The sequence below is a fragment of the Kogia breviceps genome, chromosome 3 (assembly GCF_026419965.1).
Source record: "Kogia breviceps isolate mKogBre1 chromosome 3, mKogBre1 haplotype 1, whole genome shotgun sequence".
NCBI lineage: Eukaryota > Metazoa > Chordata > Mammalia > Artiodactyla > Physeteridae > Kogia > Kogia breviceps.
The window spans coordinates 57,047,474-57,119,562 of record NC_081312.1 but is presented as its reverse complement, the minus strand read 5'-3'; positions in this window follow the sequence as shown (position 1 = coordinate 57,119,562).

Sequence of the window (72,089 nt, the reverse complement as noted above, 5' to 3'; positions counted from 1 at the left end):
TGCCCAGGAATCATGAAATTTATATATGTGATTTCTCATTTTAATTTTTACACATATTTTCATAGAAATTATCTAGTCTCCAACTTTTTGTCAGAAAGACATTTTCTATTTTTAATTTTTATATGAAATGTTACTTGATACTTCATTATATAGAATAGATTTTAAAATGAACTGATCTATTTGGGGAAAAGGTAAAGAGATTTTTTTACCCCTACTTCCTCCACATTCCCATCCCTTAATGGTCCCTGAATACCATCAAGTAAATCCTAAGACTCCATGAAGCACAGCTTGAAAATAGCTGCTCTAATCTATTCCTATTGTACAGAATGTGAAACTGAGACTCACTGAGGTCAACTTATATTTGCAAAGAAGTTTTGCTCGTTAAGTGGTAATGATAAGAACCAGATTTTCTATCTTGCTTCCCAGTATTCTTTTCAAATTGAAGTATCGACAGCTGTCCAGTTGACATGTAGATAATATTTTCTTAGAAATAATCATTCATAGATCAAAATTAATAGGTGATTATTTTTAAAGAACATTAAGCAGATTAAATATGTTCCCACAAGTATATTTGATCTGTTAATTTGCATAGTTAATCTCCTCTTTATTCAGTCAAAAATAAATACATATTCAGCTTGTGGAAAAGTACCATAAGCTTAAATAATTAATATTGAATACTAATTACTAATTATTTGAATAATTAATATCTAATATGTAGCATCACCATCTTTTATTGATTTAATATCTATGTGTTAGTCTCCTTTTACTGTCTCTGCTTAATGCTTCTTAACATTGTGCCTATTTCATTGGCTATTTTTTTCTTTCATAGGTATACATAAAATAATGATGTTATCTTAGAATGGATGATAACTTAGTTTCAGGAAATACATACATTTTTTAGAAGGAGTTTCCAGTGTTAGTTAGGTCAGCATGTTAATTGTGCTTGACAGTTGAGTCACAGGTTGAACTTTACCTAAAATTCACTTAGCTTCACTCAGAAAATAATGTTCTCTATGGCTTTTTGCTATACCTACTTTCTATCAATTCTAATACTATGATAAATTGAATTATTATTCATAATGATCTGGTTTCCCTCCCTGTAAGGCACAGAAAAGTGTGTAATTTATTCTAGCATAATACACTTTAATCAACTTACACCTATAAAATGCTGCAAAAATTGTACAACCCTGACAATTGCCATGTGAACTGCAACATTTCCCACTGAAATCAGACTTGGTCAAGTCGCTTGCTAAGACAATAGAATGTGAACGGAAAAGACATACTTTAAGTGTCACTGAACTCTTTTTCCATCCCCTATCTTCCCTCTGCAACAACAACGTCATAGCCAGCTGAAGGTGGCTCCTTCATTCTGAGTCCTAGAATAAAAACTTTTGGAGCATGTTGGCTGTAAACTTGCAGCAAACATAAAACATAAGCAAGAAATAGCCTTATGAGATTTGGGGGGTGCTTGTTTCTACAGAAAAATTTAATAAAAATTGACTAATATAAATATATTTAGTGAATATATATTTTTGCTTACCATGTACCATGCATTTTTAGGATGTTGACGTAGAGTTGTTAGCATGACAGGCAATCCCCTTCCTCCCCTTCATGAAGTTTACATTCTTGAGGGAGAAAAAAAATAAACAAGTAAACAAATAAAAGAAAAAGATAATTTTGGAGAGTGGTAGGTACTATTGATGATACATAACAGTGGGTTTTTGGTCCTAGGTAGTTCTAGGATTTGAATATGATTACCAGGAAGGCATGTCTAAGGAGTGTGAATTCTGTGCTGAAATATGAATAACAAGAAGAAAATAACAATATGAAGATCTGAGGGCACAAGTTTTCTAGGCAGAGTTTACAGAAAGTCTGAAGTCTGGGAAACAGGAATAGGGCATATTAACAGAACAGAATAAAAGCCAGTAGGCATGGCATGTAGTGAATTAGGAATGCAAAGACAGAAGATATATTTTGAGAAGTGACAGAGGCAAGTTACATGAAGACTTTGATGGGCTCAAGAGGGAGTGCAGTCTATTCTTAGGTGAGTCTATAATAACCAACTCACACCTGTAACATGATTTCAATATATAATATGTCAATTATATAACTGATAAAATATATCCTTATATCTTTACTTTTATTCCATTGAATTCTTGTTTCGTGACCTGTTTGTTATCTTTTACTTTCATTGTTACCTTTGGTCCTCATCCCTTAGCCTATGCCAATGATGGTGACCTGGAGATTCTGCCTATACTGGAATGCATATTTACACTTCTGATAGTATCCCTTTTTGTCACTTAACACTCCAGTTTGATCTAACCTCACCACCAGGGACCTTCTCTAGTGCCAACATCTATGGTTAGTTAACATGCCTAATGAATCCTTCTTCATCTTCTGAGATATAAACACAAAAGATATTCTTTACTCTTTAAATGTTGTTAATCTTATGATTTTATTCAGTAAGACATTCTTTCTCTAGAAGGTGGAGAATCAGAATCTAAGTTAGTTTGGGATTGGTTATTAAAAAAATAACTGGTAGGCATCAATCCTGTCTTCTGCATATGGTTATTATAAACTTAAAATATTTTGTCTCTAGCCTTTTCTTGAAAATGAAAAATCAATTTTCAGTTAGTTTGGGGCATAATAATAGCTAAAACTAAGATAACAGTTAACCAATTAATTGCAAAAGAATAAGAAAAATCTCTTTATTCAATAGTACCTGATTTGGCCAAGTGCAATACTGACCTACTCAAAACTAGACAATAAATTATACATTTTCAAAGAAGCTGATAAATTCCCAGAGTTAGAGAAATAGAATCTGAAAATATTATATGACATTTTAATACCTGACAAGATATAATATGGATAACAATGATAATATGGAGAATTATTTTAACTGTCACACTGGTAAATCATTTACTTGACAAACCATTTTATATAACAAATATCAAATCAATGGCTTGATGAATATTATTTCTAGAGCATGTCTAAAAAACTGAATTGATTTAAAATTCATCAACAGAAAAACATTACATGGATATTTAGTAAGGTGGTATATAGATATGACAACATTTTCAAGTTGTATAGGGAAGATTAAATTTTTAGGAGTATTGCCAAGACATCTATTAAATGTCTTAGGATAATCTTAATCAAAAGTCATTTTACATATTTTAGTTATTTTAGATAGCCATAAAAATTGAGGCCACATTAGCTATAAATCTAACCATATAACCTTCTGAGTTCATTCCTGCTTACTAACTTAGGTAAGTTCACAGTTTATAAGACATTATGTTTTTTTATTGATGTTTTAATGCAATCTTTATATTATCAACAAATGTTGACTTCAAGACCAGTCTTCAAATTACTTCTCTTTCCCCCAGTCTTGACTTTAAATAATCACAGAAATAAAATTTAGGACATATATTTAAATCTATTGTATCTTGCACATAGTGCTTCTTTGATGTAACAATAGAAAAAGGGTTTGTCATATACAAAATCAGGTAAACTATTTTGACCAGCAAAAGGCATATTCTTTAAAAACCTATCCTGAAACCATTTTGTTCTAGTCTTTTGTTTATATTACTTTATAAAGGAGGCAGGAGTGGTTTGGCTAAAGTTCTCAAGCAAGTGTTTAGTGAGATACTGCAGTTATAATCGCTAAGTGTTTTGCAGTGTTATTTTTTGTTTGTTCTTAAGGAATATAATCTTATTTATGCCCACGTGTTTTATTCAAATCCCGCTCTTTGGAACACCTGTAGTATAATCACCTGTGGCGATATTTAAAATGCAGTTTTATGAATCACTCCTCATCTGCTAAACCAAAATTTCTATGGCGAGGTCCTAAGAATCTTAACAATTTCCTCTAAATTACACTGAAAATGAAGTTTGAGAATCAGGAACACCTACAGGATATTCTAATTAGAGAGCATTGTAATGATAGTTGATAGCATGCTTCTCATTCTTTTGTCTTTAAGTTACCACTTATATAGAACAACACAATTTGCAGATGCTTATGTACATATTCAGATGTATTGTCTATATGAAGCTTGCCACTCCCACTGTTTCCACTGGTCAACTTTATTTTCTCATTATCAACTTTATTTTCTCATTGTATTAGTCAGGGCCCAATGTGAAACAGATGGCACAAACAAATTTGAATAACTAAGACTTTATTCACAAAAAATAATTTCAAAAGTTTGGGAGGTATACGGGGGAACCATAATGAATAGTGCTTAGATTTGAGGTTAGTATCAATACAACTATCATCACCTTTAGCTCCAAATAGTAGAGATGAGGAAGAGACTTAGAATTCCAAAAGAAAGGAGAATTCTGTTGAACAGGTCATTATGGGAGAGACAGCACCCTTCTGTGAAGGGATACAGCAAGCACAGGGTAGACTCAGTGTGGGAAACAGGGAACTGCATACCTTGACCTCTCTCTCCTCAAACTCTCCAGTCCTCTATGATTTCTCATTGGTTAAACCCAACAGGAAGGCAAGGGACATATGAACTCTTAGATGTGATTCAATGGATCAGGTAACCTGGCATAGGATGGGACAGGGTAGAGTGGCTCTGGAAGGATGCAAAATATATCTAGCCTACTTAGTCTCAAAATATTCATATATCATTGCTTTATACTGCTGAGTTGTTTTGTGATGATAATATACCTGAAATAAGTGTATTGTTATGTGAAGTGATTTGTAGCTAATACAGTGCTGCTGCAATTTGCATGTATTTGTGTTTAAATGCGCATTTATGTCAATACATTTTGTGTATATGTGACCATATATGAAAAAGACAAGACTAAAAAGAGAAAAAAAATTGCCTCTCACTGTTGACACTACTTTTTCATTGTAGTATTCCTGGTTTGCCATGCTTTATTCTCATAATCTCTGGTTTAACTTTTCTTACTGCATTTAACTCCTTTGGTGAATTGCAAACTTCATACCCCTTCTAATTATTTTTTCTTTTCCACAATCATGTATATTCAAAATATATGGTGTATCTATTACACAATGTTTTTGTTTCTGATTTACACAAATACACATGCATACACATGGAGTAAATATGTATCCATGTTGTTGCTTTGGCATTCTAATTTATTTCTAATGTAAATATCACCTAATAAATAAATTGGTAATAATTTCCAATGACATTTAACACTTGCTGAATATTTTATAGCTTAATATAAACACATTTCAATTTTGTTTGCTTTTTAAGTAAATTGAAAAACTGCACAATTAAGTTTTAACAGAGGCTTTATTTCAACAATTATTCCATTCTTTTATTGGTACTGTTTGTTCACAGGATGCTTAACATAATTTACCTAATCCAAATTCACCTCCTTATTTTATTTAAAATGTTATGATTCTTGTTTCCCCATCAGCTGAAGCAGGAACCTAGGGAATGTTGGCTTTAACACTAGCAAGCATAATCAATTTTTCAATTTCTCCAGAGAACCAGTATTTTCCTTAGATCATTGCTGCTTGCTCCTGGCTTATGAATAGATCATCACTGCCACTTTTCTGACAACTAATTCACCTAGCTGTAAGATGTAGCTTTACCAAGGAAACAACAATGTCATTTTAAAGTCTAGGCATGTTGTAAATTCAGCTATTTTTTACTCTTACCAGTCCCCAAAGTCTAAGTGCTTAAGTTGTTACAGAAACAAAAGAAAGAGTAAGGAAGAAATCTGAAATATCCCTCCCAGGAGATGTTTAAACATAACACAGAAGTACAACTATCTCTGGTGTAGGTATATTCATGCTTGGAAATATAGCTTCTTATTTTCACTCTCTTTAAGAAAGTAGGTTTTTTTGTCAATTGTTCAGAATAGTTTTTAAAGTAACGATAATTTAAGAGGGAGGTATTTATAAAGAACTAGTATTTAAATCATAAATATTGAAAACCTTATGAAGTTATAGCATATTTGCTTGATCAGTCTTGGGATAGTAGTGGTAAATTCAAATGTCTTTTTAGAACTTAGAGATCACTCAGAGGTAAACACATCATAACCATTTAATTTCTATTCTGTTTACTTTTTAGGTATTGATTATTTTGTATGTGAATTAACCTTGAGCTATGTTCAGATTTCTCAGAAGAAAAGTTTTAAAATAGTTTTGAAACTCAGTATTATCAGGTAGTACTCAAAATGCACTGTGAGATCCATTTTCAAACTTCTCTTTCCACTCTCAAAACAACAATAAATAGTGGAGAGGCTATGCATGTGTGAGTTTAGAGGGTATATGGGATATCTCTGTATCCTCCTTTCAATTTTGCTGTGAACTTAAAACTGTTCTAAAAAAAACAAAGTCACATACACACTGCTATATTTATTTATTTATTGTATGGAAAATGGGACGTCTAAAATTTTATTGAAATTTTCTGATAATATCAACTAACTCTTCTAGTCTCTAATAACAATTATTACAGCAATAATAATAGCTAGCTCTTACATATTATAATACATACGATGGGATGGGCACTATTGTAGGTGCTTTATGTGTATTAACCATTTATTTTTATTTATTTATTTAATTGGAATAAAATTGCTTTACAATGTTGTGTTAGTTTCTGCTGTACTATTAAGTGAATCAGCTATATGTATACCTATATCCCCTCCCTCTTGGACCTCCCTCTCAACCCTCATCCCATCCATCTAGGTAGTCACAGAGCAATGAGCTGAACTCCCTGTGCTATATAGCAGGTTCCCACTAGCTATCTATTTTAACATGGTAGTGTATCTATGTCAAACCTAATCTCCCAATTTGTCTCACCCTCCCGTTCCCCCTGTGTCCACATGTCTGTTCTCTACATCTATGTCTCTATTTCTGCCCTACAACTTAGTAGGTTCATCTGTACCACCTTTCTAGATTCCACATATATGCATTAATATACGATATTTGTTTTTCTCTTTTTGGCTTACTTCACTCTGTATGACAGACTCTAGGTCCATCCACATCTCTACAAATGACCCAATTTTGTTCTTTTTTATGGCTGAGTAATACTCTATTGTATATACGTACCACATCTTCTTTACCCATTCATCTACTGTTGGACATTTAGGTTGTTTCCATGTCCTGGCTATTGTTAATAGTGCTGCAATGAACACTGGGGTACATGTGTCCTTTTGAATTAGGGTTTTCTCAGGGTATATGCCTAGTAGTGAAATTGCTAGGTCATATAGTAGTTCTATTTTTAGTTTTTTAAGCAACCTCCATACTGTTCTCCATAGTGGCTGTATCAATTTACATTCCCACCAACAGTGCAAAAGGGTTCCCTGTTCTCTACACCCTCTCAGGATTTATTGTAACTAGATTTTTTTGATGATGGCCATTCTGAAAGGTGTGAGGTGATACCTCACTGAAGTTTTGATTTGCATTTCTCTAATAATTAGTGATGTTGCACATCTCCTCATGTGCCTCTTGGCCATCTGTATGTCTTCTTTGGTGAGATGTCTATTTAGGTCTTCCATCCATTTTTTAATTGGTTTTTTTTTTTTTTTTTTTTTTTTTTTTTGCGGTATGCGGGCCTCTCACTGTTGTGGCCTCTCCCGCTGCGGAGCACAGGCTCCGGACGCGCAGGCCCAGCGGCCATGGCTCACGGGCCTAGTCGCTCCGCGGCATGTGGGATCCTCCCGGACCAGGGCACGAACCCGTGTCCCCTGCATCGGCAGGCGGATTCTCAACCACTGCGCCACCAGGGAAGCCTGGGTTGTTTGTTTTTTTGATATTGAGCTCCATGAGCTGTTTGTTCACACTACTATATTTAAAAAGGATAACCAACAAGGACCTACTGTATAACACAGGGAACCCTGCTCAATGTTATGTGGCAGCCTGGATGGGAGGGGAGTCTGGAGGAGAATGGATACATGTATATGTATTTCTGAGTCACTTTGCCATGCACCTGAAACTATCAGAACATTGTTAGTTGGCTATACTCCAATATAAAATAAAAAGTTTAAATAAATAAATAAATAAAGTCTTTAAAATAAAAAAACAACAACAGTTTTTTTTTTTAATTAAAATATATAGTTACAATAAAATTACAGGTTTTATTTTTTTTTTTCATTTCTCATTAGGCTAGATAGGAACTGGAACAGATAGCTACAACCCAGGCAGCTTGGATCCACTGTGCTCTGGGTATAAAACTGGGCTAAAGGATGGGAGTCTGACTCTTGAATTAATAATAATTAAGATTGACAAAGTACTGAAAATGCAGTACTATGCAATAAATTGTTTTCCCAGTTAAAATGACAACAAATTTGCTTTGGAAACTTACAAAGTAAGAGGGAAAAATAAACATATTTGGCCAGTACTCCAGACAGTAAAATATGCCATGAATCTGTGGTAATTATGATTATTGAACTCTGGAGAAGAGATAATATTAAATATAAATTAAATGGATAAAATTCTAAAAATAGGTATACATACAAGACTTCACTTTATGATAGTGAGTAAAAGAGGGCTTATACAGTGCAGTTTATGCTGTTGAGACAAGTTGGGCAACTTATTACTACCATTCCCCCAATATATATATATCTAATAGAGAAATTTATCTGTCTGTCTATATCTCCTAATATATTCTTTTTTTTTTTTTTTTTTTTTTTTTTTTTTTGTGGTACGCGGGCTTCTCACTGTTGTGGCCTCTCCCGTTGCGGAGCACAGGATCACAGACTCCGGACGCGCAGGCTCAGCGGCCATGGCTCACAGGCCCAGCCGCTCCGCAGCATGTGGGACCCTCCCACACTGGGGCATTAACCCGTGTCCCCTGCATCGGCAGGCAGACTCTCAACCACTGCGCCACCAGGGAAGCCCCTAATATATCCTTTATACCCCAAATTAATTCTATATGAATCAAGTATTTGAGCAAAAAATGTCATAAAACTTCACAAAGAATGAATAAATGTTTGCAGAATGAAAAATCATGTCCAACTAGACATAAAATTCAGAAGGCATAAAGAAAATTTTTGAAAAATTTGACTATATAAATATTTAACATTTTGAATGTGAATAAAAAACAAAATACAAGTTAAAAATCAAACTGCCACATTGAGTAAAATAATGTGCAATATATATGACAGAGAGGGATTTGATTTCTTTAATATTACATGTAAAGTGTTTAAATCAAGCAGTAAAAATAGATTGCATAGTACAAAACGGACATGAATTGAAAATGCAATTTCTATAATAAAGAATAGTAATCATACATGACTATATGAAAAGTTGTAAACCATATGTAAGGTGTAATTTTTAAAAAACATGTAGCCATGAGTACCCAGCATAAGAAATAGAGAGAAATACATTTTAAGCATTTTATTTGCTTTTGCTTCATATTTCTTCCTACCGTTTTTGTATTGACTTAAAAATAATTTACAAGTAAGTTACTAGAACTAATAAGAGTTTTGTAAGATAAGGATATACATTCACTATATAAAAATAAAATTATATATATAAATGTATATACTTATATACACACACTATTAATGAACATCTGGAAAATAATATAAAAAATACTGCCATGTAGTACAAGGTATTGATATGATGTACAATAATTAGCATAATACATTGTAAGATATACTTTATATAATATTATTCATAATATAATTATTATTATAAGGTATATTATAAGTCTAACACTACAGCATCAAAACCAATATATCCTCATAATTCTAACTAAATATGTACACAATTTCTAGGCTGAAATTACATATATATAATTTATATATATATAATTTTTAAAAAAGACCTGTATAAATGGAAAAATTCTTACTACTTAATAATAGCAATGAAAAGAAGAGTTAAAATGGACAATATGTTTGAGCCAGCAGTCTAATAAAAAAATGGTACATATGATAAGCAAATGAAAAGATCTGTCAATAGGGAATTCAAATAATCACCACAATGCAACACAATTATGCATCTATTAGAATGGCTAAAATTAAAATAGTAGACATACCATGTACTAGAATCCTTTACATTTTCGGTACTCTTTCCACACTATATTTTGTCTCTCCAGACATTCTATTTAGCAAGATGCTTAAGTTACCTTTGAAATTTTACCTAAAATTTGCAGCACTGATATAGTTCAAATTTAGAGTGGTTTGTCACAATTGAAAATGTATTACAAAATATAAACATCTAAAATACAATATCTATCAATAAAAGACTCCTACCCTTTATTCATCTCCTTCTATTTCATGTATTCATCAATTTATTTAATAAATATCTGTGGAACCCACCATATTCCAGACTGTTCCAGCACTAAGAATATATCAGTGAATATAACGGTCAAAGTGACTTAGATCATACTGAGTTTCCTGTTTAGTTAGGTGAGAGAGATAATAAAGAAAAAGAAGATTATAGGATATGTTGTCATATAGTGATAAGTGCTGGGGGAAAAGTAAACCATGAACAGGTCAGAGAGAGTGGAAGAACCTTGTAATCTTGAATAGGGGTTTAGAAAAAGCCTCACTGAGAAGATGGGCTACGAAGGATAGCCAGAAGAAGAGGTGCTGATCAGTGCAGATATCTAAAGTTCCAGACAGGAGTCTCTGCTGCTGAAAAATCTCAATGACAAAGATGGCTGACATAAAATAAAATTCGTGATTGTTTAAATACAGATATATAGAAATTGAATGTTACATTTTAACAACATTAATGCAATTCATTATGTTCATGTGGTGTGTTCATATTTCAGATTGGGGTTACTCTCTCTTCAACTACCACCTCATCCTCCTACCAGTTTAGACTGTTAATTATTTTAGTAGATTTGCCTACTTTCATATTAACATGGTAATCATGATAATCTTTATTAATATGCATTTATTCTGAGGGCAATTGGAGCAAAATCCCATGTGGGATGTTTAAATTTTCTCATTTGTAAGTTCAAGGAGATGGTAAAAATGGCCAACTATGCCATTAAACTGCTATAACCTAAGGCAATCAGAAAAATCACTGAGTGGGAGTTAACCACCAAAATAAAGGTGAAGACCTCTTGGTCATATTTCATTGGATACACATGAATACATCTTCTTCAGAATAAAGACTAACTTCTGTAACTGCTGAAGGGGTTGAACAGCATGATAGTCCATTTTAAATCTCAGAAGCAATAAATTTATGAGTGTGTCACCTCATTATGTTTGCTGTGTAATACATGCATTGTAAAATACTATATATTGTTTAGAAATTGGCTCAGTTGTAAATTTCTAAGCATTTAATTTACAAATCTTATATATTAGAATTTACTATGAACATTTTTTACAATATTCCTTAGAATTATTGTTTCTTATCTTCAGTTATATTCTTAAAATTAATATATCAATATTTAAAATAGTGTATTCTTGATAGAATTTTTAGTTTCTACACATTTTAATGTTTTATAAAAGGAAAATGAAACTGAACAATCAACTTAGATAAATTAACCTAAATAAAATGTTATGTATTAACCTTTCAATCCTGAGTTAAGTATTTACAAGTACTAGGATAATAGACATAGCTACCCTATGTATCAGACCCTGACCATGGTTGAATGTAATTTATTGAATGCTTTTTCTTCATTTCTAGGGCTTCTGTTTGGGTTATTATAATAATTGTTGCTGTTGTTATTATTAGTAGTATTGGTAGTAGTTTCATATTGGTTCCTCTTAGGCTTCTGTTAGAAAGCAGGATATTCCAGCTAGGCTACTCTAGGTCTTTTAGGCACTGGAAAATACTAGCATGGAATGAAACCTGAAAATGTCAACAATATTTAAACTGAATTAAAAAGATATTTGTTTCAATATTTCATGTAATTTTCTTCATTTTGATAAGGTCCAAAGTCCTTTTGTTTAACTCTCAATGCAAAAGTATAATAAAAGAGAGGCTGAAAATTCAGATTTTTTTTCTTTCTTTCTTTTAAAGAGAATATAATTCTAAAGCAACACAAAAGCTGAGCAGGAGTAAGAATAAGTAATCACATAAAAAAGAACAATTTTTCTTGGGATTATAAGAGGAGTAGAGAGGCAGTATAGAATCAATAATGTAACTAACTTATTCCAAAATGAATGTAGAGAAGAAAGAGAGAAAGAGGAACAAGAAAATAAATAACTATGGTCTGACTTTAGAGAGGAAGTTATTTTTAAGTGCGTTTATCCTTTGAATATGTAATATGTTCACCTATACACAATTCAAAAATTACAAGAGTATATAATGAAAAGTCTCCCTTCCTAACACCCAGCCACTCAGTTTCCCTACTAATATACATGCAGGTATATCTGTAGGTTGAATTCTCATGAGTAGATTTAATTGGTCAATGTACGAATGAGAATGCATTTATAATTTGGGGGATACATTATTAAAGTGACCTCCAATTGGAATTTTTCCAATTTACTATTGCACTAGCAATATATGAAAATGACTATTTCCTTAGCATTCAACTAAACAAGATTTTTACAAATTATTAAAATTCTATTCCTATTTGAAAGATGAAACTTTGTATCTCAATATGTTGTAATTTGCTTTTCTCTTATTACTAGTGAAAGCATTGTCTTTCTATAAGCATAAGAAAAACTTATATTTGTTTCTGTGAAGTTTTTTATAGCCTACTTTGTATATATTATTAGATTTTTTGCTTTTTGTTTAAAAGAAACTTGTATATGTTAAGGAAATCACTCTACTATTCGTCCTATGAGATGGAACTTTTTTCCCAGTTATTTCAATCACTTTGCCAGACAAAATTGCTTTAATGTTTGGTTGGCCAAAATTATTCATGTTTAACTTTATTATTATAGCAACTTATAATATGTTTAGAAAAGCTGTCTCCACTTCAATATTATTAATGTCGACAAAAATATCTCATGAGTTACTTTAGCACATCTAGAGTCTTTTTATACAGCTGTATCTTTGAAATGTGGAATTCTTTTGGTGTAAGGTTTGAGGGATGAATCCAGCTTATTTTTTAGGTAGCTCTAAAGTTATTTCTGAACAACTTACTTATAACCTTTTCTTTGTCATTTTATTTAAAATTCTATCTCTAATGTATAATAAATCTCATATTTACTTAGGTGTATTTTCTGACTTTCTATTCTTTTCCATAGATCTCTCAGTCTATTTTTATGAAGTACTACAATATAGTTTTTAGATATATTTTAATATCTTGAAAAGGTAGGCTCATACCACCTTATTATTAATTTTCTGAAAAAAAAATAGCAAAGATGGAATTTTATTTATTCAAATGGATTTTTAAAATCAGCTTGTTTACTTTAAAAAGTCATGGTATTGGGCTTCCCTGGTGGCGCAGTGGTTGAGAGTCCGCCTGCCGATGCAGGGGATACTGGTTCGTGCCCCGGTCCGGGAAGATCCCACACGCCGCGGAGCGGCTGGGCCCGTGAGCCATGGCCGCTGAGCCTGCGCGTCCGGAGCCTGTGCTCTGCAACGGGAGAGGCCACAACAGTGAAAGGCCCGCATACCGCAAAAAAAAAAAAAAAAAGTCATGGTGTTAAATGTATAGTTTAACATAAATAGAATTGATATATTTATGGGATTTTCTTCCTACTCAAATACCTGGAATCTTTTCTATTATTTTCCACATTTGAAGTGGGGGATCAGTAATGAGACATTTTTATACTGTAATATTTTGCTTAGTTTGTATTATACTTATTCCTAAGTACTGTTATTATAAATGAGTGTTTCCCATTATGTCTTTTAAAAATATTTTATTTATTTTCTTGTGATATCTTTGTCTAGCTTTTTTAAAAAAAATAAATTTATTTATCTATTTATTTTTGACTACATTGGATCTTTGTTGCTGTGAGTGCTGCTGTGAGTGGGCGAGTTGCTGTGAGTGGGCTAGTGCTGTGAGTTGCGGCGAGCAGGGGCTACTCTTTGTTGCAGTGCACGGCCTTCTCATTGCGGTGGCTTCTCCTGTTGCCGAGCACGGGCTCTCGGCACGAGGGATTCAGTAGTTGTGGTATGCGGGCTCTAGAGCGCAGGCTCAGTAGTTGTGGTGCACGGGCTTAGTTGCTCCATGGCATGTGGGATCTTCCCGGACCAGATATCGAACCCGTGTCTCCTGCACTGGCAGGCAGATTCTTAACCACACCACCAGGGAAGTCCCCCATTATGTCTTTCTAAGTTGTTGATTTCTGTAGATATAATGAAACTTTCAAAATATTTATTTCCATTAACCTCTTTGTTTTATGTAATTTATTTCAGTTGATTTTCTTGGAATTCCAAAGTATATGACTTTCAAACAGCATAATAAATGCCAAAATTTCTTTGGAAAAGGTGGAAAAGAGATATACTCATCCAGGCACAAGTTCAAGTGTGTTCAAGAACCAAACATCACATGCAGAATGGTACATCTGGGATATATCAAAGATACATTAACATACCCAATTGACTTTTGTAATTTATAAGGCAGTCTTGAAAATTTTTCTAACAATTTAGAATAGATTTGTTGGACATATTATTCTTGTTGATAATGTCTTTATTTTAGAATGTATATATTTAATATATAAGCCTGTAATATATAGAATTTGTATTTTATTAATGATTACACTTTAAAACTACTGTCAAATGGATTTTAATTTTAAGGTAAACTATACCAAGCAGGAAAATATGATATTTATAAATTTATATTTAGCCAAGTCAGATGGAGATTACTATATAAACATACTGTATTTTGAATTGTTGAGTTATTTAAATAAAAGCAAACAAAGTGAAGTTTTTAAAAAAATCATTTCAAATTGATTGGCAACATTGAGTAAAGTGAGTTTATGATATTTGCAGACTTCTTCATTCTTTTTTTTTTTTTGTCAATCCAGCAGCTGACAATCTTCCAATATTCATAATAGAAGCTGAAAATTTCAGACACTTACTTTTCTTGCCTCTCTTGTGTCTGGAGTATGGTCCCTGATTTTATTTTAGCAGAAGCTTTGAGGGGACAGCATTAAGGGGAAGAATCTACCTGGCATATATGGCAAAAGAGGATACAGGCATGCCTCATTTCATTGTGCTTTGCTTTATTGAGCTTTGCCTTGATATTGATATTGCCTTGTTTAAAATTGAAGGTTTTTGGCAACCTCGTCCTGAGCATGTCTGTCAGTGCCATTTTTCCAAGAGCATTTGCTTAGTGTTTCTGTGTCATATTTTAGTAATTTTAACTATATTTCAAACTTATTCATTATTATTATGTTTTTTATGGTGATCTGTGATCAATGATCTTTGATGTTACTATTCCAATTGTTTTGAGGTACCACAACAGTTGATAAATGTTGTGTGTGCTCTGAATGCTCCATCAACCAGTGATCTCCCATCTCTCTCTCTTTCCTCAGGCCTCCCTATTTCCTGAGACACAGCAATACTGAAATTAGGCCAACTGATAACCCTACAGTGACTTCTAAGTGTTCAAGCAAAAGAAGAGTTGCATGTCTCTCACTTTAAATCAAAAGCTAGAAATGATTAAGCTTAGTGAGGAAGGCATGCCAAAAGCTGAGAAAGGCTTACAGCTAGGCCTCTTGTGCCAAATAGTTTGCCAAGTTGTGAATGCCAAGGAAAAGTTATTGAAGGAAATAAAAGTGATGCTCCAGTGAACACACAAATCATAGGAAAGGCAAACAGCATTATTGCTGATATGGAGGACAGAAGATCAAACCAGCCACATTCCCTTAAGCCAAAGCCTAATGCAGAGCAAGGCCCTAACTCTCTCCAATTCTAGGAAAGCTGAGAAAGGTGAAGAAGCTGCAGAGAAAAGTTTGAAGTTAGCAGATATCGGTTCATAAGGTTTAAGGAAAGAAGCCTTCTCCATAACACAAAAGTACAAGGTAAAGCAGCAAGTGCTGATGCTGACGTAGAATCTGCAGCAAGTTATCTAGAATATCTAGCCAAGGTAATCAGTGAAGGTGGCTGCACTAAAAAACAGATTTTTCCATGTATATGAAACAGCTTTCTATTGAAAGAAGATGCCATGTAGGACTTTCATAGCTAGAGAGGATAAATCAATACTTGGCCTCAAAGTTACAAAGGATAGGCTGATTCTCTTGTTAGGGGCTAATGCAGCTTGTGACTTGAAGTTGAACTCAATGTTCATTCACCATTCCAAAAATCCTAGGGTCCTTAAGAATTGTGCTAAATCTTGTACTTGTGCACTGTAAATGAACTACAAAACCTGGATGACAGCACATGTGTTTACAGCAGGGTTTACTGAATATTTTGAGCCCACTATTTAGATCTATTGTTCAGAAAAAAAGATTCTTTCAAAATATTATTGCTCATTGACAAAGTACCTAGTCACCCAAGAGCTCTGATGAAGATGTATAAAGAGATGAATGTTTTCGTGCCTGCTAACACAACATCCCTCTGCAAGCCATGGATCAAGGAGTCATTTCAACTTCCAAGTCTTATTAAGAAATACATTTTGTAAGGTTAGAGCTGACATAGATAGTGATTCCTCTGATGAATCTGGGGAAAGTAAACAGAAGACTTTCTGGAATGAATTCACCATTCTAGATGCCAGTAAGAACATCCATGATTCACAGGAAGATGTCAAAATTACAACATTAACAGGAGTTTGGAAGAAATTGATTTTGACTCTCATAGATAACTCTGAGGGCTTCAGGGCTTCAGTGCAGAATGCCATTGCAGATGTAGTGGAAATAGCAAGAGAACTTAGAATTAGAAGTGGAGCCTGAAGATGTGACTGAATTGCTGCAATCTGATAATAAAACTTTAACAGATGGGGAGTTGCTTCCTATGGATGAGCCAAGAAAATAGTTTCTTGAGATGGATTCTATCCCTGGTGAAGATGCTGCAAAGACTGCTGAAATGACAGCAAAGGATTTAGAATATTACAAAAACTTAGTTGATAAAGCAGTGACAGGGTTTGAAAGAATTGACTCCAGTTTTAAAAGAAGTTCTACTGTGGGTAAAATACTATCAAACAGCATTGCATGCTGCAGAAAAATCATTCATGAAAGGAAGAGTCAGGAGATACAGAAAACTGCACTTTTGTCTTATTTTACAAAATTGCTGCAGCGACTCCAGTCTTCCTTCAGCAGTCACCACCCTGATCAGTCAGCAGCCATCACCACCGAGGCAGGACCCTCCACTGGCAAACGGATTACAACTCGCTCGAGGCTCAACTGATAGTTAGAATTTTTCTAGCAATCAAATACTTTTTAATTAAGGTATGTACATTTTTAAGACATAATACTATTGCACACTAAATAGACTACAGTATAGCGTAACTGTGACTTATATATGCACTGGGAAACCAAAAAAAATTGTGTGACTCACTTTTCTGTGATATTCCCTTTGCAACAACAACTAAAAATGTCTCTAGACATTGCCACTTGCTTCATGGGAGACAGAATTGCCCACACCTCAACTGAGAAAAACTGCTACAAATATACTGATAGTTGTCAGGAAGGAAAATTGGATGAAATGATATATACTGTGATATTTTCTCATTAAATAGATGTCTATTTCAGTAAATAAATATGAGAAGATATTCCTTCAGAATCACATAATTATAAGGATAAAGGTAATTGTAAAAGAAAGGGAGATAACACATTTTATCTCTTAGAGTAAACTAAATCGGGAATTCTCCAGTGAACAGTTCGGAGAGAAAATTAACGTTCATTAGAGATAGAACTGTAACAATAGTAATATTGCTGAGAAGATGAAATCAATATTTTGTGCTGTTTCTCAATTATGTTCTTTTGCACAAAATAATTTCCAGTTTATTACCAATTACTAAATATATTACATAATTCTTGTGGCTATATAACATTTCATTGATTAATCCTCTATTAGTAACCTAACCATGTCATATATTTGGATGTTTGTGTCATTTCCAATTTTTTCACAATTATAATAACATTACACGGATAACTTCATTCATAGTACTTTTCTGTAATTTTTGTATTTGATTTTATTTCTTTACAATAGAATATCCAAAGTAAGTCTGTCAGATTAAAAAAATGTAGAATATTTTCAAGCTGTTAATATAATTTGTGTTCAAATACATTAATAATAGTATCCCAGTTTTAGTATACCAACAATATGTAGGAACTTCTCTTTTACTGTGAACTTAACTGGATTGATTTCTATTTACAACAATTGAATCTTTATGGAAAAGTTTATTTTTTTAATTTAATATCAGAATAAAAGAGTACAATCAAATTAAGGGGTTCAGCAAATATTTTAAAAGATAATAAGATTATTACCTGTGGGACCTCAGGCCTTCATTCTATCTGTCCACCTATCAATATATATTATATGGATAAGTTCTATATATGGATATATTATGTGTAATATATGTGTATATATATTGTGTATGTATACACACACACACACACACACATGCAGTAATTTGAATGGTTACTTGGTTTGCTCTTAAAATGTTGCACCTTAGGTGTAAAATCCAAAGAAACAAAAAACGAAAAACACCTGATTTTAGTAAGAGAGTTGTTGAATAATTCACCTTTTTTTTTCTGTGTACAGTAAGGATGTGAAACCATGGCATTTCATTTCAGAGAAAATGCTTGGCAAAAGGCTGATGAATTACTTTATGGAAAGGCATGAATATGGTTAATTTACTGTCACGTGGAGATTTGGTCCTCCATCTTACACTTAAAAATTATTTTTATCTGTCCACTTAGAAATTAGTAGACCTCAGTGAAGGTCATAAAAAGAAAATTTACATAAGACTGATGAATGGAAAGAAAACTGAATGCAAAATAGAAGGATATATCTTTCTAGTGACTTAAATGTTCATATTCCTTATTGAGGATAGCAATCCACTCTCTAAAATTAGGGCTTTATTACAACTATATTAGTAATCAGTTGTTTTTTTCATACAGGATTACACACAGTAATTCTTATGTATTCTTGATTCATTTTTTTCTACCTGATGTATAGAGCTAAATGTTTATTTCTCCATTTTGCCACATCATCATTGATAATTTTTAAAATCCCTAATTAATCTCAAATTCAAACAAGCAATAATTTCTCAGATCTGAACCTTTCTTTTCAAGCATTTTTCATGTTGCTTAAAAAAATCCTCTTTGTTAAAAATGCCAAACTACAATGTACAATTTTTAAGTGTATTTTAAAATGTACATTTCTGTAGCAAGTGTCCAGCAGCTAAGTTATGAATGTTAATTGTCATATAAGGTAGTTTATTATGGTTAGAATATGAATATTAGTTTTGACTACATTAGAATTAAGGATAGAAAATATCAAACGAAACGAGCATAAAGAAGTTTTCACTACCTTTATTCCGACACCCAACTATAAGCTAGCATATTGAGACCAACATCCAGAGTCTCTGAAGAAGTGATGCCTTTGCCAATGGAAATAACTTTCTTACCAAAACACCTTGAGAATTATGTATGTCAGTCCATCTTAAAAATCCACAGTTATAATCGTTTTTCACAAACAAAAAGGAAGATAATTTGAAAATGTTGGAACTTGAGCTTTTCCCCAGAGAAAAGCCTGGTCATGAAAACCTAGAATCATTATTGATTCACAATACATATATTTGGTTAAGAGCACACACTTGTGCACACACACAAAAACATACATATAGAGAATTAAATTCTGCCTCTCTCTGAGATTGATCTCAAATGATATCAGGCAATTTTTTTCAGGCTGTATAAGCCTCAATTTCCTACTCTAAAGAATGATGTATGACTACCTATATTGTAGGTATATTTTTGGGTTCATTTGAGATAATTAACATAATGTCCTAGGTATCTTTTATTTGACAAATACTCAGCATTCCAGAAATATCAGTTATTATTATTACTATTATTATTTTCCTATTAAATATATGATATGATGAATACTAATAGAGAGGAAATGATATGATGAAGCCTGGAAATAGTCCAGAACACTATTACTGAACAAAGAGGAAAAAAAAAGAACAATGGCATTCCATTTGACCCAGATAATTAACATATTTTTATTACATTTCAACACATTTCTTTGAAGAACTGAAAATTAGGCTATTTGCTTCACTGTGTAAGATAACACTTTAACAATTCTTTTCAGGGTCAAACCCAAATGTCATCATCAACAGAAAAGAATTTCTATTTTTTTTTGGGGGGGAGGCTTTTTTGGAAACGTCACAGTTCCATTATCTTTGATTTAAAAAAAATCAATAACCAGTACAATGTCAACAGCAAAAGAAATCTAGACTCTCTATATAAATGGAGGACCTTCATGACTTGAAATGATTTGTGAACATTTGAGTGTCTTCACTGAATTGCATTTTATATCAATATGCATTAGCATCAGAGGCTCTATCTAATACCTTGCAATACAATTTGCCTACTGACATGAGATTTGGCAACTTCATCAGAGGAATTCCTTCTTTTCTTGTGGTAAAATATACATAATATAAAATTTATCATTTTAACTATTTTTACATGTACAATTTTGTGGCACTAAGTACATTCACACTGTTCTGCAACCATCATCACTATTCATCTCCAGAATGTTTTCATCTTCCCCAACTAAAGCTCTGTACCTATTAAACACTAACTCTCCATTCAGCCCTTCCTCTAACCCCTGTTAACCACCATTCTACTTTTCATCTCAATGAATTTGCTACTCTAGAAACCTTGTATGAGTCATACAATATGTGTCCTTTTGTGACTGCCATTTCACTTAGTGCAATGTCTTCAATGCTGTAGCATGTGCCAAAATTTCCTTTTTAAGGCTGAAAATTTATTTACCAGATTTTGGTTATCCATTCATCTGTCAATAAACACTTGGGTTGCTTCCACCATTTGACTACTGTGAATGATGCTGCAATGAACATGAGTATACAAACCTGTCTGAGTATCTTCCTTCACTGATTTTTTTGTATATACCCAGAAATATAATTACTGGATCATACAGAAACACACTCAGTTCATCACCTTTATAGTTATTTTGTCAAGTAAATGAAGCATAGAAGATCTCTTATTTCTAGTCTAGAAAAGTGTACTGCTTTTCTATAGACAACTCAAAATACCTGACTAAATATGGGTGGAAGTGTATTTACTAATTTACTTAGCTAGCTAGTTAGTAAGCTGGTTTGTTAGTAAAGTATACTTTCAAAAGAATTTGATGGCAATGTGTTCATTCATACTTTAACTTACTGAGAATACATTTACTTAGGTTACTCCCTTAGTTTAACATGCTTTAGACTAACATTTTGGTAACAATGACTTTTATTTATCTTTTTGGCTGATGTCAAAAAGCTACAACATTATTTAGTCTATTTGCTACTATGGAAGAGATTGAAAATGGATTACCATGAACACTTCCAATAAGGGAGTCATTCTGCAAAGGAATAACAAAGCATGGCCAACCCTTGCAGAAACTGGCAATCAATTGAAATATTATAAAATTATTTGAAAAGTATTCTCTTAAGATTACCTTCATACAGATTAGTTTTTAAAAATAAAAAATACAGATAAGTATAGAGAAGAAAATGGAAATTAACAATATGTCCATTGCCCAGAAGTAACCATTATTAACTATTTGACATATTTTCTTTTAGTCATTTTTATAAAAACTAAAAAATTTGTGGGTAAAGCATATATGTTCATTATCAATCATTTAAAAAAGCAGAAAGGGCCACAGATAAAAATTATAAAGTAATTTTAATGTTCTATAATAATCTTTGTTATGGTTAATTGAACTTATACAGATATCTTTCTATATACATAGGTATGAGTAGACAAATACTTTTGTTATGAGATTTTACTTCGGGTGCTATTTAAATCTTTAAAATAAATTATGCCTATTTTTATTTATATTTAACATAAAAAAGAAATTGACAGATTTTTAATTCAAATAAATGTATGTTGAAGATGAAGTTAGTTTCTTAGTTATATGATTTAATTTTCAGGAGATTTGACAAACTCCCAGCTATTTAATATACGGATATTAGTATTTTCATTCCAATTTTCTCTGCCTCCCAACCTCAATTGTTTTTAGTCCTCTAATGCTACAATGTGCAGTTTGTAGCATTAACATTACAGTTTTATAACTAAAATTCCCATATGTTTAGATTTATCTTAGGTCTCCTTTTTTTATTTCTTAATTTTTTTATTTTTTGATAAATTTATTTATTTTATTTTTGGCTGTGTTGGGTCTTTGTTCCTGCATGCAGGTTTTCTCTATTCGCATTGAGTGGGGGCTACTCTTCCTTGCGGTGCATGGGCTTCTCATTGTCGTGGCTTCTCTTGTTGTGGAGCATGGGCTCTAGGCGCATGGGCTTCAGTAGTTGTGGCTCGCAGGCTCTAGAGCACAGGTTCAGTAGCTGTGGCGCACTGGCTTGGCTTAGTTGCTCTGCGGCATGTGGGATCTTCCTGGACCAGGGCTCAAACCCGTGTCCCCTGCTTTGGCAGAAGGATTCAACCACTGTGCCACCAGGGAAGCCCCTTAGGTCTATTTTATTTTATTATTTATTTATTTATTTTTGTGGTACGCGGGCCTCTCACTGTTGTGGCTTCTCCCGTTGCGGAGCACAGGCTCCGGACGCACAGGCTCAGTGGCCATGGCTCACGGGCCCAGCCGCTCGCGGCATATGGGATCTTCCCGGACCGGGACACGAACCTGTGTCACGTGCATCGGCGGCGGATTCTCAACCACTGCACCACCAGGGAAGCCCTTAGGTCTATCTTAAATAAATTATACTCATCAGTCCTTTTACCATTTTTCCAATTTCCCTCAATTTAACAGTAACTGGCTAAATCTTTTAAATTTATTTTTAAAACTAGGTTTAATAGAAAGTACAGATAATACAGCTATTACATGTGGTGATTTAGTAGATAATAAAGGAAGTATTTTAATTCATTTTAGAAAATATAACTATTTAAATATTGGGTCATTTGAGTAGACATTTTCAAAATATATTTAGATTAATGCCCTCCACCATATGCCAAGATAAAATCAACATATATGGAGGATTTTGATGTTAAAAAAAATGAATCTAAAAGACAAATAATTGGACCATATATTTTACCCCCGGAGTAGGGAAGATCTTTCCAATAGTCCCCAAATCAGAAACCATTACATAATGAATATAAAATACTTCCACATGCACAGAAAATACCATTTGTAAAACAAAATGATAAATGACTAAATTTAAATAAGTATTTGTAACTCATATAACAGCAGAATGTATGCAGAGATTATGAGAAATTGAAAACTTTTTAGAAAAACAACGAAGGCACTATGTGTATTCACTGGCCATCTTCACCAAGTATTTATTTCCATTTTGGAATATCACAGGATTGCACTTCCTCAGGCACTTGGATTAATGATTTGTTTTGTACAATAAAAAGTACACAGAAGTGAAGTGATGTGTATTACTTCTGAGCTGAAACTTAGATCCACTGTATCCTCATCCTTCTAACTCAGTGGTCATGGAAGTACATTTGAAGATTGAACCTTGGTTGGCCTAGATTCCTTACAGATTATGATCAGCAGAGTTCCCAGCCAACTTGTGATATACATTTGGCACAGTCAATAAACAAATCTTTCTTTCTATAGCCACTTGGATTATAAACTAGGGTTTTTTGTTGTTGTTGTTGTTATTAGAGCATAAACTGGTTTTACCTAATTGATACACAGTATCTAACAGAAGAGTCAACAGAAGACAAGCCATCTAAAGTATAATATATGTATTTTAGAACATTTTGAAATCAGTCCAGATTCCAGTGTATTTTGTAATCTAGTACAGACATACTAGTAAACATACAGCTTATAGGACAAGAGCTAGAATTCACTGCTTAACAGGAATAAATTCATAGATAAACTGACATCTTTACATCTTTGTGTCTACTAATGTCACTGAAAAAGGAACCAGAATCCTGGGTCATGGTCTGGCTAGAAAGGCAGTAGAGAATACAACAAAGGGAAACATTTATTTTAAATTCAAGAGCCATAACAAGCACATTACATGTGCTAGAAAATCCTTAAGATAATTCCAATGGATAATTACAACTTTCCTTTATCTGTTTCCTCAATGTCAGATCTATCTGAAAATACCCTGATGTTTTGAGACAAGTAAATCCTCTCTTGAGGATAATTTTCTTCAATTACAGTACTCAAAGGAAACCATACATACACTGTGTTTCAGAGCAATAGTGACAAATTATATATGTCCCTAATCAGTCAGGGGTCCATGTGAGGAGATACATCACTAAAGTGTACTTTGCACTATATTTTCTTTTCAGGATAAAAATCCTTTAAACTGCAAAAGGATTAGATTACTGTTAAATTATTTACAATGTAAAGTAAAAGAAGACTATTTCATACAATCTCCTTATAATTTTTCTTTCATAGCTAAAGAACCAAGTGATAAATGTAGCTACTATACATGCAAAAGGTGAAAACCTAACTTATGTTGTTTTCTACCACATTGACTACTTAGACATTACAACAGATATACCAATATATACATATATATTTTAATTAATTATAATTATAAACACTTCACTCGATCTAATTATTATATATACATTTAAAACTTTTATGGAATCTTCAAAAGCAAGAAAAGATAATCAAGTCAAAACATACCAATTAGAGTCATCTCTGAATTTACAGTTTTTGATGAGATTTCATCTTAAGCTAATTTTATATATATACATATAATCTAAATGAAATGAGTACATATCAAACTAGCAGACAATAAGTAAAGACAAGTATTTTTCTAGCTTGCAAAATATAAGCAAATGAGTTCTTCATGAAAATAACATACCTGTCATTCACATTCTGTATCTCACATATATTGTATCAAGTTCACTATGTTTTTTCTCCTCTTTTTTAAATTCTTTCCTTTCTTCATTCATCCCCATTTCATTCATTCTTTTTATATATTGACAGAGTATTATTTCCTTATTTTCTGTTTGCATTAACTACATGAAGTCCTAGGTAACAATTTGAGACTAAAGAGGTTTGCCCTTTGGCTTTCTAGTTTATGGTAGTTATCTTCTCAAGACCCATTCCGCCCTCATACTTTAATTTCTTACTAAAATTTATGATTCTATTGTGTATTTGTATTAATCTGCACTGAAATATCATATATATTTTAATTTTTATTGGGGTATAGTTGATTTACATCATATATTTTGACACCTCAATTATCCAGGTTTAAATCCTAACCTCCCCACTTTTTGGAGAATTGATTTAAGACACCCTTTTACCAGAAATGAACCTCAATTAACTCTTTGGTAAAATGGAAATAATTTTTCCCAGCTCAGAGTATAGCTGTGGAGATTAAAGAAGAGACATGCAAATACAGGTATGGTAATTGAGTTTTGGTAGATATTAAACTAATGTTATCTCTCTTGACATCTTGGTAAGCAGACAAATTAATCTGTGTTAATGGAAAATGTTGGAGGCTAAAGTCAGGCTGACTTCTGTATTTTACAGTTGTTGACTTTGTTGTTGGAATTTATTTCAGCTAAGAAACTTTCTAGAGATGTTTGGAGGAGTGAATAATACATAGTGGGTGTGATTTTGATCTTATGCAACTTTAACTGCAAAGACATTTGCTTTTATCACCTAAGACTGAGGTCAGTCAAGGGTGCAGTACAAGTGGTGATCACAAAACAGAGTAAAGCTAACTGCCTCACAGTAGAATCGAATTGTGCCTTATATTCTCTGCCTTTTAAGAATTACTTTAGACATGTTAGCTTTCTGAATAATTGAATATTAAGTTTCTAATAATGAATTCTTTTGATAATAACAATGACATTTTAGTTAAAACTTATTAAAATAAAAATTTTGTTGAAATGTACATATTAAGAATCTGTATAGCAAAAAAATCTAAATCTATAATAGCAAAATTATACTGTGACATCTTTTCTTTTGAGTACATGTCCAAAGTAATTAATATAGAGAGCTACACTTACTTCTACTTGTATCATAAGCTATGGTGATGGTGATCTCATGGTTGACAGACCTATAATATAGAAACTGACATGGCACAATGGGTTTTCTTTGAAGTATAATTCTGACATTTACTTTGAAAATGCCAGTAGTAATGAGAGGTCATACAGCCATAATTCAGTTTTCAAGAACAGTATATACATTGTGACTCTGTTTTAAAGAACAGCCACTTTTCTTATTTGGTCTCTCAAATAAGTAACAGTATTGATAGTTTGTCATTTATATTATTGATTTTCTTTTGAAAATTAGCTCCCATAACTCCTAGGGAATAAGAGCTTTAAGACATAGATGTTTAGTGCCATCTCCATACTGAATGAATTTTCTAAGGGATACCTTTAATCAGTTCTTTGAAAAAGCTTGTAAAGAACATTATTATAAATTTTATGTAATAAAATTTTATATATAAAATTTTAAACTTTGATGGATTTCTAGCATAAGTATGAAGATAGCATGCCAGTGGTATTCTCAAAAAAACCAAACATAAACAAAAACATGCATGAACTAATAGCAAGAGAAGTTGGAAGCATATTTTCTAAATAAAGTAAGAGATTAACAATAATAAGTATAAAATAGAACAAATATAATGATATACTGTAATACAAGTTACATGAATGTGGCCTTGTAATAGGGAAGAAACTTTATATTCTATTACAAGTTAATCACTAAAGAGATGTTGCCTATAAACTTAAATTATACATATTGGTCCATCTCTGGGAACCCTGTCTTCCAGGTAATGAGCATTAAACTAAATGCATTTATTTAGCTCACAAGAAACATCCTGACAAGGCCCACCTGTGAATGACTACAGGAAGGAAGAAATTAACACATCCCCTCCAGAGGTTGAGACAGAAACCAGGAAATGTTTGACTTTACTCCTTCACCTTTTACAATAGTATAAAAGAAGACTGAATTCTAACTCAGGCAAGATGGTTCTTTGGGACACTAGTCCACCATCTTCTTGGTCTGTTGCCTTTCTGAATAAAGTCACTATTCCTTGCCCCAAAACTTGTTCCTTGACTTATTTGTCTGTTGTGCGGCAAGTAGTATGAGCTTGAACTCAGCAACAGCCTCTCTCAGAATATCTATTGTACTCACCTTTCTTCTTGGGATGATGTGAGATGATAAAATGCCTACACCACGAGATGAAGTGAGGTGAATGCTATAGGCATTGTGAGGTAACATTAGGCTATTATTGATCTTCTGACAATATGTCAGAGAAGGATCATCTGCTTCAAGTGATCCTGAATCATCACGCCATGGTGATGTCAATGGTTGGATGTCAGGAGCACACCATGCCAATGGTTGGGAATCCCAAGTGGGAAGGAGCACATGGCATAAGATTTCATCACACCACTCAGAATGGTGTGCAATTTAAAGTGTACAAATTAGTTCTGGAATTTTACATTTAATATTTTCAGACTGCAGTTGACCAAGGGTAACTGAAACTGCAGAAAGGGAAACTGTGAATAAGGGGGTACTAATGTACTTCATAAAGTAAATATAAATAGTAATGAGAGGAAAATTGGATGAAAAGGTAGGAGTGACAATTGCTTCCTTTGCAAAATGAAGGACAGGAAATTCTATAAAAGCTATTAGGACAAAAAATAGGTATACAGGTTTTTATGAAATCAGCAAGATGGTGAAAGAAGCAAGACTTAGTGATGTAACAAGAAAAGATTGGAAAAGGGAGAGAAGAGAGAATTGGAAAAGAAAGTTACCTGCTTTGCTATCAAATCAAGAATTCAGTAGACAGTATTAATGATGATAATCTCAGAAAAAGCAGAATAGTATACTATTTAGAGACATGCAATTAGCTACCATGTGAGCAAATAAGCAATACTGGTTACATTTGATGACGCTGAAAAGTGGTATTACAGTGAGAACGGGATGGAACTGGAGTCTGCCTCATGCTCTTGATTATAAATTCTTCCATAATATTGTTTACTTTAATAATACATACTACTATGTGTCTTTTTGTATATCCATCTACAACATATTTAAACAAAGAAGCAAAAAGGTATCAACACTCATTTTTTTTCTTTATTCAACAGACATTTACTGAAACATGCTAGGCCTAACTTAAATCCACCTATAATATCACAATGAAAGAGAATATAACCTTTCCCATTTCAGAGCCTACAGTGTAGAGAAAACAGATGATTAAGCAATTATAATGATAGAGAAATGTATGTCCCTTAGGTGGACAAGAAACATAATAATGGAGAATAATTTAGACAAAGTTATACTAAGGAAAAATTATAAAAACTTGGATTTAAATGGAAGTAAGTAGAAAATATCTAAAGGAAAAAGTGGCATAAGAAAAGCTATTTCTCTAAATTTTCCTTTTTTGTTTTTGGCTGTACTATGCAGCTTGTGGGATCTTAGCTCCCTTGACCAGGGATCGAACCCAGGCCCTCAGCAGCGAAAGCACAGAGTCCTAACCACTGGACCACCAGGGAATTCCTTGCTATTTGTTTTTAATGATAACATGATATGTGGACAGGAAAAAGACAATAGAGGAAAAAGCTGAAATTAGAGACAAAAAATGTATTAACCAGAAACTAGTATCTGAGGATGTGGGATCTCCAAAAAAGGCATTTTGGTGCTAAATTAAGAATGGATTTAGAGAGCTGGAGATTAGGAGCCTTCTATACTGAGGATGAAGCAAATGAGGATGCAGAGTGTGAACTTTATTTATTTATTTATTTATGTTATTTTTAGCTGTGTTGGATCTTCGTTTCTGTGCTAAGGCTTTCTCTAGTTGTGGTGAGCGGGGGCCACTCTTCATCGCAGTGCACGGGCCTCTCACTGTCGCAGCCTCTCTTGTTGCAGAGCACACGCTCCAGACTCACAGGCTCAGTAGTTGTGGCTCACAGGCCCACTTGCTCCGCGGCATGTGGGATCCTCCCAGACCAGGGCTCAAACCCGTGTCCCCCGCATTGGCAGGCAGATTCTCAACCACTGTGCCACCAGGGAAGCCCCAGAGAGTGAACTTTGAACCTTGATTACTGAAAGGAGATGGGATGAGAATCTGTGGTGAGTCTACTTTTTCTATATAAGGCCTAATATAAAATGTATATCTTAACTCTGATACTTTTTTTTTTTTCCAGGTAGTTAACTCCTTGCCAGCTTGAAGTTTTAGAATTATTTTGAAAAGATCCCTCTTAACATTTATAGGGCTTGAGGCCAAGGGTACAGGTGGAAGTAAACATGTATGTAAAATTTTAAAAGTTACAAACAGAACTAACAAAAGGATTCATTCATGTTCCAAAAGGCCAGGTTTCAATCAGACTTCTCTGACTCTAGAAGCTCAGAGCCTGAACCTGAATAGGGCTTCAAGCAGAGGGCCTCCCAAGCACTGCCTATGCTTTTCCCATGGCCTCCTCCATCCTTCCTGCCATGTGAAGGGCCTTGTTGGTGTGTGCACAAGCTTTTGTGGGCAAAGACTTGTGTGTGCACATTCCAGCCTCAAGTGCAAGCACCCAACTTCATAAATGCTGTCCTTTGGCCAACTCTTGGGCCTAAGAATGCAAAATTATAAGTTTCTCAGGGCTTGTTCGACAGTTAATTCCAAGGTCACAAGTAAGGGAGCTAGTTCTGGAAAACAGTGTTAGCTTCCTGGTGAGCATGTCCCTGTGGCCTCAGGTCTTCTCAATCACAGGTGCAAGGTACAATCAGAGGAAGGGCAAGCCCACTCTAGCTCTCAGCCAGGGCAAGGGACCTTCTGCAGGAGATCAAGGGCAGGCTTGGAAAATAAACTGATAGGGATGTGCACCTCTGTGGCTTACACTTAATCATTATCTTGATTTAAATTTAAAAATATAAGTCAAATTTTAAGTATCTGATATAAAAGTCACACAATTTTGTTTTACTATATTAAATGAACTTTCTCTTCCTTTCCTCTCCTTCCCCCAACCTTATTTACACCCTCACTTTTTTCATTTCTCCTTCCCAATAAACAACTATTAAAAGGATAGCAGATACACATTAACCACCAAAGTAAATTTTTATCAAATGTGGAGTATAATGGCTACATGGAAAAAAAAAAATAGACAGGAGGAGGAGACTTTGCTACTTTTTATTTTAACATCTTTATTGGAGTATAATTGCTTTACAATAGTGTGTTAGTTTCTGCTTTATAACAAAGTGAATCAGCTATACTTACACATATATCCCCATATCTCCTCCCTCTTGTATCTCCCTCCCATTCTCCCTATCCCACCCCTCTAGGTGGTCATAAAGCACCAAGCTGATCTCCCTGTGGGATGCGGCTGCTTCCCACTAGCTATCTATTTTGTACTTGGTAGTATATATAAGTCCATGCCACTCTCTAACTTCGTCCCAGCTTACCCTTCCCCCTCCCCGTGTCCTCAAGTCCATTCTCTACATCTGCATCTTTATTCCTGTCCTGCCCCTAGGTTCTTCAGAACCATTTTTTAAAATTCCATATATATGTGTTAGCAGCATACAGTATTTTTTTTTCTCTTTCTGACTTACTTCACTCTGAATGACAGACTCTAGGTCCAGCCACCTCACTACAAATAACTCAATTTCATTTATTTTTATGGCTGAGTAATATTTCATTGTACATATGTGCCACATCTTCTTTATCCATTCATCTGTCAATGGATACTTAGGCTGCTTCCATGTCCTGGCTATTGTAAACAGAGCTACAATGAACATTGTAGTACATGACTCTTTTTGAATTATGGTTTTCTCAGGGTATATGCCCAGTTTTAATATAAGATCAATATCCTAAGGGTTACAAGAAAAAAAATTTCAAAAATGTCCATTTAGTTGCAGGAAATGTAACCTTCAGCAAACTTCATATCACTACGCTAAAAGCACATTCAAATTCAGTATTGCAATCATTTATTACATGAAAAAATGTAAGGGGAAGGAAAATGTTCTCTTGTGTAAATGGATTAGACACTTAGTGTGACAGAGCTAATTAGGCTCTTGGGAGAATTTATGCACAGCTAATAAGAAGCACAGCTAAATGTCTTAATTTACCCTCAAGCTCTCAAAAAAAAAAAAAAGAAAGTTGTTCATTCAAGTTGCATTAATTGGGCCAACAATGATTAACCCTTCTTTTCTGGATACATTCCTGTTTTAACAAACAGAAACTAAGCTATATGTTTGCCGAAGAGTGAAATTTGTTTTGTTTTGTTTTTCCATGCAGCTTTGAATATGTATCCAAAGTGCACTTTATTTAAAGTTAAAGAAAATGCCCAGAATTCAGAAATTTATTTTTTCTCTGTATGGCACTTTGATGATTGCTTTTACCTTTTAATACGGTACAACAGAATGAAAAGACTTAATAATACCACTATTATCAAATGAGGTTAAGCAGGCTCTCAGATAATGTTTGTGACAATGTGAATTAGAACACCCTGTGATGTGAGGCAATCTCTTCATAACTCAAAATTTTAATATTCTTCACCTTTAAATGTGTCTCTTTTGGAAACATGTACAGAGATGTGCAATAATAATGATATATACAAAGAAATTAATTAAAAGATTATGAATAAGATTTGGTGTAAATGACCCTAAATTAGACACATTTACATTTTATATTATATCTATAAAAACTGATGTAGCTCTATGTATACCAACTTGGAATAATGTCTTCAAAATTGGGTGTGGGGCTTCCCTGGTGGCGCAGTGGTTGAGAGTCTGCCTGCTGATGCAGGGGACACGGGTTCGTGCCCCGGTTCAGGAAGATCCCACATGCCGCGGAGCGGCTGGGCCCGTGAACCATGGCTGCTGAGCCTGCACGTCCGGAGCCTGTGCTCCGCAACGCGAGAGGCCGCAACAGTGAGAGGCCTGTGTACTGCAAAAAAAAAAAGAAAAAAATTGGGTGTGATATTTATGTTTGGGCAAATTTATATCAAACTTCTAGCTATGGCCTTCTTTTTGATGGTGAGATTGGATGAACTTTTATTTTCCAGTTTATGTATATTTTTTATTATTTGAAGGATTTACTATGAATATATGTTACTTTGGAGATAAGAAAATTATTTTAATTTGTATGATAAACCTCATTAATAGAAACATTTAAATTATATTAAAGGACATACTTGGTCATACAAATTTTAAATTAATAAACAAATCAAGGGAGTTGATAAATTTAACTTATGTGGTAAAAGTTGAATTACACTCCTTTGATGTTAAAAAACAAGCACACCAAAAAAAAAGCTTTTAGGAATACATACTGATGAAGTTAAACTGCATAAAAAGAAAAACAATGGATTGATAACAATAGGATTCATGAAGGTTATGTAATAAACAGAAGTGGAATTCTGCAGCTCAACAGAGCTAGATAAAATTTATTGTCAAAGTCATAGGTTATGTTGGATGGTGACTTCAAAGTTACTTATTGACTTATAAATCTATTTTATTAGAGAGGAAAGGAGCATCCATGAACCAATAATCTTGATTATTGCATTTCTATGGACCTGAGTTACATAAGATAAAAATGAAAAAAAAGTTATATGAAATTAATACCCTACAAAAGCATTCTTAAACTCTATTTAGTTTTTAATATTAAAGATTTTCTGTTAAACCTCACAATGTATACATAAAATAGAACTGAGAAATAAATGCTACACAATTTTAGTAGTAATTTTCTGTAGATTGTGTATTTAGACAAGTTTTGCTCATCTTCTTTTCTATAATTTCTCAAGTTTCTATAATAAACATTCATGATACTTTCTAGAATTTTAGATATTCAGTGAAATATATTTTGTATTAAAATACTTCAAAAATATAAACTATAAGAAGTTTTTCTAGACACATTTGAAGAAAGTCATTGGAACATTTTATCTGTGATTCTCTTCTATTCTTTTTGATACTACACAATAGAGACTAATGAAGGAAAATGATTCTCTTTACCACAAATTTTAGTTATAGTTAAAATGAGTGTTTAATAATGTGGGTGGGATGTCTCTCCAACTGACCACATGCCAAGGTCACTCTAAGCATCTTTATTTCTGTAAATGGATTTTATTCAAGTTATCACTGAAAAAACAAACCAGAAAAAACCCACAAAACTATTTTTACCTCTGATTTATCAGCACCATGATCTTCAAATATTAAATAAGTTTCATGAAAATATGCTATGTTATAGTTACTGAAAAATATCAAACAATCTGATTTGCAGAACCCTGGGGTGATTGGCAGATGGACTTGATGCATTTATATATACATATCCCCTAAGGCACTGTGATACAAACACATATAACAAAAAAGTATATATATATATATATATATATATATATATATATATATATATATATATATATATCTTCCTTTGGAGAATTGATAGGCTAGGGAAATGAGACATGTGACCAGATACAGTGCCTGAATGGTATTTTACCTCTTTTAGTGATACATCCAGAGTCTTTGTATTGCACAATGTGAAGAAGTGCATTCATACTGTAATTGATGCCAGAATGCTGAAGCTCTGAATGTACTAATACAAAAAGAAAAACAAAAAGAATATGAAACCTCTATGAAAATATAGGCATATTTTTATATTTATAAATGACATATATTCACTATTGTATTTCTAGTGATACACTATGGAACATTTTTTAAAGGATAAGTAAATATGAAGTAAATGATATTTTGCAATTTTTGCTCTGCTGAGAGTTTTTGGCTGTGTTCTAGGTATTAGTTTGTAACTCTCTGCAATTATGCCTTATTAGTAATATTAGCACACTGTATTCCTAAGGAGAAACTTATTTTTAACAGTAATAGATACAAATCTGTATTTCAAATTGCCTTTTTTGGCAAATTCCAGTATTTTTGGGGGGCAACTTCTTGTCAAATTTGAATTAATAGTATTGTTTCTAACCTGTAATATAGCTATTGGTCTATTTGTGTCTTTCCGTTTACTTACTATTCTTACTTGCATTATCTGGATTATATTCTTCCTGGAGCTTTTTGTTTTTCCAGATACTTGATCTCATGAGGGTTAAAATTAGATATTTTGTTTCTATGAATTCACATATCTTGGACATATAAACTAAAAACACTATATGAAAACAGGTAGAGAACACTAAAACTCTCTCTATTGGGATGGATTTCTCCCTCATGTGCAGGTAAAAGCTAACATATGGACTAATTATTTTCCCATAAGTATCAGCATATTAAATATATCTTAAACAAATTAAATGTTTATTCCAATTAAAACATTCAAGAGATATCCTTACTCTTCATAATATTGCACTAGAGTATGCAGAATCAACTGCAAAGACGTGATCAAATCTTGGAAAGCCACGTATGATGTGTTTAATAGCTTGGCTGTTAACTGGCAGTCAGTAAGAATCAATAGAAATTTTTTTTTTTTTTTACGAAGTAACCAACATGACTAGAATCTTTTGGCTGGATGGACAACTCTCTGGCATGAAGGAGGGTAGACTAGAAAAAAGAATAACTTGTGTGGTTCAGAATGTTCCCCTTCCCTCACGTTCCCCAACTGCATCTGTAGGACCTTAATTCCTATATAGGTCATATTTTTCCCTATTTAAGATCCAACTGAAGTAAAAGAGTGATGTCAATTAACATCACTTTGTCAGTTAACAAATCACTGAGGAACTGAGCCATATAAACTGTAAAGAGGTAAAGGGTCAAATGCCACAGTGGTTAGACAAAAAGTCCTGAGTGCCTGGAAAATGTGTGAAATATGGAAAGAGCAGACTTTGAATATAGGTTGCCCTGACTTGGCCTACTTAACAATAGAGCCCATTCGAATGGAAATCTCTAAGATATTGTCTCATCAAGTCCAGGAAGAGATAGTAACAATTGAACCAGTAGGGACGTATCTGCCCCAAAAAGGCTTCTCATAGGTATGACTAGAAAAAAGTAAAAAATTCATGTAATGTTGGGGCCGAATCCCAGGAGCTCTCTTGGCTTTATTGAGGACGAATGTTTAAACTTTTTGCCTCACACAGAGATCTATTTTATAAATAGTGAACCTGCTGGAAATGACTGTCCAGTTCACAGCTTCATATGTAACTAAGGCCATCAAAAGGGATAAAAATCCCATTTCACAATTCTATATTGAAAGGAAAATGCAGAGCAAACGGACACTGAGCACAAAACAAAGGCTTAGAAAATTTTCAAGTCCAATTTTGTGAATAAGCATATGCATTGAGGGTGAGGATTACATCACTTCAGCATGTGTGAATTTGCTGGTAAATATACTACTTCAAAATTTAAAAAAAAAAATCTAAGTAGATCTAGCCCAAAACTACTCTAATTACCTAGATCACTTTATTTGCATCATAGAGTTCTTTGAATTTCTCAAGACATTTGAAACAAATTCTGTAAGTTCACAAAATAGAAGGCACTGTAGATTTAGAATAAATAGTCTCTTTATAGATATAAAGGGATATAAGTCATTTTACATTTATCAAACCTACCAACTACAGTCACACTGTTAAAAGTTGGGAACAAAAAGATCAAACACACCTATAAAAGAGCAAACACAGATATAAAAAGGGTATGACAACCCCCAACTTGATGTTTCTGTGTACCTATACAAAATGTATTATGCTTCAGGGAGCCTTCTTTCTGCCCGTGAGTCTAGGAGCGAATAGGAGTTTTATAAGAAGTTGGAGAAGGCAACTGACTACAAAGAAGGACTTTAGGTATTCTAAACCTGTCCTTACTAAGGTCACCAATGCCATCTTTGTTGACAATCTAATGAACACTTGAGCCCCTGGAAGAATTTAGCTTTTTTTTTCTGTTGTTGGGTGCTGAATATTTTAAATATATATATTCTTTTTTTAAAAAATTCCAATTTCTTTATTTTTTTCTTTTTTCCCATTTTATTGAGATATAATTGATATATAGCATTGTATAAATTTCAGGCGTACAACATAATGATCTTATATATTATAAATTATTAAATGACTGCCACAGTAAGTTTAGTAAACATCCATCACCTCACAGAGTTACAAAGTTTTTTCCTTATATTGAGAACTTTAAGATCTACTCTCTTAACTTTCAAATATACAATATAGTATTGTTAGCTACAGTCACCATGCTGTACATTACATCCCAAGAACTTATTTATAACTGGAAGTTTCTACCTTTTGACCTCCTTCACCCAATTCTCCCACCATCTCCCCTACCCTCCAATCTCTGTTTCTAGAAGATTTTTTTTTTTAGATTCTACATATAAGTGAGATAATAGAGTATTTGTCTTTCTCTGATTTATTTTACTTAACAGAATGCCCTCAAGTTTCATCTATAGTGTTGCAAATGGCAGTATTTCCTTTTTAAAAAAAATAAATTTATTTATCTATTTTTGGCTGCCGTGGGTCTTCGTTGCTGAGTGTGGGCTTTCTCTAGTTGCAGAGAGTGGGGGCTACTCTGTTGCGGTGTGAGGGCTTCTCATTGCAGTGGCTTCTCTTGTTGTGGAGCATGGGCTATAGGCACGTGGGCTTCAGTAGTTGTGGCACGCAGGCTCAGTAGTTGTGGCGCATGGAGAATTTAGCATTTTTGATGATTCCTTTAATCACAGAACTCTCTCCCCTTGATATCTATGATAAACTCTCCCAATTTTTGACCAGTGCTATAAGTCTTCTGTTTCTTTTGGGTGCTCTGTTTCCTGTCTGGACTGTATAGGTCAGTCTCCCTAAAGTTTCAAGCTTTGCCATTTCTGCTTTTGAACTCTCCAATTTTTGTGAAAATCCTTCTACTTGGACTACTACCAGCTTATACCTATAAGTATACATTCTTGCTCTCACTTATTTTTCATGTTTTATAAATTTTTTCAATGCTAGATATTGTTTTTACTTCATTTATACCTTTCTTAGTTGCCTAGGATAGCTGATGTTCACCTTTTGTTGATCGATTAATGTGTAGTTACCAATAATTCATTTTCATGAATTTAAAAATGACACATATGTTAAGCAAAGTGGCATTGAGGATGTACCTGTCAGTAGGTATGCCATGTCACACTGAGCTAAACAGGCCAGGCAATGGTGCAACATTCTAATGATCTAGATGGGCTTAGAAATTATCTAACTAATTGTGTAATCCTGTTCTAACATTAGGGACATCAGAGTCCAACCAACTTTTAAATGACAAAGCTTAGGCCCCACATTGAATAATAATGATAGAGGTGAGAGAAGAATCATGTTTCTAGAGTCATATACCAATTGTCACTCAGCAACTAGCTGCCAGGGAAACTGGCGAAACATTAAAAGTCTAAGATGGTCACAGGGATCTGCATGAGTCACCTTTTATCATCTGTTCCTTCCTTTTGTCAATTCCCAGTCATTGATCTCTCTGGGAATAATGCAAAAGGAACTGTTGAGTACAGTGGTTGAAGCAAAAACCTTACAGCTTTCCTCTGACACAAATGAATTTAGTTTTTATGGAAAGTGCTTAGTGATTATCTGGGTAGAGTCATCACAGGAGAAACATTTGTTCAAAAATTTCTTGCCCTAATTATACTCTCACTCTTCTTTCCTATTCTGTTAAATATTCAGGTTTTTAAATATACATGAACATATTTCAATATGGGTTATAGAAGAATTATTTTATTTAGTGATATTCAAGACATTATTAGGTCATGGCCTTATATTCACAGTTTCAAGTTGGAAATAATTCAGAAATAATGATTAATATTTGGAAATTAGCCATTAGTTATGGATTCAGAGGAAAAAAGAGCTTTTGCTGCATGAGTCATAAAGGATGCTAATCACATTAATTTTACAACATTTGGGATGTCACAAAAGCAGAAGGGCTGGTAAAACATTTTGTGGGCTGGTAAATATTTTTCATCTATTTGAATGGTTGACTGATACTATTTACTAAATTTGTTTTAAAGAGCCCCATGCCAAAGGCAGTAAAATATAATATGAGAGAATAATAAGCTAATTAAAGCAAATCACTGCCAAGCAAGATAATTATATTTAGACTTTAATACATTTTATGTAGTGGATTTGTATCTGTATCACATTTCTACAGGTTAATCAAATGTAGGGTAAATGTTAAGAAAATAAAGTATTAATACCTTTGATTTAAGTTGTGTGAAAATACAATTGAATTGACGGAAAGTATTTTCTTGAATAAGATGTATGGTCATACTCTATATTCTTTTTTTGGACAATGTAAAATATCATTCCTTTGTAAACATATATCAAATTTGTATGTGAATATTCTGTCTTAATGTGCATTTTTCATATATTGTATCATTTGATATTGACAATTATTCAAGAATTTTGGTGTTTACTGCAAATGTTTTTAACTCAAGTGGAAACAGACTCAGAGAAGTTATGTGACTTTTCTTTTTATCATGATATCTTAAGATGTGTAGTCTTTTCAATCTACCTGTCTACCTACCTACCTCTATCTACACATACATACTTGGGAAAAAGTTTCATATTTTATGCTCACAAATGTTAAAATCAGTTATTAGAGTGGAGCAATGAGCGAAATTAACAACTTGGACATATCATTTAATAACATGTCATTACACTGTATATTGAGAGCTGAGGATTGACAATTTATTAATGGTTTGAGAACTCAGATATCATGGCTTTATATTGAACATTAGAATTTATGTCACAAACATTTTTTAATCTTTAAATTTTTAATGAAAATTTAAAATATTTTTATTATGAGGTACATATACATGCATACAATATATAACAATACAAATAGGACATGAGTTAATACATATACACATTTATCTTTTTTTTTCCTTTTTGCTTATTTTCCTTGTCACCACACCACATCACCTCTTCCCTCTACTTGCTTGTCATCCAACCTAAGTAATCTGTGTTAACTGCTGATTAAATATCTTTTGTAACTACTTTATAATCACATTTATATAATAATGCACATCTATCCATGTTTACATGGGAAAAAACATTTTCTATAAAGAAAATTTTAGAAATTTTAGAAAGAAAAATTTGATTTACAAAACAGATGCATACTATATGCATTACTCTGAATCCTGCTTTTTTCACCCAATACTTCATACAAATTCTTCCAAGTTTACTGGTAGAGCTTTAATTCTTTCTTGTATAACAGCTGCATAACTGACTCACCCATAATATATGCAACCATTCTTCAGCAATTAGCAGACAAGTTGCTTACAGTTTTAGCTACTATACATGATGGTGCAAAATGAATCATTATACTTTTACCTGTAGTTAATATACTTTTGCTTTCTATGAAGTATGTTATATGTAGTAGGGTGGTTTAATTAAATAGTATAAGTATTTTTAAATTTAGGAGATATTATCACATTGCTTTCTGGAAAGGCTTTATAATAGTTCACATTTTCACAAGTGATATATACGTATACACCATATCTTGTTCACCTACCAGCAATAGATGCTCTATTATTTTTTTGCAATATATTTTACATTAAAAATTTGTTTTTACTTTATTTGCATGTTTATAAATACTGGTGAATTGCTCATACCTTCATACGTTCATGTATTTCATCCTCTGTTACTTTTCTCTTCACATATTTTATTCCCCTTCCTAGTGGATTTTTTTTTTTCTTTTAAATTTGAAGGAGGTCTTCCTTTATTATTTACTATTATTTAACACTTAGTTTTAGTCTCGGGTTATTTCTTTACATTATTTTTCTCTTCTAAAAATTTTAAAGCTAGATATCGATGTACATCTAGCTTTACTTGTATAACTTCTGATACTTATGTTCTTTCCTAAGAATTGCTACACCTATTTTCTCAGATTTTATTGTGAGATTTCAATTATTACATTTTCTTTTCTCTCCCTATGTGTATAATATTTAACCATCTGAAATTTATATTTACATTTATTATAATAAAGAAGTTCAAATGAAGGTATGATTGTTCTAATTTATTAAGCAATAGTTTTCTCTATTTCTTGAAACGCCATTTACATCACATAATTGTAATAACAAGAAAAATGGTAGTAATAATAGTAAGCAATATTTATTAAGAGCTTACTGGTTTCCATACACTATTCTACATTGTTTTCACATATTTATTTAATTAATGAACTGAAAAAATATGATATTCCCATTATGTAAGTGAGAAATCTAAGCCATAGAGAGTTTAAGCACTTGCTTAATGTTTCCTAGTCAGGAGATAATAGACTTGGGTTTCAAAGTGACATAGTTTGGATCTAGAGTTCATATTTTGACTATTATGCAGTGATATATCTTTATTTGCATATTTGTGTAACTACACACACAAACACATGCCCATTCCATTACCATCTATGCCTGGCTCTATTTTTTGCTTTGTTATTTTTATTCAATGGTCCATTTTTCTATGACTCACACAAGTGCACACACTCACAGATGCACAAACATATATTGATTTCAATATAATTATTATTTCCTAATATCCAATAAGGTAAGTCCTCACCTTCATTTCCCTTGTTTTATATATATTTCTTGATTATATTCAGGCAAACTTTAGTAATTCTAAGATATTTTATCCCTCATGACATTGGGCAATCATCAATCACCAACCTCTCCCCCTCCTACAGAGTCACTATTTGAATTTTGATCACCACAGATTACTCTTGCGCTTGGCTTCTTGGACTCAATATAATGCACTTGAGAGTTAATCATCCATGTTACTACTGAATATTAGTAGTTGGCACTTTTAAAATTTATGTGTGTGTGTTTAGCTTTTTGACTGTTTATTTATATCTGTGTATATATTTACTTATTGGTTTTAATGAATATACTCCATTGTATCAATATAATACGATGTATTTATTTCCTCTTCTGATAACAGGCACTTTGATTATTTCTAGTTGGCTCTTCTTGTAGAAGTCTTCTTATAACATAACTTTTAAATTTTTCTTGGGTAATAATGAGAAATGGCAATGATAGGTCACAGGATAGGTCTATGGTTAGTTTTAGGAATAACTAACTCTGTCAGACATAGAGATCCATTGCTTAGATCTTCCTTCATGAGAGACTCTTCTATGAGAAGTATAGGTTTAGAAGCTCCAGCAGAAACACCTTTAGGAACTGACAGTGCATTTGAGCCAAGACTATGTTCTTCACAGAAGCTCCCCCATGAGGATTGAGCATTGCAGTGTACCAGTGCTCACTGGGCCATTCTTTGCTCTGGGGCTATATGTTGGTCTGGCTGAGACTTCCTGAGATGTACATCACAGTCTGTGGATATTCCTACACGTTCCTCCTTCATTTTCCTCTCATTTAATAGAGTCAGATCAGCAGGATGGTCTGAAAATTTTCCCTTCACACTCCTGGTTTCTTTCACCCTTACCTAACCCTAACCTTCCCTATGCCCTACCACTACCTTCTACATCCCACTCTGAAATCAAATTCTATTTACTTTCTTTTTTTGAACATATTTCTGAGGTTTTAGGTCAGCGGTAACATACACTGTTACACAATTTTATAGATGACACATTAGAAATTACTTAGCCTATCCTCTTTATTTTAAAATAGGAGGTTAGAAAAAATATCAATATCATACTACTACTTTTTTAGCAAAACATTGAAAATGCTTATTCTGTATCTTAGTTCATTGATAGTGTATTATTTATTCATTGTTATTATTGAATAAATATTTTGTAATAATACCAAAAAAAGGAAAAAAGAGAGAGAGAAAGATAAAGTTTAATTACTAAGAAAATTAATCTCAGTACTTTAAATGAGATGGGCCAATTACTGGGAAAAGCTATATTAACCAATCTTTTCAGTTAGTGTTTGTGATAATAATTGCATTTCTTTAAGAAGATAAAATACAGAAATTGGATCATTTGCTCCTCCCATATGTATTGAGCTCTTCTGACAGTCTGAAGTTAAATCTGTAGTATTTGAGAAGGATATGTACCACACAAGATATATTTTCCCTATGTTCTGAATAAGAGAAACTTCAATGTTTAGAATCATTTACTATTACAAATTACATTATATCTTGAAGAAAACTAGATAGGTATGAGTAGGACAAAACTGAGCACATAAAAATTGTTAGAAAGAATAGAGATCTAACCTCTAAATAATTTGCTTGTTATAATTAGTCTCTAATATCAAGAATTACTTTTATACTGAATCTATTAAACAAATAGAATTAAGACAATATAATCTAATGAATTTGTTCCGAGAAAATATTCTCTTTATTAAAATAAATACTTATTTACTACTTCCATCAATAAACAGATGTATGTTCAACATAGCTAATTATTACAGAAATGCAAATCAAAACTACAATGAGGGATCACCTCACAATAGTCAGAAGGCCCATCATCAAAAAGTTTACAGATAATAAAGGCTGGAGAGGGTGTGGAGAAAAGGAAACCCTCCAACACTGTTGGTGGGAATGCAAATTGGCGCAGCCACTATGGAGAACAGTATGGAGGTCCCTTAAATAACTAAAAATAAAGTTACCATATGACCCAGCAATCCCACTCCTGGGTATATATCTGGAAAAGACAAAAACTCATTTGAAAAGATACATGCATCTCAATGTTCACAGCAGCATTATTTACAATAGCCAAGACATGGAAGCAACATAAGTGGTCCATCGACAGATGAATGGATAAAGAAGATGTGGTATACACACAATGGAATATTACTCCATCATAAAAAAGAATGAAATAATGTCATTTGCAGCAACATGGATTGACCTAGAGATTATCATAGTAAGTGAAGCTAGACAAAGACAAATATCATATGATATCACTTATATGTGGAATCTAAATAAATGATACAAATGAACTTATTTACAAAACAGAAACAGACTTACAGACATAGAAAGCGAACTTATGGTTACCAAAGGGGAAAGGGGGGGAGGGATAAATTAGGAGTTTGGGATTAACAGAGACACACTACTATATATAAAATAGATACCCAACAATGACCTACTGTATAGCATAGGGAACTATACTCAATATCTTGTATATAATAACCTTAATAATGGAAGAGAATCTGAAGAAGAAAATACGTATATAAACATACATATATGTATGCATATATATGTATATATATTTGAATCACTTTGCTGTACACCTGAAACTAACAGAACATTGCAAATTAGCTACACTTCAACCGAAAAAAAAAAAGAAACGGATGTTTTCTTCCTTTATTTGTCTCAGTTAAAACCGTAAATTCTTATGATTATGCCTCTAGCAACCACTAGCCACAGATTCCTATAAATTGTATTTTTTGTTATTCCTCAGCATTATTATAAATTGGAGTCATCGGAAGTAGAAGAGCATTTTTTAAAATTGCAAATACTGGATTTCCAGTTTATCATAGGTGATTACACTTTTTTTTTTTTTTTTTTGGTACGCAGGCCTCTCACTGTTGTGGCCTCTCCCGTTGTGGAGCACAGGTTCCGGACGCGCAGGCTCAGTGGCCATGGCTCACAGGCCCAGCATGTGGGATCTTTCCGGACTGGGGCACAAACCCGCGTCCCCTGCATCGGCAGGCGGACTCTCAACCACTGCGCCACCAGGGAAGCCCACACTTTTTTATTTTATTGGAAAATGCCACTTGTTTATTAATACTTTACAACATGGGAATGTACACCTCTACCTCCACCCCATGCCCCATACCTCATACACAGGCATAAATCCGCAAGGAGAAAAGATGAAAACAAAGCAGATGAGAGATGTAAACAAAATATGGAAATGCTGGAAAGGACAGATGAGAATTACGCGACTCATCAACACAAAAAGTTGAAACCGAGGTATCTAAAAGGGGAAACCTAGAAGCAAGCAAAACTCTTTCAAAGGTAAGGGTTTGGAGAAATCTGATACTTTCAAATGAGGGCATTTGTCTATCGTTGGATAAATGTAGTAACAGAATGAAATCCTAGACTTAAGATAAAAAACAAAACAAAACAAAACCCAACTTGCTTTAAGCTGGGGTAGTGAGAAGGAGGCATAATAGTGGAAAAAAGTAAAATTTAAAAAGACATATAGATATAGATACAGACATAGATATAATGAATTTGGGAAGACTATGTCTTCCAAAAATCTTGTCAGATGGTCTTATGTTCTAAAGATCTCTGGTAGTCTATATGAAATTGTATCCTTAATTATTGATTGTGCAGTCTTACTAAACGATGTGGTAAGGTATCTTACAGCAAGTTCTCCTAAGAAGTAATGGTAAACCTAGTTTTCTTAAAATATCATGGTCAGCATCATTTAGATATCACAGATTTCATTTACCAGTTCAAATGTATACACAGATATTAAAATGCTGAAATAAACACTTTTTAAAAGACTTTAACTATTTAATGTTCAGTTGCATTAAATTGAGAAAGATAGGTTTCTCATATGCCTCCTGACTTTACACATGCATAGCTTCTCCCATTATTAACATCCTCCACTAGAACTGTACACTTGTTACAACTGATGAACCTACATTAATGCATCATAATCACCCAAAGTCCATTAACATTTACATTACATTTACATTAGAGGTCACTCTTGATGATGTACATTCTATGGGTTTTGAAAAAAATGTATAATGACATGTATCCATCATTACAATATCACAGATTATTTTTCCTGCCCTAAAAGTCTGTGCTCTGCCTGTTCATTCCTCTCTCACAAACCTTGGCAACCAGTGATATTTTTACTATCTTCACAGTTTTAACTTTTCCATAATGTCATTTGGTTGAATCATGCATTATGTAGCATTTTCAGATTGGCCTTTTCTCACTTAGTAATATTCAATTAAGGTTTCTCAATGACATTTCATGTCTTGAAAGCTTATTTCTGTTTGGTGTTGAGTAACAGTCCGTTGCAAGGGTGTACCACAGTTTATTTATCCATTCACCTACTGAAGGACATCTTGGTTGCTTCCAAGTTTTGGCAATTATGAGTGAAACTGCTATAAACATCCACGTGCAGGTTTTTGTGTGGACATAAGTCTTCAACTCCTTTGGGTAAACACTAAGGAGCGCAATTGTGGGACTGTATGGTAAGAGTATGCTGAGTTTTGTATAAAACAACTAAACTGTCTTCCAAATTGACTGCACCATTTTGCATTTTCACCAACAGTGTATGAGGGTTCCTGTTGCTCCACTCCTCCTGAGCACTTGATGTTGTCAGTGTTCTGGATTTTGGCCACTCTACTAGGTGTTTAGTGGAATCTCATTGTTGTTTTAACTTGCATCTTCTTGATGACATATGATGCAGAGCATTTTTTCAGATACTTATTTTCCATCTGTTTTTCTTTGGTGAGGTCTTTATAGATACTGTTTGTGTTTTCACATGTAAATGTTTTAAGCTAAGGTATTAATTTTAAAATGTAAGTAATAAGAATCTGAAATATTTTATAAATTATACAAGGTTCTGGGTATCTTACTTTGACAGGTTAAGTAGCATTTGTTTTTGTAGGTCAATTTTCTCTTTTACTCTCCCTCAACAATGTAAAGAGTCATATTTATTTAACTAATTGGTTTTACTGTCGATACTTTAAAACTTGGTAGCATGTTTCATTATTGTCATAACTCACATACTTTAAGTTTTAGATGCAGACATTTATTATTAAAAATTACATATTACGAAACGACCAACTTAAATGCTCACAGTAAACAGATTTAAAAGCATCAAACCAAAACAACATCCTGTTTCAGAGACAGCCATTGAGAAACACCTGCCTCTCCTAAATATAACTACATAATCAGGTAAAAGGAGCCATGTATATTAAGTAAATCTTTTTCAGTACATTTGCATTAATCCTCTAATGATTTGTGAATTATTAGCTTCTGTGAAGTCCAATATGGCATGTATTATAAGAAAAAAAGCATTCCTAGATATTTAAAGATTAAGTTTTTAAAGTATGTCTTTCAAATGCACTTTTAAAAGACTTCGTAAATTCATGAAAATACTGAAATTTAGTGCGGCATAACTTATGACTTCCCCAAGCTTATAATAACATTCCCTTTCATATTTCTTTATCAGACTCTACAAAATTTCCCTCTCAGTTAAGGTCCCAAAGAGTAGCTTTTTTTCTTTTCTTTCCCTTTCTTTTATTTTCTGTTCTTTTCTTCCTTAAAAATTACGAGTGGGGCTTCCCTGGTGGCGCAGTGGTTGAGAGTATACCTGCCGGTGCAGGGTACGCGGGTTCGTGCCCCAGTCCGGGGGGATCCCACGTGCCGCGGAGCGGCTGGGCCCGTGAGCCATGGCCGCTGAGCCTGCGCGTCCGGAGCCTGTGCTCCGCAGCGGGAGGGGCCACAGCGGTGAGAGGCCCGAGTACCAAAAAAAAAAAAAAAAAAAATTCCGAGTGAACAACACCAGCCATGATATTAACTGTAATATAATAGTCCATTCAAAAACCAACTATCTTTGAAAGACCCATGTACTACTGTAGATCCATCTACTACTACAGTCTGTCAGAGTGATGCCTGAACCTCCTCTATCATTTATGCTCAAATTCTAATCTACATTACAAGTATTTCAAAGCCATTTGCCTGGACCTGTCACAAATCTTGTTTCCACTGCTATGGCCCAAGTTCATGTCTTAACTAATTCGTACCTAAAATGGTTTCCTTAACATGGTTATATTGTTCTCGGTGTTTCACCATCTTCTAGTTACCTTAAAGCTTAAATGAGATCTTTTTCCACAGGCTTTTTAAATGCCCTTCATTTTTATAAATCAGCATTTAAGACCAATCCTAATTTTTCTAATATTAATATTTCTAACATTTTCATCAACAGGATATTAAGAAGTTAATGTTCATCTACTTAATATCAAACATTCATAATATATGATTAATTGAAAAGAGAACTAGATATATTCATAATCACAGATTTCAACAAATATTCACTTATTGATAAAATAAGTAGAATATGAGTAACTTTTAAAGATCTTAAATTATACCGAAAATCAACTTGAAATAACTACTTTATATATAAAATTTCAACAAAAATGGTAGAGTATACATTCTTTAAAGTGCATAGAAATTATTCATCATTATACCACATACCCTAGATTGTGGTAAATTTAAAAGAATTCAAATAACACAAAGTATATTCTCTGACCAATATTAAATAAAATTAGAAATCAATAACAAAAAGGTAAGTGAAATAGCCCCCAAACATTTTGATACTAAAAAATCCATTTCTAAATAATACATGGGTTAATGGAGAAATCATAAGAGAAGTAAGAAAGCATTTTGACTTGGATAAAAATTAGAACAATGCATTTCAATATTTATGGAATATGTAGGTAATGGTGCGATAAGCAGAATTTTTTTTTTTTTTTTTTTTTTTTGTGGTAGGCGGGCCTCTCACTGTTGTGGCTTCTCCCATTGCGGAGCACAGGCTCCGGACGCACAGGCTCAGTGGCCATGGCTCACGGGCCCAGCCGCTCCGCGGCATGTGGGATCTTCCTGAACCGGGGCACGAACCCGTGTCCCCTGCATTGGCAGCTGGATTCTCAACCACTGCGCCACCAGGGAAGCCCCGATAAGGAGAATTTATAGCACGAAATGATTATGTTAGAAAAGAGGAAAGTCTCAAATCAGTGACTTGTTTATACCTTAAAAAATAGACATTAAATGAAATATAAAATAAGCAGAATAAAGATTTATAAAGTAGAAATCAATGAAATAGCAAACAAAATGTACTGAAAAGCTATAATACCAAATGCTTGTTCATTGATCTCACTAATAACATTGATAAACTTCTTGCCAAATTTATCAGGAAAATAAAGAGCAAAAATACAATTAACCAATATCAAGAATGGGAGCAGATTAACAAAACTTTTTTAAATAAGATAAGAACAAAACACTACTCAATTTCAAAATGACTTATAAAGCTACAGGCATTAAGAATGTGGCACTGACACAAAGATAGAGATTTGGATCTATGGAACAGAATAGAATATAGAAATATTTTCATTTTTACGTGGTCAGATGATTTTTTGACAAAGTTGCCAATACAATTCAACGGCAAAAAGATAATCCTTTCAATATATAGTTCTGTTACAATTGGATAGCCATCTGCAGAAACAATAGACTTCCATCGTTATATTAGAGAATTACATTAACACCAATAGTAATTCAAAATTGATTATTGAGTGGAATGTACAAAATAAACCTTCCAAATTTTTCTAAGAAAATCCAGGAGAAAAATCTTAGTGAACCTTGTCTAGCTAAGTTTTTTTTTTTAAATGACCCCAAACCACCAACTATTAAAGGACTTAAAAAATTAAAAATAATCAAAATAAAAACATCTGTTCTTCAAAACGCAGTTGTGAAAATAAAAAAGCTAACCATCACACATATCTGTTAATTCAGATCCAAAAAACAGAAGAAATGCTTAGAACATGATAACAAGACAAACAACCCATATTAAATTGCTAAAGATTTGAAAAGACATTTTATCAAAGAAGGTAAAATTAATGGAATAAGCACTTAAAAGGTCTTCAAGTTCATCAGCTAATAGGGAAAAGGAAATTAAAACCACAGTGAGACACTACTGTATTACCTGAAGAATGACTAATATATAAAGCCTAACTATATTGAGTGTTAACAAAGACTTAGATCAAATGGAATTATTATACACTGCTAGTGGGAACATAAAATGATTAAGAAGTTCCTTAAAAAGTTAAACATACATCTACCATATGACCCAGCATTTTAACTCTTAGAAATTTACCCACAGTAAATGAATGCATATGAACACACAAAATCTTGTACACAAATGTTTAGAGAGGTTTTATTTCAACTACCCCAAAACTAGTGGCAACCCAAGTATCCACCAGGAGATAAATGAATAAACAAATATCCATATAATGAAATTCTAATCTTAAAAAATGGGAATGAACTACTGATATACATGGTAGCATGGGTAAATCTCAAAATAAAGTATACTGAGTGATAGGAGTCAGAACTACAGGTACTTACTACGTTTCCCTTTGTATAACAAATTCTAGAAAATGGACACTAATCTATAGTAACAAAAAGCAGATGAATGTGGTGGTGAGGAAGGGTGGGATTAGAGAAGAACAAAAGGAAACATTTGGTGTGATAGGTATTTTCATTATCTTGATTGTCTTAATGATTTCACAGTTACATATATATAAATTCTAACAAATCAAACACTTGAAGAAAATAATACAGTTAAATTAGTAAAAGCAGTAGTGTTCTTATATTCTAGATTTGAACTTAGAACATATAATGAAAACTATTTTTCAATAAAATCTATATACACATGCATATATAATATATGGGTCATATGTTATATATTTTGGTAATACATACAAGCCTTCCTAAATAAGTGGAGGAATATATTTTAGGATTAAAATATTTCCATTTGAATATCTTACAGTCATCTCTAATTTAATATTTCTAAAACTGATTTTCTAACTCCCTCTATCTGCTACTATTGTGTTTCATAGTTCGTTAATTAAATGGCATTGAAGTTTACTCAGTTGCACACACCAGAAGACTGGTATGACTTTTTCCTCCCATCTCTCTATAGTCCAACCCCCCATACCAATCTTGACTCAATGTTATTTTATTTCTTAAATTTTTTTATTCTACATCTCTCTATCTGTATTTTTATGACCCTACTCTAGTTCTTTTCCTGGACATAGAAACATTCTCCAAATTTTCTCTGAAGCTTCGATAGTAACATTTTTAACACTGCTTCCCAATGCCAGGGCGATAATGTAAACATTATATAAATATCATTATAAAGTTTACCTGCTTCTATATCTTCATCTCAAGCTACTGCATCCCCCATCTACATTATAACTCCATGTCAGCAATCCACTGAACTTGCTTTATTTTTAAAAATAGATTATGTTCTTTGTGGTGTTCATATGTATGTTTCCTTCTGCTGAAATACTAATTCTCACTGTTTACTGGTATATTAATTATATATGTCTCAGTTTCAAAAAGATTTTCAGAGTGAAGCTTTCCTTAAACTTTAGACTAGGTTGAGACTCACTTGTGCATTCTTTCATAGCATAATTCAGACTTATTATATAATATGCATATTTATAGTGCCATGAAGACTGAGATCCAAGAGTACAAGCACTTTGTCAGCCTTATCCTACTAGGAGTACGTGGAACATAAAAGAATAAAGTAAATATTGACTGATTGAGTGCATATATACCTAATAAATCTCCAGCACCATGCAGATGAATAAACTGAGGTATAAAACTTTCTTAAGTTCACAGTGTTGTTTGTTGAAGACCAGAGGTATTCATAGTAATCAAGTTTCCTCATTGTCAGTTCAGTACTTTTTCCACCGACTACATTACTACATTAGTTAAAGTTAACTATTGAAGTGAATAAATCTCTGAAGTTTAGACAGTTGACACATTATTTCTCCCTTACCTCACAATCCAACGTTGATGTTGCAGAATGGACAACATTCCTCCTAGTTGTGATCATGTGATCCAGGCTCCTTCCATATGGGGTCTTTCCATCTTTCACCACATGGCTACTGAGTCTGTTCTAGGAGCTTTCTCTATTCCATCCAGCTATAAGGGAAAAGAGCAAGAAATATCATCTGTGGGAGATTTTTATGGGCTGGACCTGAAAGCGATGCACATTACTTCCTCTCACATTTCATTTGTCAACAGTCACATGGCCTCACCTAACTGCAAGAGAAACTAGGAAATGGAATCTAGCTGTGTGTCAAGAAAAAGGTGACAATAACCAGCCTCTGACAATTACAGTGCACTGTAATTAATAGTTAGATTCTAGAATGTCAAGGTATAAATACTTTATTTTAAAGCAGTAAAGTGTAAGCTTAGTGAAGTCAGGCATAACCCAGTGTTTAACAGACTGAGTTTAAATTTGATGGACAGAATTTAGAGCATATGACAGAATAATGATATTTCTATATAATTTAAAGGCAATAAAGTTGTAATCACTTCTTCTAAGTAAAATATCCTAATCATTATATGAATACATTTCCAATCTTGTTAGATGAAAATTATTAGTTACGTATCCTGCTCCATAGTTTCACCTTTCTGTTAAATATTAAAAGGGGTAAGAGCAATTCTTTTATTTTCTTAAAGGATGAATTATATAAAGATCATTCAGGTCTATCTGCTCTAGAAGCAAATAAGGGAGATTTTATACTGGATGTGAAAATAGATATTTCATTTCACTTATCAACATTGAATTCAACTTCCCTTCACTTCCTTGTGCTGAAAAATACACTACACAGGGTTCAAGATTATAATGCCACTGTAAGTAATGCACAAAGAGCACAGAATTTGTAAGTTGAATTGACTGAAATTGAATGCAATCCACAAAAAAATTGAGAAAAAAATTAATATACATTGTCAATGATGCAGGCATAAAAACTAGGAGTCGTTTTGAAAGCAATATCATTTTTAACTCTATCACCATTTTTTTTCCTTCTTAAGTATCTTGCAAAACTAATAATTGTATATTGTAATATAATTCACTTATGCTGCATATGGTTTGGCCTCTATATTTTACAATGTAGAGATAAATTTTCAGAAGAAAATATTAAATTTAGGTTGATGCAACTGTAAGAACAATTGAGAGATGATAATAATTTGCATTGTCTCAGTTTTAATTTGTGTTTGAAGAAAAAAAATTCAGTTTCATTAGGCCTATGGTCCATGCTAAATTTCTTGGTTATGCTTATGCATATTTTTGTAACCCTGGCCAATATTATATTGGCACCACTGCCAATAATCAGGGAGTAATCAAAAAATATGAAAATATATATTCTTTAAAGATAATGTTATACAAATTAATAGCAACTTATATATTTATGTGATCTCCCTATTTCACATGAACCTGCTCCATATATTTTTTTATGAATGTATTGAAAAAAAACAATTCTTCCTGAGGCAGGTGGTGTAAATAATCTGCACCTGAGGGACATGTTACTGTCTTTATTTCACCATTTTTTGGCTATATGTCCTTATAGAAAAAGTTCTGAAGATTTGCTATTTTTAATGGAGCAATAGTTATCAGACTGATAATGATGAGGTACATCACCCAACCATTTAGTGCTCATATATTATGTAACAGGAACTCTTTGGGGCTCTAAGAAACATAAAAGAGTAAGATATGGATCTTACCCATTAGGACTCACTGTATATTTATTACTGCATATCAGCAACTCTAAGTTGCCACTGATTGTAAAACAATTATTTTATATACTATTAAGAAAGAAAAAGTGATGTCAATTAAACCTGATCGAATCCTCTCTTATCACATCAATTATAACACACATCCCGACTTTATAGGTATTATAATATAGAAAAATATGCATTTAGAATATTTGCAATACAATACCAGCATCAATGTGATAAATGCTCTATCAAGTGGCAGAGAGAGGAAAAAGTGAAAATAGAAGTAGCTAAGACTGATTTTTCTTGGGAGAACAGAGGAGAGGATATTTAAGCTATGTCATAAATAAGTAATATTTAATATATGTCATAAAGAATAGGTAGGGAGTTTTATGGCAGCACACGTAAGTAAAGAAAATAATACCACTCTTCTGTGCCTAAATTCTATAATCCTGCAGTGATACAGTAGTAAAATGTGTTACTGTAATTGTGATTTGTCCTCATGGATTTCATGTTAGTGAGTGCTACTCTTTGTATTTGTTATGATTTTAATAGTTCTAAATTTTATTTCTTCAAACTATAGTTTTTAATCTGAATGGGATAATTTCATGCCTTTCTTATCTGTGTTGTAACAGTTTACAAAACTGCCATTAGCTACTAGCTTTCAATCTTTCACTTTTCTTTTGTTGTTACAACATTGAAGTATATCTCTAGCAAATTCCAGAGATCCTTTGAAAGTTTTCAGGCATTCTATTTCTGTAATGTATAGCCATTTACTCAAAGAGTATTTACAGCCAATGTATTTTAGATGCATGATTCTTCCTAATTCCTCCACCTTCTGTGTCACAGTTGGAGATTTTCTACTATAGTTTGATGTGGAACTCCAGCATATTAATTTTACTGGTGAGATATAAGTATTACATGTAGTCTTCATAAACCATGATCAGATTCAAGGGCAATATCTAATTTCTTATGGTCATCTATATCTTTTCAGTGATACAATATCAAAGGTAGTTAGATTATTTTCAATAAAAATTCATGTTTTATGGCTTAATTTTAAAAATCACTTTCCCAAAAGTATTTTATTCAACTTAATTTAGTAACTGCTAAATGTGAATAACTAATAATGTATAATGGACAAATCAACAGAAAGAATATACAGTCTATTTTCCTTTCTAATTCCCCTATATTAATACCATTGCAGTAAGAAATATGTAAAGATATATATTTTACCTACACTTTTTTTTTTTTTTTTTTTTTTTTTTTTTTTTTTTTACCTACACTTTTAAAGCCATTTTCCACTAACATAAAATATGACTTAGAATCGATATATAAATGTTTGGAGAGACATTTTCAAATCATTATACAATGCCATCAGTAAGCAAAGTTATTTCATTGAAAATCTCCTTCAAAAACTTTAATAGGAATTTTTTTCCAATTCTCATAAAGAAGATAATGACTAATTTTCATGTTAATACTATGACCCTGATAGAGGGCAATTATCTCTAAAAACCAATCAAATATTCATTAGAGCTGAATAAATTTGTTATTTAAGTTAACTGCCTTTTTAGAAACTCAAATGTCAATTTTAAAATGATCTTAGAATATTTGACTGCATCAGCTGGCTCATGTTTTGAAGTGTTCTATATCCATATACTCTACTATATCATCTTAAACACCACTATTCTTAACTTAATTCTGTATCAACTTTACATAAAATGATCATACTCAATACGATGTATGACAGCATAAAAATCCAGAATGTAGCTATTCTAATAGTGTGAAATTTGACATACTCCCTCCTGGCTGGTCATGTGCAAAGGAAGATGATATTTAAGCGATTGATAATGAAGTCAGCTGCAGCAGGTCCTCAGATAGACTGATTCCACTTTGTGATAGCTGGTAAAATGGAGGAGTACCAGAACCCACATGCATTATGTGCTTGTAGCCACATAACAATATATCTAAAGATTTACAGAAAACAGGAGAAATGCTGACACTTTTTTCCCTTCTGAATACATAGAATTCATTTGTGTTTCATCTTTTTGTCTAAAAGAATATCACATGTAGGATTTCTTCTTTCAAGTAAACTATCTGAATTCCCAGATCCAGTTTTTCTACTGAAAATTTAAAAGTGGCTGCTATAAAGGCATGGACTGCCGACAAACTGATTTGGTTTTCTTCTATTTAATTTTTTCCATTTTTTTCTTTACTTTAAAATATATAGCTGTAAATCCTACATCCAACATAAGAAGTAGAACACTACCTGTACTTTGTACTTGCTTATATTCTCCTCCATTTGCCCATCTTCCCACCCTCTAACCCAGAGATAAACACCAGACTAAACTGCGCATGTATTATTTCTTTTGAAAAAGTTTTACCACACACACTTTTAAATAACATGTTAATCATGCGTGCTTGTTTACAAATTCTAGATAAAGGATATGACCATATGTAATTTGGTAATTTGGTAACTTTAGAAGTTTTATTTTCATATAAAATTAAATTTCAAAGATTCATCTATATTAAATTTACCCTTTCACATATCTAGGTGTCTTTTTATGTATTTCAATATTTTTAATGTAACTTTGTATTAGTTTGGTTATGTGCATTTCTAATTTCCTTAGAATTGTGTGGTAATTATAAGTAGTATTACTTTTGTTTAAAATTAAGTTTTAAAAATTTTACTAATATAAAGGAATGATTAATTTTATATGACTTTTTACCCAGTTATCAATTTTTCAAAATTTTAAAATTTTAATTGTGGTAGAATACACATAACATAAAATTTGCCATCTTACCATTTTTAAGTATACAGTTCAGTAAAGTACATTCACATTGTTGTACAATAAATCTCAAGAATTATTTTCATCTTGAAAAACTGAAACACTATACACATGAAACAACAACTCCCTAGTCCCCTCACCCCTAGTAGCCTCTGGCAACCACTATCCTACATTCTGTCTCTTAACTACTCTAGGTATCTCTTATAAGTGGTAATTTGTCTTTTACAACTGGCTTATTTCATTTAGCATACTGACTTCAAGGTTCATTCATACTGTATCTATGTCAGAACTTTCATCCTTTGTAATGTTAAATAATATCCCACTGTATATACCACATTTGGCTTACGTTTATCACATTCAAAATGTTACATAGGGGCTTCCCTGGTGGTGCAGTGGTTGAGAATCCACCTGCCAATGCAGGGGACATGGGTTCGTGCCCCAGTCCAGGAAGATCCCACATGCCGCGGAGCGGCTGGGCCCGTGAGCCGTGGCCGCTGAGCCTGCGCGTCCGGAGCCTGTGCTCCGCAACGGGAGAGGTCACAACAGTGGGAGGCCCGCCTAGTACAATAAAAAAAAAAGTTATATATTTTCACTTGATTTTATGTCTAATTGTGCTACCTTGATCCTCTGAATAATGACAGAAGTATTAATAACAGGAAACATTTTATTACTGATTGTAAAGAAGTATTTCAAATATTGCCCTACTTAGAATAATACTTGCTGTAATTTTAAGTACATATTTTTAGAACAGGTTTAGATTTATAGAAGAATTGCAAATTTAGTACAGAGATTTCCCATATACCCTGTACTTACTTTCCCTTACTGATAACATTTTACATTACTGTGGTAAATTAACTAGAATTAATGAACTAATGTTGATACAATTTTATTACCTAAAGTCCATACTTTATTCAGATTTCCTTAGTTTTTAGCTCTTACCCTTTTTTTCTGCTTCAGAGACCCATCCAGGATAACACATTGCATTTAGTTGTCATGTCTCCTTGAGCTTCTCTCATCTGTGCCAGTTTCTTAGACTTTAATGTTTCTAACGTTTTGAGAGATGTTGGTAAGATGTGTTAAAATATAAACTGAGGCATATTAAACATTTAAAAGTTTATTTGAGCAAAAGTGCATTAGAATTGGGCAGTGCCAAACTGCAAGTGGTTAGGAGTGCTCTGCTGAGGAGAGCTAGGGGAAAGAGAAGTTATAGAAGAAAAGAAAGAAAATTATTTGATTGAGTATAAAGCCTAGTTGACTGTTTGTGATTTGTTGTACCTAGGTTTTTATTTCTTAACCTTGAGGCATTTATAGGCTTAGATTTTGCTTTGCTTACATAGGCCACCAAAGCAGTAGAGCCACTTCAGCCTAATGGACTCTTTGTTTAATTAATTTAACAGATGTTTTGTACCATGTCCTTCTACTGGGATTTGTCTGATATTTTTCTCATAATTAGACTGGAGTTATTGGTTTTTCAGAGCAAGACCACTTAAGTAAGGTATCATTTTTATGATATATCAAGGGCACATACCATCAGCTAGACTTATTGACCCTATTACCCATCTCCCTTTTCACATTGCACTTTTGAAAGCAAGTCAATTAGTACAACCTACACTTAAGTAGTGGGGAGTTATGATACATTTCCTCCAGGGTGAAGTTTCTATATACATTATTTGGAATATATCTGCATGGAAGATTTATCTTTTCTCTCCCATTTATTTACTTATTCAATAATTTATTTATATAACTATGGACTCAATAATATATATTTTTTTATTTTGAATTTTAATCCAGTACATATGTGTTATTTTGTTTCTCAAATTGCTATAGCTTTGGCCATCAGAAGCCCTTTCATTTGACATCTATGTCCCTTTGACATACCATCACCATTGTGCGTGCATGCCTCTGTGTGTGTGCATGACTTGTGTACTAAGCTCTATAGTACCCTCTGGCACTGCAAGATGCTCCAGGCTCATCTTGTTATTTTCTTTACCAGTCTACAATCAAGAGACCTTGACTTTTCTGTTGGAGAATGGTATTAGAAACTGTAATCTAGGTGCCAACCATGATCATTGCTACTGAGTTTCATTTCATTCTAGGCCCTTTCAGCTCACAGAGCAAGTAAATATATGTATGGAGCCAACCCATGTGTATGCATATATATATAAATATTTCTCTACCTAACCATCCATATACATGTGTTCATACTCATTTCTCCAATTCTAATCCATTATCCCATGGGTCATTATAGTCTCATCCCCATGATTATGTGTAAATGCCCAGTCTAAAATGAAAAAGCTTACTTTCACCTTCTGCTATTCATTTACTTAATGGTTCAATTCCTATACATGTATAGCACAATCAGAGGTATTAACCTGTATCCCTGTGGGAAAAACTTTATCATCTAGAAAACTAAATTAGAATGTTTATGTACAATTTCTTTTGTCTTCAGTTTGAAAGATTCCATGACACAGTTATTCAGGTCAGCACATTTTCCTCTACCCCCTTTAGTTAGTGTTATGGTCTGATAATTTGCACCCCTCCAAATTCATGTATTGAAATCCTAACCCTCAAGCATGATAATATTTGTAGATGGGGCCTCTGGGAAGTGATTAGTTCATGAAGAAGGAGCCTTCATGAAAGGGATTAGTGACCTTATAAAAGAGATCCCACAGAGCTTCTCCTTCCACTATGCGAGGAAGTTTACAACCTGGAGAGCCCTCACTCGATCATGCTAGCTGATCTTGGACTGTCAGTCTCCAGATATATGAACAATATATTTCTGCTGTTCATAAGCCATCTAGTCTATGGTTATAGCAGTCAAAATGGACTAAGACAGTGAGTAAGTTTGTTAAATATATTTGAGATGCAGTTGGTTTATTTTGTCATTCTGCATTTTATTCTAGGAATCCTTAAACTCCAAAATAATATATTTTTTAAAATTTACAACATTAAATTTCAACAGGTTTAGGCAAAGGCATACTGTCATGTAACTGCAATTACATATCATAGAGAATCGGTTAACCTCTGAAAAATCCCTAGGCTCTCCCTTTTTAACTTTCCCCTTCCCCACCCCCAATCTTAGACACACTGATCTTTTGACTGCCTATAATTTCGCCTCTTCCTGAATAGTATATAATTGAAATCATACAGTACATATTCTTTTCACAATGAATTCTTTTACTCAGTAATATACATTTAACATTCATCAATGTCTTTGATGGCTTGATAGTCATTTTTATTGCTGAATAAAATTCCATTGTATAGATATCACACAGGTTTTCTGAAGTCCATTTACTTATTGGAGGATATAATGCTGCTTTCACTTTTTGGCAATTATGAATAAACCTGCTATAAACATTTATGGGCAGTGTTTTGTGTGGACATAAGTTTTCAAATCAGTTTGATAAATACCTAAGTACACACTTAGGTTGCTGGTTGATAATCTATGTTAAGCTTTGTAAGAAACAGCCAAACTCTTCCAAAGTGGCTGTACCATTTTGCATTCTCACTAATAACGAGTCAGAGTTCCAGTTGCTCCACATCCTCACCAGGATTGTTGCATTTGGGTCATTCTAATAGGTGTTTACTAGTATCTTGATGCTTTAATTTGCAATTCCTTAATGATATTTTATGTTAATAATCTATACTTATTTGCCATTTGTATATCTTCTTTGATGAGGTATTTGTTCTGTTTACCCATTTGGGGGATTCTCTTTCTTGCTGTTTAGTTTTATGAATTCTTTCTAATTTGACTATCAGGAGCTTTATTATGTATGTGTTTTCCAACTATTTTTTCCCAGTCAGTGGTTTCTTTGTATTTTCTTAACAGTGGCTTTGTGAAAGCATACATTTTAAATATTAATAAAGCCCTACCTATCACTTTTTTCTTTCATGGATTTTGCTTTTGGTGTTGCATCTAAAAACTCATCACCAAACCCAACATTACCTAGACTTTCGTTTAATGTTTTTATTAGAAGTTTTATAGTTTCACATTTTACTTTAAGATCTATATTCCATTTTGAGTCAATTTCTGTGAAAGATGCAAAGTTCATGTCTAGGTTATTGCTATCATTTTGTAGATTTTGTGGGACAACATTTCTTCCTATAGCTTTTTTTTCTAAGAGTGATGAGACTAAACCTCATCATTTCTAAAGGATTATGCTTTCATCCATCACTTTATTCATACTGGGTAGAAATATTTTGTATACGATTTCTGCAGCTACATTCATGTTTGTGACTGAATTTTAATTATCCATTTGATTATTGTATATCATAAATATTCTTGAATCACATTATTCATTGGGGAATATCCTTATTTTATTCTTATTTAAAAGATTTTGTATAGGAATTATTCTATGGCTATTTCTTTATTGTGGGCAGATATTTATCCATTGATTTAACTTCTTTTTTTTTTTTTTCTTTTTTTTGGTACGCGGGCCTCTCACTGTTGTGGCCTCTCCCGTTGCGGAGCACAGGCTCCGGACGCTCAGGCTCAGTGGCCATGGCTCACGGGCCTAGCCGCTCCGCGGCATGTGGGATCTTCCTGGACCGGGGCACGAACCCGTGTCCCCTACATCGGCAGGCGGACTCTCAACCACTGCGCCACCGGGGAAGCCCAATTTAACTTCTTTGATCATTAGAAGTCTTTTCAGTATTTATATTATATAATTATAGTTATTTACTTGCTTCATAGAATGAGTAAATATTTAAGTCAGATGCCACTTTATGTTACAAATTAAAGATAAGAACCTAGGTTGTTTGGATTTCACAAAGGGTATGTGAAATTCAGACCAGTTTACATAAGTTCAGTTTGTACTGCTTATAGCATGTTTTTAGATGATATGGAAAAGATTCTGCCCTTTTCTAGAAAAATGATACCCAGTGTAGTAAATAATTATCATAATGCATCACAGTGAATAACATCTCCTTGTGTCCACACATGTTTGCAATACAACAGTTGTGGGTCCTCTTATGAAGAAATAATTATTCATATTCTTGAATCTGGACTGGTTGAGCCTTGCATTGACCAATATGATGTGGCAGAAGAGATGTATAAATTCTGGAACCTAGGACATGAGGCCTTGCACCTTCTGCTCTCATATTCTTGGAAACTTGAGAACTTTATGTACGAAGTCTAGTCTAACTTACTCGTGAGTAAGTTTTCAGCCTCATAACAATGCTGTGCCCTACACTTTCTAAAAAATCAGTCTTCATCTAATGAATCACAAATTCAGATGCTTTTACATCTTTTCCATAGTTTCCTTACTCATTATAGATGTTACTCTAGCACTTTCCAAAATAGCCTCAGGCAGAGACCAACGAATATCCTCTTATTCTTTCTGGATATACCATATTGTTGATTCACTAACACTGAGCTTACAGCCAACAGCACTATAACCTTGCCCAAAGGAAACTTATCTAATACAGGTATTTTCTTCACGAGGCAAATCACATCACTTTTGTGCTTAAGAATGTTACACAGTGCTTGCACAAATATATGAAATATACAGCAACCAGAGAGAGTGAAAAGGACACTTTTTTCAATATGAGCATTGAAATCAAGAAGGCAGAGTGCAGCCTTGTTCAACCTCAGCTGTGAACTTGAATGTCCGGGCACTCAAATTTTTCACAGTCCTGCACATGTCTACAAGTGACTGCAAAAGTGCCCTGAGTATTGATTTGGGGCTTACAAATAAATTTTAGCAAGTAGTCAGATTTTCAAATATGGAATCCATAAATAATGAGGATTGACTGTATATGACTTATATATGTGGAAATTTCCATGTAAAAATATTTTGCAGCATAGCAAATAATTAGAGTTGCTAGATGTGAAAATTCCCAGCTAAAGTAAAAAAAAGGTGACGGTTGGCCATCTTGTTTCTATCTTATGCAGATGACTAGGGAATAGTGATGACAGGCAGGAGTGCAATGCAGTTTAAGAATTTCCAGCTCCGGGGCCATTTGAAGAAGTTTGAACCCCAACTTGGCCACCTGTTAATGGAGTAGCCTCAGGCAAGTCGCAAAACATTTCTGATTCTGAATATCATTTTCTCCTTTGTAAAATAAAGAAAATAGAATCTGGTAGGATAATATCTTTTCAGCATTTAAAATTATCATGTATGTGAGATATATATATATTTCCCCCTAGGAACAGTAATTCAGTATTCACTAATTTAATGTTCATGGAGACTTTATAGAACAAAACTCCCATGAATAATGAAAACTAACTATATATATGTGTGTGTGTGTGTTTGTGTAAGATATGTAATTATATATTTCATACATATAAAGAGTTGTGTGTCTGTGTGTTTACAGGTCATATTGACAAACTATTACATCTATTCAATAGAACATTATTCAGTTGCAAAAAAAGGTACACACTACTGACATAGGCTCAGATACATTATGCTAAGAGAAAGTAGCCAGACACAAGAGATTATTTTAGGACTCCATTTACATGAAATTCCCAGAAAAGATGAATTTATTGAGAATAAAAGTAGATTATTGGTGGCTGGGAACTGGGGGGAGGAGTAGGAATTAGCTGTAAAGAGTCATGAAGGAATTTATTGGAGAGAAGAAAATGCTCTAGAAATGACTTGTGGTGATGGTTATACCACTCAGTAAAGTTATTCTATTCCTCAGAAGTAGGATTGTTCTTATCTCATCATCCTGCCTAAGACTGTTGAATGACAGGTTTGTTGGCACTGGCTAGCTCATAAAAACGGAATATAGAAAAAACAAATCAGTTCTTTGTACCGAAAAGTAAAATTTCATCCATATTTCCCTTAAAATGCCACAAAGACAGGATCAATGATACTGATATACTACTCATTTTCTTGGAAATTTTTGTTGACCTGCAGAACAAGATGCAGGAAAATCCCCATGAATCACATTTAATATCATCTACACGAATTCAAAAACAGGATTGTCATTCTGCTATTGTGATTTTGAAAAGATCTGACGGTGTCATTAATTGCTCTTGCTATGTTTTTCTATTTCAAATTTCTCTTTCTAACATCATATCTGAGCATTTCCTGTTCAGTAGTAATGACCTCTGTTTCCAGAAATTCATGAGATTTTCACAACATGAAATAGCTTCTAATGAAGTCATTCCTTTCATCCATTAATATCTTTGGGTATCCATGGGATTTCAGAGGAGGTGACTAATGCGATCTGGTGTTCTCGTCAAACTACCATTCAAAATGGCTATGCCATTTGCATTCCAGCAATGAAAACTGCAGAACTCTTGGCACATAGCAACTCCACCCAAAACTCTGCACTAAAAAAAAAATTGCAATATAAAAATTTTTGAAATCTTCTGACCTCCCTCTCTTTTTTAAAGTCCTATTTTTGGTATGTTATGAGATGCAACAGAGATAATCCCCATTTTTTTCATATCAAATACGCTTAGCAAGATACAGGATCTCCTAGACTAAGTAACTAATGATCAAAAACTCCTTGTAGATAAGAGTGGACACATAGCTAAATTCTGGGCAAAGTTAAGTAAGCCAAAGTGACTTCTATCAGCTCCCTACCTTAAGAGATACTTTCACTTTCTTCTTTGGCCCTCCATTTGGCTACTTATAAAACTGATGCAACATCTCATGTCATACGGTTTAGAACCATGTCTTAAGATTGGTGGAGTAGTTAGCTGTGGGTCCTTGAGAACTTCCTGCAATAGAGATACTATTCTAACTTTGGATAGCTTGCCTCCTGGTTGATTTAGGTGGTAAAAAAAAAAAAAAATATATATATATATATATACTAAAATAAACTTCTATAATGCTTATGGCACTGTGATGTATGATTTTTTGTTACTCATAGTCAACCTCATTCTAAAATTTTAGAAATAATTGACTGTAATTATTTGTAGCAATAAGGGAAATAAATATATTTTTCAAGTCTTAAGTAACAGAATTATAAAATAAATTTTAGTCCAAAGTAAATGTTAATGTAGATTGCTCATCAGAACTGGAATTTTAGGAAAAGGAAAGTCATAGAGGCAAACTCTGGCATGACTAGGGAGAATACAGGTAAATAAAAGAGTGTGTTGTATAGTGATCTAAAGCACCGATTATATATAATGACAAAAATGCTAAATTAAAGTTTCTATGAATCATTTATTCTTAAGTAAAATGTATAAAATTTTCAAGCATGTTGGATTATTGGTATAAAAGGTTTACAATATCTATCACATAAAGAAAAATTTTCTATTCATCTATCTATTTTCCTTAGCACAATGCCTGTAATACAATAAGAACTTAATCAATGTAAGTTGCTGCTATTTGCTTTACTCGGTGTTATTTTGTGTTCCTTTTTTATTAACACTAAAAGATTGGTTATATCTCAGGTCATTTCAAACTCTAAGTATAATGGTTTGCACATTTAAAAGACCAAAATAATTACTATGAAATTTAAAAGTTCTTTCTTATTCAAATGTTTTTCTTATAATATTACTGGAGAATGTCTTAATGGAATTAAAATAAACTATTTTTTAATTATATGATACTATTTTGTAAAATATTCTTATTTATAAAAGCAACTGAGGCTTAAGCATAAGTTTCTAGCCTAAAATCACACAAGGATTTGGTTCAGAAGTACAACTACAGTTTCCAAATAGTTTAATCATAGTCAGGTCTATTTACTCCATATCACACACTGTTTCCTTACTTTCTTTTTCTTAACATATTTTGTTAATTACATTCTAATGAATTTTCTTTTATGTCATAAGAAAATACAAAACTATTATGTCATTTTAAGGAAGAGAGTTTACAAATTACCTTTTTTTCCTGTTTTATTCATCTTAAATCCTTAAGTTATTGTGTATAAAAAAGTGAAAAGGCATGTAAATGTATCAGAACTCCTATAAATAAGCATCCTTACTGTATACTGCATATAGTTTGCCAGAAGGGATTGTTAAGATAAATAGGAATAGTCAATAATAGTGGCAGTTCAAAATTTGTACCAATTTTACCTTCCATTAAAACTGTATTATTATATTTATATGATTTAGTGGAATTGTCTTGCTGTAAAGAGGTACACACTCTTTGATGGCTAGACTCTGGCTCTGGTTGTCAGGTTTAAAAACCATTCAGATGAATATGGGTGTATAGAGACCAATATATCATGATCTGTTTAAATCACTATTATTTCCATAGTATTTTTACTTCAAGAGTCTACTGAAGCTTTGGAAAAAGGGAACCTATATAAGTTGGGAATATGTTTAAAATAGCTTAAAGATTTTTGAAGTCTTCTTTCTACCCATTACCAAACCAAGTAATACAAATACCCCAAACCTAATTTCTGATTGAAACACTTGAGGCTTAATCTTCTCTTCCTATATAGAGAAAAAAATGCACTGAAATTGCAAAGAAATATTCCGTTGGTATTTTTATTACATACAGCTTTGGCTAGAAACTAATGTAATGTTTAACAAGCCAGAGGGTGAGAAAACATGAAATTTCATAAAAAGGAATTTTATGAAATATAAGCTATATTTGGTGAATAACCTAGAGCTACTTTGTATATTTTCACCGTGATGCTAGTATTTCTGAAATTGTCACTAGTCCAGAACTTATATGTTTATTTTGAAATTCTTCATTTTAAATTAATATAGATCTAGGCAGAGATATGATAATATCTATAGAACTTCTTGCAAATGTTTGGAAACTATACATTGAAGGGATATACCATGAAACAATCTCTGCATTTAAGTATTAACAATAGTGTTCAATAAAAAGCATTTGAATTAAGAATTACAAAAGAAACATATTTTGGACATTTTAAATACTTTTGAAACCAGAAAAAGCTCTTATATTTGCCTATTATTATACTTCTTGTATAGAGTATACACTACTTGCATAACAGGTTTCAGTTATGTGCTCAGCAGCCTTTAGCCAAATCTCTTTGGTCTGTATAGTAAACTATCAAGATATTTACTAAACTAGCTCATAGAATTAACTAAATATTCAGTTCAATTATTAATTTCCTTATTCATTTAGCAAACATTCCTTTATACTTTATCATAAAAGTACTGGGAATTACAGAAGTAACTTTTATAAGTAAGTAACTTTTATACTTTTATAAAACGTACTCAGCAAGAAAGAAACATATAAACAGCCAAATAAGACAAATTTATGTACTCAAAACTGTTTTGTCACAAATGACATAGAATGGTTGGAAATAATGGGCCAAGGTGGGGAGTGTGTGAGTGTGTGTGTGTGTGTGTGTGTGTGTGTGTGTGTGTGTGTGTGTGTGAGTGACACTGAGAGAGAGAGACAGAGCCAGAGACAGAGAGAGACAGAGATTTCAGCAAAGGTATCCAGGGAAATCTTCTCTGAGGAAGGATATAAGGTATGTCATTAATGCTGAGAAGAAGGAAGCCATGTAGTGATAGGTTCAAATAAAATTCTGGTTTTTTTTTTCCCCTGCACCTTTATTGAGATATAATTGACATATAACATTGTATAAGTTTAAGGTGTACAACATGTTTATTTGATATACTGATATACTGCAAAATGATTATCACCATAGCATTAGCCAAGGCCTCCAGCATGTCACATAATTACCACTTCTTTTTTTGGGGGGGGGCAGATTTTAGATTTACTCTCTAGTAATGGAAGAAACACAAATGCCAAACTTTTATATGAAGAAATTTTGGTGTGACTGTGGAGCAGAAAAAAGTAGAATATAAAGTAGAAAATTCCAGAATTCATACCATGAATAATGTATAAGAATTGTATTTATTAAACTTTAAATTTTTTCTATATTTTAATTTATAGATAGGTCTAGAGACTATGTAAGTATGTGTACAGGCTTACAGTAAAAATTCACATTTGTATTTACCACAGATCATGATAAAATGGAAAAAAAACCACTTTCCTAAAAGGACTGATTTATAGATTTTAATAAATTTAATGTTATTCCAATAATGTATTGCATGTACAATTATGATAGTTTTTAGAAAGGATATAATTCATCTTAAATAGATACAATAATTAGCCAATAATTATTCTAATTTATTTAATATTTTTCCCAAGTTTTTGTGTATTAAGCTGGCAATTTAACCTGTAGAAACATATTATGATAGATTGAGGAAAAGGTCAAAGGAATGTGACCCTGCCTTCCAAGCCTGAAGGCTATTATCAAAAAACTTTTCATAGATTATACCTTTTCCTATATCATATGTTTGAATGAGGTTTGAAAAAATGTTCCTAGGAATTAGATATATAGGATTTTGAGGTACTATGTGGGTGTGTTAACTATATTTCAACTATCTAGGATTTAACCACAAGTTCAGATAAAGTAAGAGTAAGCCATAACATCCAAGCTTTATAGCTTGACCTTGATGAAAATAGTTTGTTTACATAAAGCAAATAAATAGGTAGGTATAAATTTACATAGGACAACATGAAACATGTTTCCTCTAAATGAACAGACTATTTAATTATAATCACTTAACATTTCTTCATGTGGCTAGAGTTCATTCCAAATGACAGAGTTTATACACCACAATTTTGACTTCCTAATAAACTGAATATGCTACAAAATAGTTACCAACTCTGTTAATTGAGGCATATTACTTCAGTAAAATATAATTTGTTATCACAGATAATGGATTTGACTTAGAATACGTTTTACACCACAGAAATACTCTTTTCCACTTCCTCTCAAATATCTGTTATAGACTCCAACTGCTTCTCAATCCCTTTTAAAACAGAATTAATAAGAAACCATTTACCAAATTATATTAGTCACATTTCATTTTCTGAATTTCTCCAAAGGCTGTTGTGTCAATTTAAAATGTAGATTCCATTCACTATTAACTACCTGATGAAAGTTATGGAGAAATAATTATTCATACCATTATTGTCTTAAAAGGAATAGCTCTAAAAATTAAGTCATAGGCATTCACATTGATATTGCAAACAGCTTGTCTTTTAGCCTCTGTGTTTTACTTTATTAGAATTTCTAGCTTTACCAAATGCTTATGGATCAACACACTGATTTTATATCCCTATTAAGTTTTCATTCTATAGTACAAAAGAAGCCAATCTAGAATCTCATATATAAATTCAAATCCAAATTGGCAAGGCTGTAACTAAGAATATATGCTACTGGAAGATATTCTACACATTTATTGAGCTATTTCATCTATTTTGCTAAAGTCATGAAGAAATCAATTGCATCACAGCTACAATACTTGACCCTAAAGGTGCAGATGATAGCAAATGGCTTTAAACTAGCTATTCAAGGAATACTTACCTAGTCCCATAAAAGTCTTAATAAATACTGAATGCTTAATTGGCGGATGTTGTATGACTTCAACATTATCTGTACTTAATAGTAGTCTCATTTCATATATTTTCAGTTACTTTCCTAAGTGCAGCTAAATTAATTACAATGGTTGCATTAAATTCCTTATCATTTGTTGAAAATAAGAGCCTGTGTTGACTTATAATAATTACTATCTGGGTCTAAAAATATAAAAAGTAGCTTCACTCAACTTGCATTGATACGTGGTAATGTTTGCTAATTAAGCAGTTGTGAAAGGGAGTCATTCTTTTTTCAGTGAGATAGTGTTAAAAAACAGTATATTACCGTTGGCCCTCCATATTTGCAGGTTCCACATTTGTCCTGGAACTAGACCCCCAGAGATACAGATGGATGACTGTATAAATATTGCTTGATACTGTAGAATCATATTTCTATTTTTTAAAAAATTCAGAATATATAAGGCTAAAATAAGAATCGACCATAATCCTGTCTCCTAGATAATCACTGTTGAAATCTAAGAGTGGCAACTTCTAGAACTTCACTTGCTATGTTTACAGTTTGGAGAGCATGCTTAAGATTAAGATGTTATACTAAATTTTCACTTAAATAATGAAACTAGTTCTTACATATCTTTCTATAAATGCTAAAATTATATCAGACTCACAAAATGAAAATTTCATCTTAAGATGGTTATATCATTGCAAACTTGTATTGTGCTTTTCATGACTTTTTCATGTTTTATCATATGTAAAATATATTATCCAGGGGTTTTCTACTGAATACTAACACCACAATTGTCAAAGAGGAAAAGTGAGCATTTTTCTTTTTTAAAAAACAGTATCGGGCTTCCCTGGTGGCACAGTGGTTGCGAGTCTGCCTGCCGATGCAGGGGACAACAATTCGTGCCTGATCCGGGAGGATCCCACATGCCGTGGAGAGGCTGGGCCCGTGAGCCATGGCCGCTGAGCCTGCGCGTCCAGAGTCGGTGCTCTGCAGCGGGAGAGGCCGCAGCGATGAGAGGCCCACGCACCACAAAAACAAAAACAGCATCATATCAGCAATTTCAGATGTGGTAATGTTGATAGATCCCTAATGATAGCCAAGGAGATGACATTAAACAAATAAGCTAACTAATGAACTGTCTTATTTTCCTTTTCTATAATAAGTTCTAAATCAGTGTTTGGTAACAGTCTTAAAAACAAAATAAAAAATTGTAAGGACATATATAATGTATTATGTTGGTTAATTTTATTTGTCAATTTGGATGGACCACAGAGCCCAGGTACGTGGTCAAACATTAATCTGGATTTTTTTTTTTTTTTTTTTTGCGGTACGCGGGCCTCTCACTGTTGTGGCCTCTCCTGTTGCAGGATATGGCTAAATGTGTGCCCCCAAAATTCATGTTGAAATCCTAACTTCCAGTACCTCACAGTGTGACAATGCTTGGAAATAGGAGCTTTAAAAAGGTGGTTAAATTAAAATGAGGCTCTTAGAGTGGGCTCTAATCCAATCTAACATATGACCTTAAAAGAAGAGGAAATTTGGACACATAAAGAGACACCAGAACTGTGCACATATAGAGAATCCATGTGAGAACACAGCAAGAAAACATCTATCTGCAAGCCAAGGAGAGAGCTACTGACAGCTTAATCTTGGACTTCCAGCCTCCAGAACTGTGAGAAACTACATTTCTGTTGTTTAAGCTACCCAGTTTGTGATATTTTGTTATGGCAGCTCTATCAAACTAACACATTCAACATTTTCTAGCTTGTGTTCAGGATATGGAGACGCCTTGTCTCTTGTACCGATGTAAGCATTGCCTATATCCCTGGATCTTTGCTGTGAGACTGCTGCTCCCCCAGCATTAGGTGTCCAGTTGCCTGTGCCCAGTAATTTTCCTGCCATTTCCCAGATGTAGTGGTTTTTGTTTGTTTTGTTTGTTTTTCTCTGTTCTTCTCCTTCAGTTGCAATGGCTCTTCAGCTATCATTGGAATCTCAGTGTTTGCTGCCCTTTTATCAAGGGATTAAGCCTTTTTTTCCTTAAGATATGAAGTTCTAGGCAAGGATTTTTGTTGTTTCTATCATAGTGGTCGTTCCACTACCCAGGCTTAACACTATTCCATTGGCCCTAATCCTCCTTAAATGCATGTAATGACATCTGTTGAAGAGAGGTTGCAAGTGAGAACAAATTTGCCTTGTTTCTAAAACTCCCAGGGATTCTATACTATCACATTAACTCACATTACCTTAGCAATTGTTTAAAACTTTTAGCTGAAATCTTCTTACTAATGCTGTGCTGTATCCTAGGTTATCTAGTGTTTGAAACTCGTATCTCTTTGGTGGTACCTTTCTTTCCTTGAATTTCAGCTAGTTGATTATATCACAACCTTAACTTTCTGAGAGTTTAAAGATGAATTATAAATTTGCATTCTGTCTGTCTGATTTTTCTTGTTGTTAGGTTGGGAGATAAACTCTTTTCAGTTTTCTATATATGCTAAGTGGAAACAGAAAGGGGAAAAATCATCTTCATACGGACATCATTAATAGTTTGAAATTCAACATTTTTTTGTTGTTGTTGAAAGATTTAATAAATGGAAAGCAAGTAATGGAGTTAGAATTTACTAATAGGTTTCAAATCATAACATGCAACATCTTACACTAAGCTGAGCCCTGAAGAAACAGCAAAATTTGTGTGTGCCACGGAGTTTATGCAAATCAAAGTAATTTATTCTACAGTACTCATCAGATCAGATACTTCTAAGTTTGTCAGAGATTGCCCTCCCAGGTTATTCACCCCTGTGTAATGTTACGTCTATCAACTATCTGACCTGTGGCAGTTCTTAACGATATCAAAGGATTCACCGCAAGAATGTAGCTACCTGACTTGTTTTGTAATATAGCAAGTTTCTCAATAGTTTTTGATGCAAAGTTTTAAACATTCTAAAAATTTTCTAAGTTAATGATTTCCAAACAGCTGCATTCATAATAAGTCTACTCCCTTGTATTGTCTTTGAAAAATAAATCAACATTAAATTTCTTTACATTTATGATTCAGTCAGATGGGATTATAATCACAGCACTTATACACACTATTAATAAGGTAAAACTCAAACAATAACTTATCATAGGATAGGTCTGGGCAGAATTCTGAGTTTTTTTCTTTTTTTCTCTTTAACTCCATTTCACCTCTTTACTCCCCTAAAGTCCGGTTCAGTACTTCCAAATTTATCCTTCAAATGTGTAGGATATTCTTCGACTACGCTCTTTGGCTGAGATGTTCCATCAACTTCTTAAAATGTATTGTTTTTTCTCTACCTCATTTTCTCAGGTTCAGTCTCCTATTTACTTTGTAATTGTTATTTCATAAGCAGAGTGGATGAATCACAACAAAAGTAGTCTTGACAATCAAACTATTTAAAAGGAAATCAGTGAAGAAAATGTATTCCAAAATTGACAAATGGCCTCACCTTTGCTTCTTCCTCTTATTCTACTGTCCTAAAAACAAGGTTCTTTCAAAAGCAAAGCTCAGTAGGCTTATGAATACCCTTCGTGTAAGAGTGAATGGAATAAAATGAATTCACTTTGGAAAAATTCTAGTGTGGAACTTATACTAAGAACTCATAGTTATGAGTCTGAAGAGAAACCAAAGTTTTAAGGTACGGTCTTAGAGAATATCCCTAGAACTTTCTGAACTTTCTACAAAGGCTCTTTTTGTGTGAATGTTGGCATGTAGATTTTGAATGTCTATTTCTACAGCTTTGACATGGTAGGTTGAGGATGTGGAGTGAAAGGCAGATGGGAACAGAGAGTGAAGAGCAGATTAACAATGAACCTAGCTTTTCCCATCACGAGGTCAGAAGAATTATTCATACTTTATTTTCAAATAAATAATATTTTGACCAGTACCCATTTTTACCTTATGTAATTATTTTGCATGGAACAAACCCAGACCACTGCCAGATATCCATTCTGAACTAAAATCTTGTACTTCCTGAAAATGTAGATAATAAAAATAAAAATTTACTTTCTGTAATTAGCTGAAAGATGCCATTTTGCCAGTTGTTGTGCAATTTTGCCCTTTCTCCTCCTTTATTAAATTTTCACCTGTTCATGTTGTAATATAAAGGAAGAGAAGGGAAATGGAAAGAAATTTGGCTCCCTGGGTTGATTGCTACTACTCTTTGTAGGGTACATCATATGCTTTAACCTTTCATTAGTTAACAATATAGGACTTGAAGAAAATAGTTTTAAAAATTGTGTTCAGGATATTTCTAAATGGGAATAATTGTCCTTTGGAGAAAAATATAATTCTGTGTGTATTTTAATTTCACCCCTAGTAAGAGTAGGAAAATAACGGCAACAAATTTTATCTCTACTCTCTTACTATATCCTAGAAACAGCTCTAAATTGGCAAAATAAAATAGAATGTGTGATTATTTTGAAAACTTAGACTAAAGCAGCTATTTGGGAAATAAAAAGCCTGACTGCTCACTTAATAAAGTAAGTTAGGCAACTTTTTAGTCTCAAATTCCATGTTTTCTTTCTTTTATCCAGCCATCAAAGAATATGTCGAGGTAAAAAAGTACTTTGCAACCATTTATGCAAGTAAAATGAGTAAAATACTACATATTAATATGGGCTCTATGATATTCCTAAACTACATAATTCCTATATGAATTAAGGCAATGCATTTTACATGAGATTTTACAATATCAGGCACTATGTTAACTACCCTGCAAAACTTCTAAAGTTTATGGGGTGCTCACTTTCCCTTCCTTCCTGTTCACCAAAAGAGAATGTTTGGCTCCATGTCAAGCACAACATGGAAACCTTAAAATAAGGGGTCTATTTTCCAATGGGATAACTAAACTGACAAAAGTTCAATTCTTCCACGTGATGTTATCTTTCATTTTTCATTCACCCAGTGTGGAAGAAAACTAGGGCTGTACATGAACTGGGCATCCCTTTAGCCTTTGTGATGAGTCAAAACAACTCAGGCAGGATCTCAGCAAAGAAAAACACATGGTGGAGGCACTTCATGTCTGCTTATGA